The following is a 60,948-nucleotide window of genomic DNA, read 5'->3' as shown; positions in this document are numbered from 1 at the left end:
TTATTATCAGGGAAAAAAGATTAGAGCTCAGGTTCATATCTTTATGTGCAATCATCTTCCCGTAGACGGGGCTGAGTCATAGACAAACATCAACACACTCTGGCACATTCTGACAAACTACGCGTCCACGTGAACCTCACTCAGTGTGGTTCGAGAGTGTGTATATAAAGAGCAGGGAAACCTCCTCATCATCACTACATCACTCAGCTGACACTTGAATATCTTCGCCTCACATTTACCTGACAGGTAAGACACCTGCTGTGTTTCTCTTCACTCAGTGGAGCTCGTGGTTCTGCTCTCCTCTGTGTATTTATTGTCGTTTTTTTCTTCTCCACACAGAACATTCCGTTGTTCATCACCATGAAGACTCTCCTGGTCCTCTCCCTTCTCCTCTGTGCTTCATTTGCAGGTGACATCCAACACAAACACAGACTATTCAGACAGAACACACACACATCATCCGTGTGCTCATGAGTCAATCAGCAAGCCTCTGTCACAGAGATCTCTGTTGTAAAGCTGTGTGTAGGAGTGAACAGTGAGGGTCACTACTGTTACTGACAGTGTTGTGTTTTTGTCTGCAGCTCCGGCTGAAGACAAAGAGAATGCTCCAGGTCAGTATTGAAGGTCTTTGCTTTAATACTCAGAGAGTCAGACAGGAAGACCTTCGTCTATCTAACACCACCACTGATGTGATTCATCCACAGAAGCAGCAGTGGAGGCCCTGAAGGAACAGATAGTAGCTGTACCTGGTTAGTGTCCTCTTTAAATCTCATGTTTTATTCACCCTGCACTATGACAGCTACCAACCATGTGAGAACATTCGCTTAACAAATGATCAAAATAGCTCAACAGCACAGCCCTGACAACTCACGGCCTCCGGATTACAGCTGGTGTTACTCACTCGTGCTCGCTAAGATTTAAGACCAACAATCGTTACCTTTTCCTTTAGGTTCTGTTAAGTCGTATGGAGTGACCTTTGCACACTGAAAGGAAAAAGTAACCATCACAGTTTGAAATGAGATGACAAACTGTGGCATATGGGAAACTTGGAAGTGTAGCTGTGTCACTCTAGTCAGAACTTCTATATATTTTTTGATCACGCTTGTGGCATGAGTGGAGCGACCTGATGACATTCTATCAGCCTCAGCTGTACTTTGTGTTGGTGCTACTTAGCTAATGTTAGCATGATCCTGTAACAGGCTACACTGAACTGGTCAACAGGGTGTGGCAAGCACTTTGCAACCACATGTTATACAAAGTGCTATATAAATAAATCTTTACTTACTTACTAATGATTTACACCCGACATCCCTGACTTCTTATAGTTGCTTCCTGTAAAGTCAAATACTGTCAACTAAAATGAGGTCTGATGAAGCTGTTGGTGTTTCAGAGATGGAGGAGAAGATGATGGAAGATGGGGAAGTATCTGTGCCAGAAGATTCTGTCCCTGTTCTCAGAAACGGTAATGAGAAAGGACACATGTCATTCTCAACAATATACTGTACTCTGGAACATATTGACACATTTTAATCCTGCAGTATACGGTACATAAATACTGTATGTACAGTATACAGTATATATAGATATTACTAATCATTGTGTTGACTGTTCCTCTGTTTATGCAGCACCTGTGTCTGAGGAGGCAGTAGCACCTGAATGTAAGTGCCACATCATTGTTTTAATATTTCCTTTATGTTCATTCGTGAGTGAGGTTCTCATGGCAACAACAATGAGAGAGAAAATAGAATAAAAGTCAAACTCCTCTCTCCAAATATCACAAATGTCATGTAGAAAGTATAAACATGACCTGCTTTGATGACTGTCGCAGTATTTCTGCAGGTCCTAGGCTGTTAACTACAAGCGGTCGTCTAGTTTTGACTCCTCTGCTAACTATTCTCCAAAATACATCAGATACATACAGACAGATGTTGGTGTCATTAGAGCAGCTGTTTCTGCTGTAGGAGGCTGTATAAAGGGAGATTAGAAAGGACCTATTATCAGTGTTTCAGTAAAACTGTTCTGTTAAAGGCAACATTTTCTCTCTTCTGTCTGTCTGTAGCTCGTTTTGGCTTCTGTCCAAGCGGCTGGTTCAGCCACGGGTCTCGCTGCTTTACGTTGATCAATACTCCCATGAACTGGTACAACGCTGAGGTACTGCCACTGTTACACTTCTGTGTTGTTATTGTGAGCAGCTCAACAAGTTACCTGATAGACTTGTTCATTTAGTTCATCTTAATGTTCCACTGGATGGTGATCAGTCTGTCACCGTTCAAACAATTCCATTCAGAGGAAGAACATGAAGAAATGTATTTACTCAACTATTTACGTGCTTCCTCTGTCCAACAGGAGCACTGCAACGGCCTGGGTGCCAACCTGGCCTCGGCCACCAATCCCAGAGAGTACAACTTCCTCCAGGAGATGACAAAGATAACCGGTCAGAGCGTTGCATGGCTGGGAGGCTTCATCCTGCAGGTCTGGATTTATAAAGAAATACCTGGCAGTCAGTTCAGATCAAGTCTAGGACCTGGTCCAAAGGAGGTCTAGAATCACACAAGAACAAATGAAGAGACAAAGACAGCACTTCCTTACTGTCATGCTCGTTGTCTCCTAGGGCCGGTGGATGTGGATTGACCGTCAGGGTTTCTATTACACCAACTGGTACGCCCAGTCCTCCTCCAGCAGCCTCCCCTGCATCCACTTACGCACCTCCTGTAAGTCCACTTTGCTTTTAACGTTTCAATACTTTTACTTGGATTTCTGTCTTGATCTCAGAAATCTGTATATATATTGATTATGATCTTGATATGGGTCACTGACCTGTACTTCAGGGGCCTGGAGTACAAGGCAACCACACACAATTGTCACCCTTCTTTTACTCAATTTATGGATCAAAGCAAATCAGTGATCGTGAACATAATGATGTGTTATTTGTTATTTGTTATTTACAAACAACTTATTTTTTCTGTTTTTTAAATTAAATTTCAGATGGTTGGGGTAACGGCAATTGTGGCTCTGCTTACCGCTTCATCTGCTCCAAGAACCCTTTCAGCTGTTAACCTACGTCCTAAACATCTGAGGCCTTGGAACAGATCAGCCAGTGGTTTCTTTACTGTTTAAAGTCAGCTCATGAGTTCTGTTGAGCGTCTTACTGAATGATTGATTTCTATTGTGTGTTCTTCAAAGCCTTAAATGGTAAAGTGTTAAGTAGCTTTGGTGCAAAACTGTTTCTGTTTTAGATTGTGATAGTTGGTTATTTTTTCCATAATAAAGATATGTGAGAATGGGACAATGTGTGATCTTCCTTTAAACAATTCAAAGTAGAATAATGCATGTATCATTGCACATTGTACAACATAATTTGCTTTGCAGCGCCTGAAACAGCACATTAACAATCCACACATGCATGCAAGCTCTCTCTCACACACACACACACACACACACACACACACACACATACACACGACTTACAGATAAATACCAGTAATAAAAAGAAAGAAAATAAAAAAAGAACTAATAAAAATAAGTGTCCATATGAATAATACAGAAGTGTCATGCGTTTGCCAATAAGCAAAGCATATTTAAAATTATACTTGCCCCGAAATCTTAAAGCTTAGTTTAGTTTATTTGCACAATTATTTGGATACAAAAACCATTCAGTAGGAAGTGCAGTGATTTTAGTATGGGAGAGGAAGGAAGCCTGTAAGGCTTATCCAGAGACGTTCCCTATTTAATTAAACAAAAAATAAATGTACTCTTCTATAGATAGAAGTTCAGTCCTAGTGTTACTAGATCTCAGTGCTGCAGTCGACACGGTCGACCATGCCATACTCCTAGAAAGACTAAAAATCTGGGTGGGACTCTGGCACAGCACTTAACTGGTTTGAATCCTACTTGAAGGGCCGAGAATACTTTGTGTCTGTAGCTGACTACACATCAGAGCTGACTAAAATGACATGTGGTGTTCCCCAAGGTTCAATACTGGGGCCTCTTCTGTTCAACATCTACATGCTTCCACTAGCTCAGATTATGGAAAACAACAAAGTGTGTTATCATAATTATGCAGATGACACACAAATCTACATAACTATGTCACCAGGGGACTATAATCCCATACAAGGGCTGGGTAACTGCATTGAACAAATCAACAACTGGATGTGCCAGAATTTTCTTCAATTAAACAAAGATAAAACAGAAGTAATTGTTTTTGGTACCAAGGACGAACAATTGAAAATCACCGCTCAGCTTCAGTCACTGATGTTAAAACCCACAAACCAAGCCAGAAATCTAGGTGTAGTTATGGATTCAGACCTCAACCTGAACAGCCATATCAAGACAATTACAAAATCAGCCTACTATCACCTGAAGAATATATCAAGGATTAGAGGACTTATGTCTCAACAGGATTTGGAAAAACTTGTCCATGCATTTATCTTCAGCAGACTGGACTACTGTAACGGTGTGTTTACAGGTCTCTGTAAAAAATCCGTCAGAAAGCTGCAGCTGATTCAGAACGCTGCAGCTCGAGTCCTCACTAAGACCAGGAGGGTGGACCACATCACTCCAGTTCTGAGGTCTTTGCACTGGCTTCCTGTCCAACAAAGAATTGACTTTAAAATCCTGCTGTTGGTTTACAAAGCACTGAATGGTTTGGGACCAAAATACATCTCCGATCTGCTACTACCTTATGAACCATCCCGACCCCTTAGGTCGTCTGGGACCGGTCTACTATCTGTTCCCAGAGTCAGAACTAAACATGGAGAAGCAGCGTTCAGTTTTTCTGCTCCACATATCTGGAACAAAGTCCCAGAAAGCTGCAGGTCTGCTGAGACCCTCAGCTCATTTAAATCAAGATTGAAGACTTTTCTGTTTGCTGCTGCCTTTAATTGAACCACGTTCAATTCATATATTAATCAATTTCCTGCATTTCTGCATTTTATTACTGCATTTTATTTCTTACACTGTTTTTTAATTGTTTTTGAAATCTCCTTTTCTTTTGCCTTGTGTTTTGATGCTTTTAATGGTTTTATGTGAAGCACTTTGAATTACCTTGTTGTTGAAATGTGCTATACAAATAAACTTGCCTTGCCTTGCCTTGCCTTCTAAGACCAAAACAACACAACAAACGAACACTTTGAAAGAAGAGAACAATAATTACAATGCATGCACAGGCATCAGAAGATTTCTAGTGAGGACGAGGAGGATGAAGAACAGTCGTACTCGCTCTCTGTGAGCGTGTTACAGGTGTCTTTAACGAGTGTGAGGGTTGCCTTTTCTCAGAGAGCCGCGCTCAGCTTGAGTTTGGGCAAATGTCTCATACTTAAAATTGCAAGGTTTTTGAGGGAAGTTTGGTGCAGTAGTTTTTGGAGTCGGAGAAGAGGAATGTATTTCATCAAGTTACATTTTTAACAATTCAGTGGAGTTATCAGATAGATAGATAGATAGATAGATAGATAGATAGATGTATACTTCATTCATCCCCAGGGGGAAATTTGTAAATAGTGAGATAAAAGAAAAAGGTACAATATAATGTTTCCTGGTTCAGATTCAGATTTATGATAGTTAGTTAAAGGGTGTGGACTGTCAGGAAAAGCAGGGCAGACTGCTGAAGGAAGAGGAGATAACAGAACGTGGAGGCAAATAGAAGTTAAAGATTTACCTGTTATTAAGAACAGTGCATAGCTTCCAGTAAAACATTTGATCCTTTCATTTGGATGGGACAATGTGTGATCTTCCTTTAAGAGCTTGGTTGAAAAGTGGCTGTTGAAGTATAGCAGTAGTTCCTCTCAGAGTAACTTGAGTCAACAGTCCTGCTTCAATGCACTTCAAATAGTGTTATATATCTCAGAACTAATGCTTTGATCCATGGTTTTGGTGCTAAGAGGTACGATGAATCAAATAAATCATAAACTTTTCTTTGATATGCTACTAAGAGGAACTGGCTCTAGAAAATATATGATAAAGGTTAGAAGTGGAGGAAAGAGTTGGAAGTGTTTCAACCTGTTCTTCAACAGTGACGTAGATCCCTCTATTGGTCTGGAGTGGTGGCAACATCGGGTGGCAACCTGCGCTTCTGACAAGTGAAGCCAATGCAGAAGTGTCTTACAACTTGCATTCTCTCTAATGTCCATCAGGGGGCGACTCCTCTGGTTGTATAGAAGTCTATGAGAAAATGACTCTACTTCTCTCTTGATTTATTATCTCTGTAAACATTGTATACATGACTTTATGGTCTCAGTCTCTAGTTTCAAGTCTTCTTCAATACAGCATGATGTTCATTTAGTAAATGATGGTCCATTTAGAGTCAAATAGACTATAAAGCAGAGTATGCTTTAGGGCGGGGCTACCTTGTGATTGACAGGTCTCTCAACCACAGACGTATACAGCGTCTCTACGTCACTCCTCCGCATTCCAAATATGGGGACTTCCGTTCACTGGATGCAAAAAGCCAAGATGGCGATGGCCAAATCGCAGATCTCGAGACTTTAAAACGTCAGTCCACAACATGTGTATCCCCTCTTTTGTCTCAGATCCCTAGTTTGAATAAAAACTTTATGAGATGGTAATGATTGATCCAGGTATTAGCAAACCCAATGTGGGATTAATAAAGTACATTTCTCTCTCTCTCCCACACACACACACACATAATGCGGATTGGTCCGAGCTTACAGGACACGCATTACTTGAAGCCTGACGAGATGGATTTCCGTGTGTTATGTGATCCCACAATTCTTGTTTTATCTTGTAAAACTCTCGAGAATCCAGCATCAGTACAAGTTAACGTTTCCGCTCTCTGATGTGGAACATTTAATGTGTTGTTACTATGCTGACATATCACTACAGTAGTGTAAACTGTGCATTTTTCCCCCATGGGAATCTATATGCATTCAGTTGATAACGCAGAAAATCTGAGTAAGAACACTGTGCAGCAGGTTGTTCTTCCTCTCACTGAACTACTGAATATATTGGTAGTGTTCTCTGGACACTATAAAATCGCAGGGAGCACACAATAATAGTTTACTATATTGTTAATCAGTAGTATGCAGATTGCCTGCATATGACATGCGGTGTAATTCTTATAGGATTCCCTCGTGTATAAGAGCAGTAGATTGTACCCACATACCATCACTGAGGCTGATTTAGTTAATTTAAAGTCTGTTTACAGCATTAAAGTGGGTACTCTGGTGGAGCTTTTTGTCTGTTTGCTTCAGCTCACTTTAACACACAAAGAATGATACTACATACCACTTTGGATTAGGTTTTTATGCTTGGTTTGGATTTTCCACCAAGACAGTTTGACATGACACATATTCACTGACGTGAAAATATTGATTCTAGATATTAGTACATGAACACAACATTTGCGTGTGTGTGTGTGTGTGTGTGTGTGTGTGTGTGTGTGTGTGTGTGTGTGCATCCAACCAGGCCCAATGTGCCAGTCTGGGAGGCTCCTCGATTTGATGACAGTTTCCTCCAGGAGCTCACCAGGAAGTCAGGAGGCTCTGTCTCCAGGGTGGGAGGATTCTACTTCCTGGTTATCAGACCATCATGTAAATCCATGTCAACACAGCGGCCTTATAACAGACAATTCACCATCCTGGTTAGGCTACAGACCATAAAAATATTAAAGTTGTGGACGGAAATGTTCAATAAAAGTGTCGAGGGCTGGAGGTGGACCAGAGCTCCTTCAACTACAACTACTGGAGATCACAGAATACTGTCAGTCACTACCACTGCATCCACTCTAATGCCAGGGGGAAGATGGAACATCTGTCACTTCAACTCTTTAGTTACCAGCTAGCTAATTATACCTCTGGAACTGAGATGTCTGTTTATCTTGACCAAAGCATATTGGTCAAGATAAACAACTTGCTGTTGTAACATAAGCCAAGGAGGTTTCCTACATTTGGAAATGTTCATTGTTGTACATAAAACTAAAGAACCCTACAGAACCCTAGCATAGTTGGGTCTCACCTGAATGTGCATACTCTTTTTCTACTTCTCTTTCTTGTGCACATTAAAGCAGCCTTACCTGACATGAGCCAGTACTGGAGAGACTTTCCTAAACTCCGCCTCGTTGATGGTCTCTTATGCATACTTTTGCATTCAACACCACTGTTCACTCGTCCACCAAACACATGCCTTTGTCCCTGGCCCATGGTAGAGAAGCCCGTCTGCCTGCTGATCTCCTTCTTGGAGACTCCCCCGGAGTTTCAAATGCCACTCCAGGTACTCCAAGTGAATATGCCAATTCTGTATTAAAGAGACTGTGCGCTGCTTTTCACTCTGATGCACTAAACATTGAGGCAGCAGGTGCATTACTATGATCGTCGGTTGAAACACAGTTTATGAGTCTGGTGACTTGGTGTGGGTTGACCTGCCAGCCCTTGCTCGACAAAAGCTGTCACAAAAGTGGTCGGGCCCTTTCAGAGTGCTACGAATGTTAGGCTCAGGCAGTGGTGACATTGGAGTGGACTATCAACTGTTGGACCAGTGAGACCTGAGAGCTAAGACTACGGTCATTCACTACAACTGCCTGAAACCTTATCGCTCCGCCTGGTCAGCTGAAAAGAATCCACCCTCACCATCAGGAGGGGCTGCAGCAGCAAGCAGCTCAGGTCCCTCATTGCTTACTGAACGCTCCAGACCTTATCCCTGGACCTTATACTGGAGTCCAGCCACACAATGATGCTCTGTGCCTACAGATAGGGCTCGGACGAATGTTTGTCCTCCGACTCAAGGGGCTGCTACTACCTTAACAGATGTGGGAGACAATACTGCCACAGGATCTTCCAGTGAGCTGTCTCCGGCAGCACTGCCTTTTGATGGAGTAAGGACCAAGTCCGGCTGCTGTGTGCGTCCCCCAGTACGTTTTGGAACTGTTGTATGAACTTTTGCTTGTTCTTGCTGGTGGATTAACAATCATATAGACGGGGGAAGACTGTTATGGACATACACAAAAAAGAAAATGTATATATATGTATGCTGTTCTATTATTTGTTATGATCCTTGTGGTTGCTCCTGTTCATTACCTTCATCTGTTTGTATTGGTGTTTAGTGTAAGTTGGTGTTCAGTGTAAGTTGGTGTTTAGTGTCAGTTGGTGTTCAGTGTAAGTTGGTGTTTAGTGTAAGTTGGTGTTTAGTGTAAGTTGGTGTTTAGTGTAAGTTGGTGTTCAGTGTAAGTTGGTGTTTAGTGTAAGTTGGTGTTTAGTGTAAGTTGGTGTTCAGTGTAAGTTGGTGTTTAGTGTAAGTTGGTGTTTAGTGTCAGTTGGTGTTTAGTGTAAGTTAGTGTTTAGTGTAAGTTGGTGTTCAGTGTAAGTTGGTATTTAGTGTAAGTTGGTGTTTAGTGTCAGTTGGTGTTCAGTGTAAGTTGGTGTTTCATGTAAATTTGTGTTCAGTGTAATTGGTAAGTGTACCGTACTTTATAAATTCAGCTATTTTGTAAAGGGGGGAAGATGTGTAAGAGTGAAATTGTGTGACGTAAACATAATTACGTAAACACAGGTTCACATATTTAATATCTTTAGTTATGTTAAGTTGATGATCAGATATGACCACTAGTCGGCGCTGTTTAGGGAGTTTGATGTCATGGGATGAGGGGAGAAGAAGAGTAGCGGAAGAGTGTGGTTTGACTTTGTCTGGTTCAGTGTGGAATCTTCACTAAAGTTATGAGGAAAACCCAGAACGTGTTGGACTGATTCATTCCGTATCATACACCCACGACGCTTACAATATTGTAGTTTTGTTTTATTGTTTAGGAACAGATAGTTTTTGCACTCTTTAGGCACATCAAATATAGCAATGAATACAAACAACAATCACAACCTCCAAAACTGCATGTCATACATACATATGAAGTCTTATGAAGAACAAGCAGCAGCATTAGGCATCATGTGTTGAAGTCAGTCGCTGCCCACACTGTGAAGACTAGCAGTTTGGTTTCACCTGACAGACGAATGGGAAGGGCATGCTGCAGCCATGATTGGACCAGCCCTTGGACTCTACAAAACATCAACATCAGCATCATCAGCTTTGGCAACAAAATGACATGAATCAAGTTTGATGGTAGAAATAGGCCTGATGCTCCCGTCTCTGTGCCCTACTGTATGTTCAAAGGTCTTCTCTTCTTACCGTACGTGTTGAGCTGCAGGCACTGGTAAATGTTAGTGTCGCTCGCTGGATCCCAGTTGTTATAGTTAAACACTGAGCCATCTTCCCATCTCCAGTCGCTCTGGTGGAAACCAGGGTTACAGTCCCTGTCAGTTTGTGTTCAGTGTCTCTACATGTACACGTTTAGTTTGAAGTATGTTTGTGAAGGATTTGATCATTTCAGACAAATCAATTTCCACTTTTCAGCGAACAAAACGTAATGCCAGCTATCATTAAGTTCTACAAAATGGATCTTAATCTAAAACCCTCCTCTCGGATGGACCGAAAATGTGCTGAAAACTTAGATTTAGAACCATGTTAATCTACTTTTATTTCTATTTAAAGATGAAACAGTAAAAAAGCTTTAAATGCGTTGCAGTCTGGAAACCAATGAGAGGGAACAAAAGATTTTCTGAATAAATAAAAGCTATTTTATTGTGTGAACAAACCTCAAAGTAGTACCCTCCAATCCAGGCAAAAGTGTGACCCCCGGTCCTGACCACTCGCTGGAGGAAATTATACTCCCAGATGTTGTGGACTGAGGCCAGACTGCCATCGTAGCTCTCACAGAAGCTCTGCAGGACCAGATGACATTTGTTAAACTAGTTCTAAGAAAGAGCTCCAAACTTTGTATTCTCCTTCTTTAAGAATGCTATTACCTCTGCGTTTCTCCAGGTGTCAACGTGGTTGGCTAAGAAGTAGCAGTTACCACGGAAACTAAGCCAGCCGTCAAGGCAGAAATCAAAACGAGCTGGAACAAAGAGAGAGATGCATTTTTTTAAGCAAACACAAAAATGTGTCTTTTTTTTACTCATTATGTGAGTTTTTTAGGGAATGAATTCAGTGTCTCAGGACAGAAATGATTTTTTCCCATTCCGCTCCTGCAGCCTCATGTGTTACTGTGTCGTGTGATTTTCTTACCTTTAGGTACAGCAGCAGCGTCTGCATCCAACCCTGTAAAAGCCAACGACAAAGTCTGTAAGGTTAACGGATTCATGGATTCTTTGTGTGAGATTCACATTCATCATTTTGTCATGATTGTCTCATTTCCACATCAGTTTACTGTGCAGCTTGTAAGAATCCCTAAATATGGCAGCATAAGTTAATACATAATAAAGAGCAGCATATTGCTTCATTGCATATTTATTTTTCAAAGGCACCAATGAATTATGTTAGGATGTACAGCAGAACTGTTCCCTTTGCTGATTCGCCCAGTGTCACGTGTCCTGCAGCTCAAAGCAATAATATGGTCCAATATGGACAAGATGCTTCATACAGCAACAATACATACAAATATGTGGTGGTCCTACGTGGTGTTGTGACTGATCAACCTGGAAAGTTAAGCAAATGACCTGCTGTCGGTGCGGGATTGTTGTCCTGTTGTACTGCAGCAGCCTCAGCTGGAACAACTAAGGGAGGAGAACGGAAAGACACTGAATGTCTAGGTTTTCTTTATGTTATGTACAAAGCAAGTACCACTGAGTTAAGGGACAAAGACCGTGTCTCACAGATTATATATTCCTGTCCTAACTACAGTCTGCACCCACCCATTCATTTGTACCAAATGGTGTGAGTAACACAACTGTCATTAGACAATAACTGTGACTAAATCTCCATTCAGCATCTAAAGAAGAGCTTGAACATAATAAACCATGTAGTAGCCAGCTGTCGAGTATTCACCAGGGATGCAAAGATATTGCACAAATGGCAGTCTGCAAACTATTATGACTATTAGACAGAAGAACATGTTCATGGTTATCTTGGACCAAGATGAAACTAAAATCTATTTAGTCTACTAAAAATAGACTAAATCTTAAAAGATTGTTGCTGACTAAGTATGACTAAAACCCACATGGACTTTTGATCTAAGTGATAGTTTTAGTCATATTGACTAAAACATGAGTCATAGTAATAGATTATTCTAAATTAGCTGACTACATTAACACATGTGACAAACCCTCATTCCATCCTTCGTCCCACATGTTCAATACATCATCTACATTTCACAATTGTTTAAAATCTGTTATTGAAATGAAAAAGCATTTGATCAGTATTGAGTCTCACCTGTTGCGGCCCTGATGGACGGAGCAACGCAGAGGATAGCAGCGAGGATCAGTAGAATCTTCATGATGAAAGCTAAAGAACGTCTGGAGGGCCAGCAGTCTGCTAAATGTCAGGTGTTCTTCAGGTACCAGTGATGACAGGAGGCTCTGTGATATTTATATACACACTGGATTACTTTGAGGCGTTTCCTTCTTGTAACAGAGGGGACGATAAAACTTTGGACCTTGTCCTCTGCGTCAGTATCGAGTTATGTTGCAGGAAGACGGAACTGTTTTCCCATCACTTCCCACAAAGATGATATCACCTATGGGCCAACAAAGTGGTGACATCTCCCAGAGTATACATATCCACTGTTTTACCATGCTGCCCTTAGTAAAGAAAAGTCTCCAATCTTCTGAAATAAAATAATAAAAAATAATAAAAGAATTGACTATAACCATAAAAGGAGACACATATTAAGAACACAGCGGTGTCCATTCAGTAGTGTTACAGATGAACATGAAGAATCTGATTTCTTTTGATGACTTTTGTTTCTTACCAATAGGAAGAGAATTTTGAAAAGGTAATCTCCATTTTCGAACTAAAACACACATTTATGCCCAGTTGTAATGTGATTTGGAGTTAATGAGTGAAGAATGAAGTCCAGCCAGCTCGAAGAGTGTCATTTGGAGAGAGAGAAAAAACGACTTTTGCCAAGAATTAGAGAGTATAGTAAGCCAGTAACCAAAGTACAAATGGTGAGACGTTCTCTTCAAGCTATTACCCCTGATAGCGTGTTGCTACTTGCTAGTAATGCTGACACCCTGGACTAAATATAACTTAGCTAAATCAATACTGTGGATTTATAAATGTTTCATTGTAACCACTGATATTGTTAATAAACTACAACTAGATACTATTAACAACCCACGGACTCTAACCCACAAATCAGATTTACTTACATGAAGGAACTAAATCAAGCAGGAATAATAGAGAAATGATGAGGTCACCATAAAAAAAGTTAAGAAATGTACTACTTTGTATCAGTTTGAGATGGCCAAGTCTAACACTTATTATCAAATGAAACAACCTGTCTACATAACAATGACTGCAAATGTGACGACTTGTTGTGCGTGTACTGTTAAACAGTGGTGTATAGTAACGAAGTAGAAATACTTCGTTACTGTACTTAAGTAGTTTTTTGGGGTATATGTACTTTACTTTACTACTTATATTTCTGTTTACTTTTACTTCACTACATTTTGCAAAGAAAACTGATACTTTTACTCCGATACATTTCCCCTGAAACCTTCGTTACTCGCTACAAAATCAAATCTATCTTGAGAAAAAAATGAATCACGAGAGCAGCGTCGGGGACTGTGGTGGAACAGAGACTGCAAGCAAGCAGGTTTGGTGAATCAGTGGTCCGAGCTTGCGAGTTAAATCATTGGTCAATCACGTCAATGCACAATTGCAAACAAGTGCTCTCAAAGCCGCAGCATTTTGATTCCCAGTGATGCTACATGCTATAGCTAGCGGGCGACTACATGAGTAGAATTCCACTCTACAATGATGGAAGCAGAAATGGAAGCACCTGCTACTCCCGCAACAAACGACGGTGGTGACGAAGACCAACACCCGTGGATTGCTAGCGAGTTAGTGAGCTGAGGAAGTGTTGACAGTTGTGCAGCACTAGTTGGCTAACGTTAGCTATAGCTAGCCACCACACCATAGGATTGATGGGAGCCGAGAGAGCGCAGCGTTAGCATTAGTGTTAGCATTAGCGTTAGCATTAGGGAAATCCTTCGCAGCAGTGCGCAAGCTGTCTGTGACGCTGAACACACCTCTACCTGCCTCAGCGGCCTGTGAAAGGATATTTAGCATCGCAGGACTAGTCTTCAGCCCAAGAAGAGCGAGACTGAATTCTCGCAATTTTGAAAACCAACTTCTTTTGAAGATGAACAGGACATTTTTCAGTTTCAAGTAATGACTGGGTTGCTGCTTTAGTATTGATCATGTTTTGATATTTGAGTCATGTTGTGGATGATCAGATGGAGTTATGATGGTAGCAGTCGCCCAATTGCAGATTCAGCTTGAGCAAAACCTTTTCCTATTGTGTTCAAATCAGGCCGACAGGAGTTTACAAGGCAGGTGTCCTTTCTCACAACACTGACCTGATGCATCAAGTGGATATTTTTTGCTGAACACAATATTATGCATTGGCCCTCTACATCCTCTAGTCGGAATGAGCATACTTATAAACGCAACTCCTTCATAGTGTCATATTGCTTTTCGGAGAATTATCATGATAAGTTCATAGTAGATGCAAAAGTATACTTATGTACAATATATTATGTTGAACATTGTTGCTCCTGAATGGATCACAGCCAACCCAATTATGTTCAACACAGCTCCATGTCCTTGGTCATGGTGCCACAGCACTTAAAAGAATAAACTTCATAATTCTCAAAATTCTGACCCTTTGCTTTTTTATTAACAGCATTTACTTGTACTTTTACTTTCAATGAACAGGTTATGATGTTCATTTAATGTTCAGGTTATGATGTACATTTAATATCAGAAAATTACTTTTGATACTGAAGTACTTTTGTACTTAAGTACAATAAATATCAGATACTTTAAGACTTTTACTCAAGTAGTATTCTAATAGGTGACTTTTTACTTTTACTGGAGTAGTTTTCCAGTGAGGTATCTTTACTTTTACTCAAGTATGGCTTTTGAGTACTTTATACACCACTGCTGTTAAACGATGTCACATTGAACCTGAGCTTTATTTCTTTACGAACACTTTGCCTTTTCCTTCAATACAACAGTCAGTGTAATGCATTTGTTTCAAGCATCTCAAAGATAACCGATGAAAATACCTGAAATATACAATCTCATGATATGCACTCGCTCACTCTCACTCCAATGCAGCTAAATATCTATTTCACCTTAACTTATAGACATCTAAATGAAATATTGACTGACTCAAACAAGGGAACATTAAGGAAGGAAGATATCTTGTTCAAATAAGTCTGACGATTAAAAACAGTTACGTGATGGGTGTGATGAGGCTGACTCAGTCAAGGAAACAGACATGAGATGAACTAAAGAACTCAGACTTCCTTCTGACAAACAAGACACAATTCCCAGGTGCGTAAATATTGACCATGCAGGAAGTAAGTAAGGGTTTATGGAGGGAGAACAGCCATCAAGTATGTAATGGGCGGAGAATGGACACATCACAAAAAGTTTTAAATAACATGTTGTTAAGCATTAAATGTACAAGGGAAGGAGAGAAAAGAAGGAAGAATAAGGGGAAGAAAAGAAGAAATTAAGAACTAATATTGACTCTGCTGCCCGTCTGAAGTTAGAAGACACAGTTGCCATCCTTTCAGTTTCAGAAATATGTCCAAATATGACACTTTACTCGAGTATGGCATTGCGAGCTGTATAAGGTGGCCGGTCCGATACCTGACAGGAACATGTCTCTCTTAATAACTCATACAAATAGGATGGTGTCTTATTGCGAAGGTTGAATTTTAATAGTTTGTGTTCAGTGCTTACATAATGTTGAATGTGATTCTTACTAATGTAAGAAACATTTATACCAATCATCAGTCACATTAACACACATTTTAAATGTGTGCATTTTGGAAAAGGATGTATGTTAAACAATTATTGTTGAATATGTTTATATTTTATATATTTGTTTGAAAGAAATACCATATTCATTAATACAAGTAGCAATATTTAAAGCACTGCAACAATGTTATTGTCTTCTCTATATGACTGTGATGAATTTGCTAGATTAAATGCATTGTGGAACCATGATATTGTTCAGTTGATTCTGATTCTGATTGATGAACATGTTATCCTTGTTGCTTAAGTTGGCTTAAAGCTAAACTTTGATTGACCCCTGCTTTTACACATATTTTTGGTATAGAAATAAGTCAAAAGTACAGCAGTAGAAATATAGTTTCTACATTTCTTATACAATATGAGACACTCTCTTTCACTTTCTCTTTCTCTTGATACACATACACTAAGAACTTAATTAAAAATGATATCGAATATGGTAAAAATATATTACTAATATTATTTAATATATTAATATATTATTAATATTCCGAAACACCGGAAAACACAGTGAATGAAATTCCAGATCCACAGCGAAGTTCAGCGGTGGATTTACGGCGTCGGCGGAGGTAGCGGTTCGGCTCGGGGGAGAGGAGAATCCTCCTGATTGGAAGTCTGCGCGGATTGTTCGGTAAAAAAGGGAGAATTTGGGAGAAGGGCCACAGCGTTTGGCTATGAATTCTGGAGAAAGATGGAAATGCCAAACTGATTCGCTGTAGCAAAATCGGAGCAGATGTAGAGAGTTCAACTCAATTCAAAGAAAAGGAACCTCCTTCGAGCCGGATTTGAACCAGCGACCTAAGGATCTCTGTGTCGCCACCTACAGTCCTCCGCTCTACCAACTGAGCTATCGAAGGGCACGTTCATTAGTGATGGGACAACTCTATAAGAGAGCATGTACGTGTTGTTCTCATTTACGATTACTTCATACATCTTTTTCTACGGCGACTACTAATCAGAACAAACACAACAAGTACGTTTCATTCCTTCTTTATTTTGTTCTTGTATTAATCATCCGTACAGCAATTCTTTTGCACAATGTACACTTTGCTGTTGATGATGCTCTCTCCATCAAGGACACAATGACACAGAAGGCTCTCCCCCACAGACGTCAGGAGGAGCTGTTGCCTTCAGTAGGGACGATAACTGGTGATGGGGAAGTGAAATAGTGAGGTACTAGTCAACAGCTGTTTGCTACATTGCTCTCATGGCTTCAGACACTGCACACCAGATCAAAACATTGAAATCAATCAGTATGCTCTGCCAAAGACACTTGATGTTCAAGTTAATAATGTAACACTTTAACCCCGCAATAACCAAATCATTCTCAATTCAACTGAATACTATCTTGTGCATTACTTAGAAAGCTTTTTCTGATGAACTTGTAATAACAAATTAAAATCAGCAATCAAGTGACTTACTGATCACAAATCTGTGTTTTTCCAAGTCGTTGTGCAGTGTTTGGACCAACAGAGCAAGAAAGCCGCAACAATTTGTGATTTTATTACTGTACGATGTTTAGAATAATCATTTTCATCCTACCACCTGCACCTGAACCATTCTGCGGCTAAAAGAGGGACATGGAGTAAGACGGAGACCGACACGTCCATCGACACGTCTGCTACCAAACCTTCCAGGGCCACACATGTTGAGGGCTCCGCTGGGCTGATGAAGGCTGAGTGCAGAACAGCAGCAGGACACATGATATGTAGAGAATAAAAGTATTCTTCACCTCACAGACGAGCAAGTGGATACGGGTTTGACTTGCTTTTAAAACATTTCACACTCAAATAAAAGTCTACTGTCAAACTCCTTTTCAAAGAAAAGACGACACAAATCAGCTTAACTTTCTGTACACAAAGAAAAGACACTATTTAACAATTCTGTCTTCGTAAACCAATTTAAACAAATGAAAAGGGGCATAATTAATACAACATACAAAATTTAAAAAGGCAGTTTACCCTATGATAGTGTCAAGAGAAATGCTATTTCAAACAAAGATGTAACTACATGTCATATAAAAAAACAAATATAATAATAACAATAAAGAAGAAGGGAGTACCATCATCAGTCGTCATCAGAGCTAACGGATGACGTGATTCACCATGAAGTACCGAAATACCCTTAACTGGGAGCATGTTGGTAGTATACACAGTACACAGTCTCTCACTCACTCGCACACACACACACACACACACACACACACACACACACACACACACACACACACACACACACACACACAGGTCTTGTAACATTGTGATAAGGGGTCATTTACAGACCCAACTCAAAGACTGGGCAGTGCGTCATCAAGAGTGGTAGAGGTAAGAAGAGTTGAGTGGTTCTGTTGTTGAGATACTAATGTTGCTCATAGATTAAAGGTCTCGACACAGCAGCTCATCTGAATCCACAGGGTCCTCACTCTTCTCTGAAGGTCATTTTCCACAACTCAGTAATATGTGGAATATGGACGTGTGATTTAAAAGACGTGCAGTGTGTGGATATCACTTATCTATAATAAAAACTAGCCCAGCTAGCAGCCAGCAGTGACTAATAGCTTCATGTAACTAACATTATGACGTGTAATGTCATCCAACCTGCATGTGCTACCATGTGACAGGACTTGAGTTGTGTTCACAGCATTTCCACAATGTCGCCAAAACAGCGTCCATAAACCAGCATTGAAGGTTAATGTGATCCTGAATGTAACTCAGTCCTTTCAGGCGGGGATGTTTCTGTTTTGGGGAGCTCTGACAGACCAGGAGTTCATTGGAAAGAAGCACAATGTTGGAAGAATTTAAAAGGATGTTCCAAGACATTTGACTTTCTCTCTCATTTCCCATGTTTCCAGGAGAGTTGGTCAAGTGTTTTTTCAGAACGAGTGTGGGAATCCTTGTTTAAATGTGGTGGATCCACAACTACAGCCTCCTGGTTCAGGTGCTACAACCTGGCCTCATTGGACGGATTTCAGCCAATCAGGAACAAGTCCAGCTGTGATGATGTGTTTTGATCTAAAACTATTTTTGGGGACACTTCAAGTAAAACTGAGTAAAAAGTCCTCATCTGTGACAACACAAAGGAGGGGAATTTACAGGACTTACACGTGTGACTGTTAATAGATGCCTGTTTAATTGTGTTTTTCTATTGGGAGCTGGATGTCATTTTCTACTCATTACAAACAACATACTGAGGCTTTATCCAAGTGTCCTTGACAGGTTTACATGTATTTAAATATAATTGTGTTTATGACTATAGGAGCTCTGCTTCAGTACCAACTCTCATCTTCTCCATCCTCTCCAACCCTCTGCCCAATCTGAGGGGCGTTCTGGCACTGAGACCAGCCCCAGGTTCTTTTCTCTACACCTGGGCACTTCTAGGCAACCAGCAAAATGCTCGTGGTCATCAGGTTTCACTCCTGTCTTCATCTTTTCTCACAGCATTTACATCCACTGGACCATTTGAACCGTCAAAGGGGACAAAAATAAAGATATATAAGTAAATAGCGGTACCTGTGTATCTACGGTTAACTTGTACCACAGTGGCTCAATACTAAGACTCCATATAGGCCCAAATGACCAGGCCTCAGTTTGGTCTTTTGTCATTTCACACACAATCATAAACATACGGTCGTATAAAAACCCATAAAGTCAAGAGTAGGAGGTAAAGTATGGAATGACGTTAAATGAAGACTATAGTAACAATGATAAAAAGTAACACAGGTAGTACTCAAGGGAACGAGCTGAGGTGTAGTTCATCTGCACCACCACAGGGGGGAGCAACAGCACACAGCTTCCTCCTCAGACCAGCAGGTGGTTTGAACAAAGCAAGCACACAGTCCTTCTGTCTTTCCCACCATCACTCATGGTTCCATTGTGTTTTAATACACGCCTGTGAAGTACCATACAAGTTCATTTGACTCTACTCCTACCCTACGCTACATACGCCATCTTTATCTCTTCCTGCACTCCCTCCTCCTGTCCCCTCTCCCACCGCTCCAACTTGTCTCTCTTTGTCTTTTCTCTCCCAGTTTTCATTGAACTGCTCTAACATTTGACATCCTTCTCCTGGTTCCTCTCTCTCAGCAAAGTGAACTTGTTTTTGTCCTTAATATTAGTACCAATTCATCCTCACATTTCGTACCGCTCTGTCTACTCGCTAAACCATGAGTGCCATATATATATATATATATATAATATATATATTATATATATGTGTATATATATAATATATATATATATATATACATACATACTCCTCCTCTTTCTGTGCTGCTGCTTCCTCACTCCCACTTCTGCTGATGTGCTTGCTTTAAAAAGGTTTGGACAGACTTGCATTGATAGACGAACCCAGCAGAGACTTTACATCTTGAAAAGTGGTTCCCTCTGCAAAACAAAATCAATGTTTTCTCTAAGCTTGAGTGCTGGCAGAGAGAGTGTGTTTCAGTCCGGGACCTCCTCTTCTCCTCCTCCTGTTTCTGTTATTGTTATGGTCTCTTCCCCTACTCCTCCTTCTCCCTTCGGCTCTTCGCTGCTCCTCCTTGTCCTTTCACTTCTCCATCAGTCCGTCCTCCTCTGTGATGCCCTGAGCTCGGAGCTCTTCCAGGACGTTGTCCAGGTGTCCGGGGTCGGGGAACCCGTGGCCCGTCAGGTTGGAGCCAAACTCTGTCTTATGGTGGACCTTGAAGAGAGGGAAAAAAAGTTTTCTTTTGTCTCGGTGACAACAAACCTGCTGTGCATTGATCACAAACTACAGTCCATCAGGCTAACGTTATCGTGTATGTACCTCGTTCCAGATGACGGTGTCAGACTCTCCGGTAGTGCTGGAAGTCCCGACTGAGAAGATCAACCTGCGGTCCCACGCTACCAGGAGCAGTCTCAGTACCTGGCGACAGGGAGGGTAAGGTCATACCGTTAAACTGTATCTGTACTAACAATGGGGACCTACTCCGAATGATGGCTGATTGTGTTTACCTTGCGTCCTCTCTCGCTGTCTGGGAGGTAGCAGTGTCGGGGGAACCCTCTGGCAGTGAAGGGCTTCCCTGGGTTCGGATGCTCCGGTCCCTGCCAGGAGAAGGTTGATATTAGTAGTGATATTATGCTAATCAACCTCACTGACCATGGAATACCTCATAAGTAGGGGTGTAACGGTTCACAAAATTCACGGTTGGGTTCGGTACGATACAGTGGAGCCTCGGTTCGGTACGTTTCGGTACAGTAGAAAACTATAAATGCCAGAGAAATGTACTTGATTTTAAAATATATTTATTCATTACAACTAACATCATAAAGTTATTCTTTGGCTTTGAACAATGATGGAACTATACCTGAGTGACCCATCTGCTGGGGTGTCTTCTTAGCAACACATAAGCATAAAAAACTAAAACTGATCCTTAATGTTATGTAGTATTGTTACTTACATCTTGTATTGTTACTTACATCTTGCTTACATCTTACATCTTGTTACTTACATCTTGCAAAAGAGATTTTTAATCTCAATGGTCAAAACCTGGTTAAATAAAGGTTTAAAAAAAAAAAAAAAAGAAGATTTCTTTTTTTTTTTATATATTCAACGTATTCGGTTCGTCATGCGTACCGAACCGTGAGCCTCGTACCGAACGGTTCAATACGAATACGCGTATCGTTACACCCCTACTCATAAGCCAACATGACTACAATAACACACAACATATTTCAGAAATAGACAAAATTCCCTCTGAGCTGTTTTCATGGCTAATGAAGATGACGATCCCACTAAAGCTGTGTTTCCACTGCATGGCGTAGCTCTGCTCCACTCGCTTATTGGTGACAGCTCCTTCTGAATGTTCCTTTGTCACTGCCGATAGTGACTGCAGTGTTTGAACTCCGCCTTTTAGTATAAGCTCATCCGCTTGGAACCTCAACAGAGGTGGCATTAGTTAAAGTATCCACAATGCAAAAATGCAAAAATAACCGTTCTCATGTGCTAGAAACTGAAGGCGGCTTAAAGGGACAGGAATCAATTTCACATGGGGGTGAAGTGTCCCTTTAATATTCATGTTTACATGCAGCCGTGCATACTCCAATGAATGTAGACCGCCTCCATGACGTACGTCCTACGGCTACGCCCTTTAACTTCAAGTTGTCCTCCTTTTCCTGCTGAAGTCATGTTGCTCCTCATCACCGCTCCGCAAGTCTTGCAAAACTCAAGCTATTCATTTGACTATTACTACTATGCTCGGGAACATACTCCAACGACAAAAAGAGGCAAGAGGCTGTGTGTGTCACAAGCTGCAGTGAACACCCTGAGTGAGACGCACATTCTAAATGCTCTGCGTACTTGCCCAAAGAACGCTCCTAAAACCTGAATAATATCAACACATCCCTCATGTCTTACAAAGTGCTGCATTCAGAATGAGGCCTAACTGAGAACATCCAAACGGAGTGTGCTGTTTTACGTGATCCATATCACATTGAGAATATATTCTAATTAAACGAGTACCTGAAGGCCTGGCGGTATGTTGTAGATGATGCGTATGCTCTTGCAGTCAGGGTGCCCCGGTAGAGAGTGAGGGATGACATGGTACTCCATCTTCCCCGCCGGTTGGTTGCCTGTCTTCACGCCGTAGATAGTTTTGCAGGTGGGACACTGAAGACTGCGTAGGGGGGAGAAAATCGATGAGCTCATTTCTCAGCTGAGCGACAATGAAGAGTCATGGTCTCCGTCTCTGACCCACCTGCCGTCCTTGTTGCCATTGTTATACATGGCCACCAGACACTGGAAATGGTACTGGTGTCCACACTGTGCTAGTCGCCCAACTGACTCCGCCCGAGACACAGGCCCCACCCCTGGACCCTTGTATCCAGACGGACCCCCCAATGGCTCCATACAGATGGTACAGTCCTGGGAAAGAAGAGGTTGTTTCATGTGAAGCCAACATTATGCCTCATATGAGTTAGCCCTACGATAACAAATAGATATAAATACTGCTCACACCTCCTCTGGTGGACTTTTTACTTTCTGCAGGTACTTCTTTACCACGTCCTCTGGAGTTTTACCTGCAGACAGGAAGGAGAGGGAACAGAGGGAAAGTCCAGGTTGTTAACTCCACTGATTAATCTAATGTAATTAATTAGACATTTCAAAGGCAGAAACCATAAAACGAAAGCTTCTGTGGAGGTATACATATGTTGTTTTGGTCTCTCCATGAGTGCTTACCCTTGCGAGCCTGTTTCTTGGTGGTCTTCCTGCAGCAGTGGCCAAAGCCGGGCACGGGTTTGACGTCGCTCTTGCTGACAGGCGGAGGGTGCAGCACGAGTTTTGGAGGTCTCGTCAGACACACGGGCAGAGCGGCAGCACTCATCAGGATACCTGTGATCCCTGAAAAATATGTCTGGTTAGAAGAGAAAAAAAGATCTCGCTCTCCGCTTTCTTCTGAAATTCCCCAAAGAACCTGGTGAAAATGTAATGCAGCCCACGGTTAGTGAGTGAGAGTGGTTTACCGGCCAGTGCAGGGTGAACAGGACTGGATCCATTCAGGTTCTTCACGGGGACGGTGGGCACACTGCAAGAGAAGACACAGACTGTTCTGTACGGTGTATTTCCTACAGCGACGCATCAGGACATAAGTATCTGCACTTACTTTGAAAAACTGATGACTGTCATTTTTACACTCGGGTCACAATTGTGTAAAAAGAAAACAAGCCAATGAAATCAGCTAACAGGTGAGTCTGAATGAGTCCTCTCCTCTCTGTTTCTCAGTGTGTTGCTGAAAAGCACATGGATGACTGCTCCCGACCGTCGCTGTGTGTTTATGAGAGCTAATCCACCAAGACATGGACGTCATGCAGCTGCTTGCTAGGGATTACCTGCCTCGTCACAAAGCCCATCATCATCATCATCATCATCATCATCTCTCAGTGACAATCTCACGTATCACACACGGACATGTCCAGTGTTTATAGAATTGTACCGTGTATTTGATGATTGTGATCTGTAAATCTATTTAGAAATGTGAGCTTTACATTTTGGGGGTCCTACATGTTATATATACTGTATATTGTATATGCAGTGGGAGCTTATCACTGCAGGTCTGAGGATCGGTTGATAATAAACTACTCAGCTGACAGCTGCCAACACAGCCATTCAGCTGGGGTCAGAGGAGGGTGAGTCCATTATAGACTACACTTCTAGGCCTGGAGGCTCCTCAGGCTGGAAGCACGGTGAAAGGAAACGCTACTGTGCCTGCTCCATGGGCCCATGGAGAGAGAAGATTGCTGGAAGACTCCGGGTCATCTTATACTCAGCAGTCAAACCACTTCGGCTTCATGAGCCACTGAGCAACTTTCAGAAAGAAGAAATGCCTCCCATGCAGCCTAATATACTGGACCAGGGTCTGACATCACGTCATCATATCATTTATCAGCTCAATTAGGCTACACAGGAACAACAACAACAACAACAACAACAACAACACTAGCTGATCCGCACATCCCGCCCGATCAGTACTGCACACTAGTACTACACACCTAGAGCTAAAACGCTCTCAGGCACTTTGTTTTCCCTCATAATGCTACATTGTGAAAAACAAATCTGTACTGAAATCAGCTGGAGGAGACCTAGTAATGTTGTAGTAAAAGCAAATCTTTTATTCCCTAATTATGTGAATGTGTGTTTTCATGGCAGAGGGACAGAGTGTGGTGATGATCTCAGCCACAATCTGTTGTTTCCTGTTTAGCTTTAACAGGCTCTCTGTCAGTGCACTAAGCTGCTTTCACTTAACCCCACTCAGTGACACATGACGACAGGCCAGTGAATGACTCACTGTGTGTGTGTGTGTGGATGAGAGTATGAGAGAATCATTGCACAAGCTTCAGGGAGGAACGGAAAAAAAACACAAAGTACGAGTAGAACGATAGTACTTACACTTAATTGTATAGATATGAAGGGTGATAATACGGCAAAAAACTAAAATCTCACCCACCAAGCTATAGGCAGGGGCGGACTGGGGGAAAAAGTGGCCCGGGAGTTACTGTCAGACCGGCCCACTCAATACACGGCGCGTTGCCCACTCAATGCATCGCACGTATCGACCAGTCAGTGGCCTACTTGGAAAAATACCAAACACTTAACATTATTTTGGATGATTACAAAGAAATTATATCATATATGTTTTTTTTTACAACATTTGGATCCACCACTTTGCCTGGATGGACACATTGAATAAAATAATACTCGCTATTGTAACACTCCAAGGTAGGTATAGTTTGCTGGATGAATATGCTTAAGGCTGGGCAAGTATCAGATGGTTATACGCAGTGGAGCTGGTGGAACATGTTCTAGGTAGGGCTGTGCCACATCCAATCAATTTCAGCAAACATCCCAGAATGATTTAATGCAAAACAATTAAAGGTATCAAACATGTATTACTACTTTGGAGTTAAATATTAAACTTTTATTCCAACATGAAAAAAGCAGTAAATAACACTTTGACAAACACGTCAGGACATCTTATTTGTGTCACCCACACAGGGAATTCAGTATAATATAATATATAAATCATATAATAATATCATGATATATATATATCATATAATAATATATATATCATATATTAATATATATATCATATAATAATATATATATGGTAGGGGTGTAACGGTTCACAAAATTCACGGTTCGGTACGATACAGTGGAGCCACGGTTCGGTACGTTTCGGTACAGTAGAAAACTATAAATGCCAGAGAAATGTACTTGATTTTAAAATATATTTATTCATTACAACTAACATCATAAAGTTATTCTTTGGCTTTGAACAATGATGGAACTATACCTGATGACCCATCTTCTGGGGTGTCTTCTTAGCAACACATAAGCATAAAAAACAAAAACTGCTCCTTAATGTTATGTAGTATTGTTACTTACATCTTGTATTGTTACTTACATCTTGCAAAAGAGATTTTTAATCTCAATGGGACTACCTGGTTAAATAAAGCCTCGTACCGAACGGTCCAATACGAATATGCGTACCGTTACACCCCTAATATATATATATCATATAATAATATATATATCGTATAATATTCACTATAATATAAAACACACACACACACATATATATATATATGTAATTATTTATTTATAACTATATATCATTTCTCTGCAGGTGCTTCATGTCTCTCACTCCCTAACTGTCCGTGCTGGATCTGTCCCCGTTGTTTTAAAAAGCTAAATAAGTTATTAGCATGACGTCATCCAGCTAGCCAAACCTGTCTGGTGTTCAGCTAGTGGAGAAGCTTCGCATGTACTGCTTCCCTTTCCCGCTCGTCTGCTGTCTGATTGTGCAGTTTCTCCGCCAAAGTTCTCCTCTCAAACGGCTCTTGGAGGAGCAGCGCTCGCGCAAATAGGCAGAGGCAGCAAATAGATTCTGCCCCAAGCTGAATCTATTCGAGGACGCTGATTGGCTAAATTGTATGTCACTCATTTATATCTTTAATCAGCATTAAAGCCTCATTGGCTAAACTGCTTCATAGACCCGCCTCTTTGGGGCAGATTGCATGCTGGGTGTGTGCGTGTGTGTGTGTGTAGGGGTGCTGCCGGCTCACAGATGGAAACCATCAGTGTGAATACAGATCGCGAGGAGTTGTATAAATATCAGTCAGCGATTCTTGACTTTAAGTATTAGAGTAAATTTAACGTGTTCTGTGAAGCATAGAATATAGTCAGGTCGGCGATCTCAGAGCGAGGGCCGGTTAGTGATGGAGGTGGGCCGGTATTGGACCGGCCCAAAACCCCGTCGGCCTACCGGGGATTCCCTCCGGTATCCCCTATGGCCAGCCCGCCCCTGGCTATAGGTACACGAAACAGGCTCCATGTTTCAGACCCTTGCAGTGAGGACAGTCGTCCCTCCTCTCACACAAAGAAGGCCCAGCGAGCACTAAGTCCACGGCCCTGGCAAGCAGCAAGGCCTGGTGCACAAGCAACCTTCACCAGGGGCCCTTCAAGCCGACCCTGACCACCCAAGTATACATCAACATGTTGAGAAGTGCAGAATTGTGCAGGACACATGAGACATGTCTGCTCCTGACCTCTGTCCACTTGTGTGGTTTGATTTCCCCTCTGCCGTTAAAGAGACTGACAATGCAATGTGACTGTCAGACCATCTCACAGATGTGCAGAAGAACAGCACAACAAAGTGACCTTTATATTTGAACCCTAATCAGCAGTAGTAGCTGTAGTTTCACCAGACTGCTACCCCACCAGCACTCAGCCAGGAGCCAGCTATCCAACAACCAAGTAGTGAGAACGCATGGCTGGATGTGGCTACCGTCACGTGGTAATCACATCAGATTTCCATCTACGTTGACCAGATTAGTCTGAGCCTCGCTCTGAATACCAGCGATCTGCTGCCGTATGCAGTCAGAGCAGTTTAAGATATTAAATGTATTTATGACAACATACGACTTACAGACTCCTCTGTTGTAAACAGGCTGTCTGCTGATGACGGATGGGAAACACCTCTATTACATCGAGATACACACACACACACACACACACACACACACACAGTAACCACGTGTTGCCAGTCACCGGCTCTATTAATATTTAATAGGTTGCTGCGTTAGCAAGGAAGGCTTTATATTATGAGGAAGTCTGATACTGGATCAGCTGCATGTAGCTCGTAAACACACTTCCCAGCTGGCCCACTGATGATGACACACATATATACACACAGCTCCTAAACGTGTCACTTATCATGGTGACATTTGATTTGTCAAAGGAATAATAAGCTTGATACCTAGTTTCTAATGTTCAGGGGATCTATTGGCAGAAAATATGAAAGTTATAATTGTGTTTTGCGTTATTTTGTATTTGAATTTTAGAAACAGTATACACACATAAGCATAAGTGTGTTGTACAATAATACGTTTATACAATAATATTTTATATTATTTCACTATAATTACACCAGGTGTTTGTGTTCCATTGAGCCTGTAGGCTGCACTGTAATTACTAAAGAACACCAGTATATCTCTGTGATAATGACTTCATGTTTATGATTTTGAATTAGATCAGGTGTGATTGGTCATCTCCATCACCTCCTCTCTTTGGGACAAACCCACCACTGGCTCGAGAGAGGGCCTTTCTCTGACATGAAATGTGAAGGGAGGGGTATTCAGCTTCACCACTAGATGCCACTAAATCCCACACGGTGCTCCTTTTAAATTTAGTAGCATGCAATCGCAAATTTAAAAATTCAGTAGCATGGACCGCTAACAGCAAGAGGAAGCTGTAGAAACCTGATCATACATTCAGCAATATAAATCAGTTTACTGTAGGGTTCTCTGTTCATTTGAAAACTATAGCGGTGTGTCTGTTCACAAAAGGAAAAGTTGTAAATGTGAATTGGGGAAAATATTTTTGAAACCATCAACACCTACTTCACACGTATTAAAAATAGAAACAGTTAAATTATCTACAAATGCATGGCCCTCCATATGATATTACCCAAAGAAATCAGAGAAGAAGAAGAAGAAGAAGAAGTAGAAGAAAAACGCCTGGGGGGGAGGGGCCTGAATTGGACTCCAGTGTCTTGACCCCCTTCATCCTAAAGCCCCGCCCTCCTACCCTCCGCCTGCTTCCCACCAGATCACACACTCCCCAGCTTTGTCTCACACACTCCCTCCGTCCCTCTGCTACTCCTATTCTACCAGGTCCAGATGGACGCCAGACAATAACACGCTCCCACACATAGTGTCACACACACAAAGCTGCACCCACAGCCTCACACATTCTTATGGGCAGACACACACACACACACACACTTGCTGAGGATGTTGCTACTGAGGATGACACTTCCTGTGCTTAATTGAAGTGAAAAATAATTGGATGTGACAGAAAGTGGTCGACGTCGATGCCATTGTGGGGGGACTGTGTGACGTTTCCTAGAATCACACTACATTTGAAATGAGTTTATCTTGTCAACTAACATTTGTTGAATGAACCCGACAAATATAATGTTCAAAAATATTATACAACAGATCCAAAGTGGCAGTGGATGTCATTAGAACTGACCTGAGTGGAAGAAACAGGAAACGGTCAGCTTTGTGGTGATTCTGTCTGGACAGCAAAGACCTCTTTAAATGTGAATTAAGCACCATGCATGCATACATTCAACATATTTATTTTCATTGTTATTACATACACTTCAACCAACTCAAGTTGTTTTGGCCCTGAAAACCCTGCCGTTATCCAGCAGCCCTATGTCACTTCACACCTGCTGTCCAATAAAGACATAAACATACTCACAAAGCCACTAAATTACCAGCTAAAGACAAAGCCCACACGGAGGCCCGTGTGACAAAACAAGTTGTTACTTCATACTCCAACAACATCACGCGTCACCAACCTACTCTGTCAGACAGTGACTCTGGAAACTACTGCTTCATGTCTCATTATTTCATTCAAGGACACCCGTTGAGTCCGAGGTTTCATTCTGCATATCTTCCTCGAATATGTGAATGTCAGACTTTCAGCTCCCACTACGGGCCTCTCCAGATTCAGATCAGACCTGTTGGTGAACTAAACATGAGGCGACACATCGTCACTGCCCATCTCTGCTCCTCTGATCTCTACAGTCACACTTTATGGAGGGCTCTCTTTCTCACACCTCTTCCTGTTTATTTTGTGTTTCCTCAGTACGCCGTCTGGGCTGACCCCCCCCCCCTCTAAACACCACTCATTAATTTCCTTTGTCTCGTTCCTATAAACCCCCCACTGTGGAGGGAGAGAGGGGGAGAGAGGGGGAGAGAGAGAGAGAGAGAGATAGAGAGAGCACACATTCTTCACTGGATCTCCCGTTAGGATTGTCAATATTTACTGTGTGTGAGAGAGAAGGACAACGTGTATATGTGTGCATTTGTTAAATGCCTTCACAGCCAGGCATCGGTGCGTGTGTGTATGTGAGTGTGTCACCTCCCCCTCTCTCTCTGGTGTTGGCCTGATTCGTTGCACCACTACGTGATCAATCTTTGACAGTTTGCTGACTCCTTTCTTTGTTTTGTAACCCCCCCACCCCATTCCCATAAGCCTCTGTCTTGGGCGCTGTCTGAGTCTGGGACTGTCTACACACACACACACACACACACACACACACACACACACACTCACACACCCCTCCCCTCTGCTGAATTGTGATTGTCTGGGGATAGAAACAATGCTGACTGGTCGGGTATCATTGTCTGCCCCCCCCCACATCTACCTGACACACATTGTCATTAGGAATATGCTAACAGCCCCGGCCTCTTTACGATGGGGGATTCCACCACATACACCTACTCTAATAAATGCTATGAGGCTTGTAATGAGGCAACTTCATGATCTGGGAGAGTTCTATTTAAAACAGCCCCAAACTCTACAGGAAGCAGAAAGAGAAAACAGTGAGAACTCATACCAGCAAAGTCTTTGAAAGACAGAGAAGCAAATGAGAGGAAAGTGAAGAAATGGTTGGAAAAGAACATGGAAAGGTCTGAGCAGAGAGAGAGAGAGAGAGAGAAGTAGCAGAGGCCCAGCATTGTGCTGCTAATGTGGCCCAGGCCTGGCTAATACAACAAAGGTTACTGTGGAGACCAACAATGAGGCTGTGAGGCCACGGGAGAGGAGGAGAGGAGCCAGGGAAGGAGAGGAGGCCGGCAACAGCGACAGGGTTGAGGGAACGGGGGTGGTAGCACCAAAACAATCGACATCGCAAAACCATCTGACCTTACTTTCAGTTTGACACATGTTTTTCGCAAGAATCCCATGTTGAAAAGCATCACTTCCTGTGCAGCGGTAGGCTTTCTCACCAGAAAGGTGACGTGCACACTTGTTGTTTGAACACATTTATGTATTTATTTTCTTTCCAGCTGCAGTACTGAAGAATCAAGTTTGCAGAAGAGTTGAGTTGTGACTGGAAGCTGATTAAAGCCAGCCTCTGTGGTTAAAGGAGAAGCACACCCCCCCCCCCCCCCCCCCCCCCTCCATATGACCGGGGGGCATGGTCTCCAGTAGACCGTGTCCACCATCGTAGTTTAGCGTGTTAGCACACTGATCGGTATTAGCACATTTGCATTAGCTGGGGGACATGCCGTTAGTTTTGCAGATTCTTAAAGTATTTTGTAATAATAATAATGATGAACCATTTTGATCTGATGATCGTGCCAGAGGAAAAATGAAGGGGTCGGCAAAGTGATTATACTTGAGAGGAACATGGACGTTTGCACCAAATGTCATAGCAATACATTGCAGCAATACATGAAGCCTCAACAACTTCAGTAGTTGTTGAGACAGTTCACGCAAAACTACAAACGTCAAAATAGGTGCCTGCGAATACTGTTTGGGGCTTTTATTGTGAAAGGTGAGAACGGAATATGTGGATGTGCTGCCTGTAATGAAGTCTGCCGTCTTGGTTCGGACAGAGCCTTCATGTTTCATAAATACACCGTAGGCACAACTCAACCCGTTGTGCACAGCGTGATTGGTTGATGCCTTTATTCACACTGCAGAAGCTCAGAAAAAAACCTTGCTTCTAAAGACAGAAGCATGTTGCTTTATCGCTGCATTTGAGCGGTGTACAGATAAGAGTTATTCAAGACACATCCTTCACATTTGATTGGACTGCTATAAAGTGGGCGGGCTTAGCATGTGGCATGATAAGGAGCTACAGAGGACTGTGGCTCCACACACGAAAAGGTTGCAGATTGATTGGTGGATGTCATGTCACATTGGTTGAAATTAGTCGGTTGTAACTCATGTTAGCACACATCATATTTTGTTTTAAGAAGAAAAGATGATTGCTTTTTAATATAAAAATACAAGGAAATCCACTTTAAGTAATTTATGTAGCACATATTATTGCATTAAGTACACAATATGACCGTGGATGTGATCTAAAAGACATGTTGACTTTAAGGTGCTCGAGAACTATTGTTCAGGCTGAGAGGAGAGCCGAGTGGGAGGAGAACAGGTAAGGCTCACTTCACTGTCACCTGTGAAGTGAGCGGTTGCTGTCACCAACAGCAACCGCTCAAATGCTGGTTTAGTCGTCACCCTGTTCCTCACAGAGTCTGACGGCCTTAGTAAATGCACTGTGCTGCTGGAGCTGAAGATTGATATAAGTGACTTCTCCCTGTGACAGTTCCCCTTAGTGAGGACGTCATGCTTCACAGAACAGGGGTTGTACATGCACAGCTTGTGTTCGTCCACATCTTACGCTGTGTTTTCATTTGTGTGTTCCCATGATTCCTGAGGTCTCCACAGAGCTCTCTGCTCAGACCGCTGCACTGTGCTCCCCTCCTGTGTATGAAATAGCTGCTGACCCATGACCTTCACACTCACTCGCCTGTCTTTCACACAATCCCTCCCCCATACCTCCCCCTCTGCTCTACAGATGCCACTTTACAGATGCAAATCACACAGAAGGCTCGGCTGACTTTTGACACACACACACACGCACGCACACACACACGCACACACACACACAAGTAAATAGTTTAAAGGTCAAACTTCCATTTGTCCTCCTCACTCAGAGGCTGTCTGCAGAGAGGATTTATCTTATAACTCTTTGGAAAAATAAAACGTCCATCAGGTCTAACATGAGGAAAAAGAAGAATGCATTACCAATAACAAAAACACAGAAAGAACGTGAAAGAAAACATGTACCGTACTTTCCGGACTATAGGCCGCACCGGTATATAGGCCGCACCAGCTGATTTTTAAAAGAAAAAATAATTTGTACATAGATAAGCCGCCCTGGTCCCCGTTGAACAGCAAGATGCTTTTAACAGTACTAAAGTTGTCTTCTTCTATGAACATCATAACATGTCGTTAGCTTCTAAGCTAATTGTAACATTACGGCCAATGGGGAAATGCTAACCGCGATTAGCATTAGCGAATATAGTGAATATAATATATATTCGTACATCTTTTCATGCAGACATACTTACAGACTAAGGTCTCTCAAGGCTACCAAACTGAAGAAGTAAAACGAAGCAGCGTGTCTTCTCATTAGAATCTAAAAGCAATGAGGCAATAACTTGTTGCTCGTAGCTCATCTTGGTTTGCAATATAACTCTGCTGTCCGGAGTCTGCATTTGGGTCCTTGAACACACCACATCATGTACCGGTACCTTCATGGCTGAATGACAACGAATGGCTGAGATAAAGCAGACGATCATCATACCAGCCATTGTAAACACAATTATACATGAACTAAGATCATATCTGGAAGATTTGCCACAATTGTGAAAAAGCTGATCTTCTCATGCAGCGTGTCGACGTTGCTCATAGCTCTAAATAGCATTTACGGCTAACTGGCTTGGCCAGTTGCTGCTAGCACAACAGCTATTCAGAGCTATGAGCAACAACAGTTACCGGTATTGCCTCATTGCTTTTCGTTTGGTAGCCATGAGAGACCTTAGTCTGTAATGCAAGTATGTCTGCATGAAAAGATGTACAAAGATATATTATATATTCGCTAATGCTAACCGCGGTTAGCATTTCCCCATTGGCCGTAATGTTAACCTTTTTTGTTAGCAGTCCTAGTGAGAGGTAGGTCAAAGGTACTTCATCCATATTGTAGCAACCCTGTCAGTAACAGCTGGTAGCAACTATTCTGTGTCGGGAGCTCGTAAATGTTGTGTTAGACCGGAACCGGAAGTTGCGGTTGTTGTTGTGGGGGAGAAAAGCTACTGAAAAATCCGTATATAAAGCGAACCTGACTATAAGCCGACGCCTCAAAGCGTGGGGTAAAAAGTAGCGGCGTATAGTCCGAAAAGTACGGTATATGTATCTTTCAGGACCTTCCATCATTACCAGAATGACAATACGTCAGGCACAGCTGAGTTCAGACGGCTCAGTGGTGTGGATGGGTTTGAGCAAACCAAATTATTTTAATCTCAGAAATTCTGAGTGTTTTCTCTTTTACCCCTCCCCCGTGGTTTATTATCTTTATACCTATAATGGCCTCCAAACACCTTAATAGGTTGTATAACAGGGATTTGATTGTTTCAAATGTGAGGGTCACCTGACACAAGACACATGAATCTCATTTGGCTCAGTATTTTAAATTGTTCTTCCCTGTCTTCTGCCTGTTAATCCGTCCCCTTCATGAGGAATTCATTATCACGTTCACTTCTGTTTAGTGCCTTCTGCTCAACACGCCAAGTATTTGATTTAAAGGAAGTTGGGATTTTACCGCTAAACAGGTGTGAAACCCCAAAGTAGCATAAACACAACAGACATTCCCAACAGGAATGGATGAGAATGTGACGTGAGTCACTCTCTGAAATCTCTCCACTCAGTCAGTGCAGTGTAACGAAAACGTGACTCATAAGAACACCAACAAGCACAACACCTTCAGGTGGGAGTATGTATGTGTTTACATATCTAGCGGGGTTTTGCGTGCTTGAACTTGCATTTCTAACTGCATGTATGTGGAGACCTCATAACTGTTTGGAGGACTGCAGGATATGGGACAACATCCTGGATGAGATTCATTTTGGATGTTGCTATGATAATATGAGGTGCAAATTAATGTTCAATTTCGGTCGCCAATTTTGTATGCTGCAACTGAAGTCCTTGAACATGTTAATGAAATCATTTGAAAGTGGATCACCTAATAATAATACTAACGTTCAGTCAATCCAGTATGCTATTATTTGCGTCGTGTTGTGATCTGCCCTCTGCGACGGGGAACTGAAGCCAATACATCGCTCTCTTCAAAGACACCAGGGTCCATTGACAAAAGCAGTCATTTTACGTCACAGAACACATGCCTTAATGATCTTTGTTTGTTTGTGTTCTTGTGTGAAACTAACGTGGCGTCCACATCAGGCCACCGCTTAGCCTCCGAGCTGTTTCTCCTGTCTGCATGACGACTGCCATCTAAGTTACTGTAGGTAATACACTGACGTGGGAAAAAAGCATTTTGACTCTAAAGCATACGGGCTTCGATCAAAACGTGAATGTTCTGATTTGAATACTTTAGGAACACCACCGGGAAGCTACAGAGTGATATAAAAACCTCTGTATGTAACGGACCCGTCCTTTAATGAAGCTGCTGGTGTTGTGTGTGTACTTCCACAGTCAGCGGTCCTGTGGTGGGTCTGTTTGATTTACTCACCCTGATGCTATGAGCGCTCTGGACTGAGCCATCGCAATCCTCTGTAACGCTGGTCTGCTCAGCCCGGCTAAGCTTGATCTCTGTGGCAACGGGGCATGGCACACTGTTGCTGCAGATGACAGCGTGTGCTGCGGCTTCATCACCATTGGCGATGGAGATGGCACAGGAGAGGGGGGCGTGGTCACGTTGTTTGCAGGGGAGACCAATGTGGCGGTTGGCACTGATTCGTTGGCTGAAGATGAGGAGTGCTTGGCGGGAATGGACGGAGGGATCAGGTTCGGTTTGGATGGCGGAGGCTGAGGAGGCGGGAGGGAGGGCGGAGGCGGCCTATTGGAAGACAAGGAGATACCCAGAGAGGAGGTGCCCGCGGTGAGGGCGGCCAGCGACTGAGCGAAGAGCTGGGCGTTCCTTCTCGGAGAGGCGGTGTTTCTGGAGATGGCGAGCCCGTGCGGCAGCGTCTGATAGTAGTTGGAGTTTGAGTTTGAGTTCTGCTGCTGTCCTCGCCCCAGAGTGGCGGATTTAGACGGACTCAGAGGTTTAGAGGAGACAAGCGCTGAGTTCTTGGGCCGCTGCATGGTTAGTGAGCGTCTACCTAGAGTCTGTATCCCTGCTCCTCCTGTATTGTTCTTCACACTGAAGACCAGCATGCACTGCTGGCAGGAACAAGGCTGGCCCAGTCCAGTAGTTGGTAAGCCCCCATTGGGGGAGACAGAGCTTCCAATCCCCATGCTGGCCCCTGACACCCCAACACCAAGCAGGGCTCCTGTTAGGCCTCCTCCTTTGGGTATTGGGAGGGGGCCGGACACTAGAGGGTAGGACATGTCAGCACGTCTCTGGAGCCTCCGACACCTCTGGCTCTGTCTGTTCACCTGCAGGACACAACGATTACTCGTTAAAGGGTACTTTTTTGTTTTTGTGTCTAGCTATTTGTGTCTAACTATTACAATTCCAGGCAATTTCTGAATGGGTCCAGTACTGATCCAGAGGGTGCAATGTAATCCTGATTCTGAAGTGTCTGACAACATTATGAAAAGAGTCTCGCTCAAGGAGACGTCTCGTTCTTGCGATGTGATGTGTTGGTGGAAGACAACACCGGAAATGTGAGTGTGGGCCGGGCAGAGTTTGTTAGAGAGAGAGAGAGACACATAGAGAGAGAGAGAGAGAGCGAGAGTAAGAGAGAGAGAGAGAGGGAGAGACAGACAGAGAGACTGGTGGTGTTCCTGAGGCTGCTGTGACCCTCCGAACACAGAGAGCTGATGCTGCCCCATCTTCACAGACGGGATCAAGCGAGAGGTAAAGAGAAGAAGAGGTTGTATTTCTCTGTCGGGTCCTCTCCAGAATCTTGTCAGACTTCTATAATAAATATCTGATTAGCAGGCTGGCACATGCACAGGATGCACTTTCAGTAGACCTAACGTCACATTGGCACTGTGCAATGCCCTCGCAGCTCGTTTAGCAGCTGTCAGCTGCAGCAAATTCGCTAAATACTGGAGCAATTCTAAAAAAGTTGTTCCAGTCACGAGAAAACAGGGTCCAGGTTGATTACTAGCAAAGTCACCCTTTAGCCCTTATTATGAGCTCATCCCAGTACGGGGGCGCTGCCACTTGAAACTAAATATCGCTCATTTATTTAAAGAAGAAAAGGTATGGAAGGAGTGTCAAGTTGATTTTGTTATTGATGTCCATGTAAAGAATTCAAACCCACCTGTGTCATGTTGTGAAAATCAATGAGGTAGCAGAAGCCGAGGGGTGTCAGGTCGAGGCAGGGCTGCTGCCGACTGTGGGCGTTCTCAATGGCAATGGCCACCTCCATGTCGTAGGCCGTCCACGTACCCCCATCGTTTTCCCACTCCCACTGCCAGCCCTGACCCGGGGCCGAGACTGGGTCATAGAAACTCCTCCGCACCGGACGGATGGTTCCTGAAATAAGCAAAATGTGTGATAGTTATTACTTTGTCCCAATGAGCTTCTTCAATAGTCCACCAAGAGCCTCTCCACCAGATATCAGGCACGAGGTTTTAAAAGCAGAGCAAGGTAGGTGGGAGTGGAATACAAACAGATTGGTAAGATCTTCACAAATGAAACATGACAAACACAACAATTACAATTTCATAATATCAAACAAAAAAAAAAGAAATCTATAATTTAGGAATGCCAGCAAGACCGAGAGACAGAGAGCGAGGACAAAAGGATACACTTATTAATAATAGTATCATGTAAACGAGGCTTAGGACAGCGGTTAGGAGCTCCATCCTGAGTACACCAGGAGCTCTGCACACACAGATAAATAACCTGCACACACAGCAGCTAAAATCACAAAGCCCATGATCTTCTTCAACGACTCACAGTGTCCCCCTTTCAGAGAGCCAGCACTCATCGGCCCACTGTTGAAGACAACATGCAGAGCACATGTCTGCCCCACACAGTTCAATCTGTGTTCTCTGATTGTTATCACTTGGACTACATGGAACAGACTAAGATGTCACAGTACGTCTACAGACTGAACATCTGGGGTTTGCTCATTGCTTAAATGGTGGAGGGTGCTGCTGTACATATAAACCAGTCCATTTCCATTCATCTGTTCAGTGAATGTTAATGACAATACCGTTTGCAGATATGACAGTAAATACTGTGCAGTGGTAGAACTGTGTCCACCAGTAGAGATTTGGAAACAGTAACTATGATCATGTGATCTCTGGATTATCTCTGGATCTCTGATCAGATGGGTCGATGACGTTATGATGAACGAGACGCTCTGTGGCTCCTATAGCTCGGGGGACGAATTACAGGAAACAAAGCTGTCTCTGGAGTCTTCATTTGAAAAGTGTTGGAGGTAATGTCAGGTTCTAATGTAAAAACAAAAGTAACGGACAGAAGAAAACCTTCTGTCTGTGTTCTCTCCGTCTTGTGGGTTATGTGGAATTCTAAGTGGTAAATGTTCGGAAAAGTAACTGATACATATTTAAAGAAACGTTGAAGGGTGTGCTGTTGTGTTGCCTTATACAGCTATGTTTCTAAATAGGAGATTAGTTTGGTTGGACTGTTCAGTAACTTGAAAAATAGTCTTAGAAACCAACCAAGAGAGAAGTGGGAGGAGGGTCCCTAAACCAACCAATCAGAAACTACCTCAGTCTCCAGGGGTAACAGGCTATTCAGTCCATGCCAGGACAAGGAGACGAAGACATATATCTGTGCGTGTGTGTGTGTGAGAGACTAATACAAAGAGGTTATATTGGCAGAGAGGCATCAGCACAAAGACATCAAAAGGACGGGGCTGAATGGAGGGAGGCTGCATTTGTTCGGTGAGGACAGAGACAGAGGGACAGAGAGACAGAGAGACAGAGGGACAGAGAGACAGAGGGACAGAGAGACAGAGGGACAGGAAGATCGCTGGCCAGAGTGTTTGAGTCACCACTGGCAGCGCATTTCAGTGACGAGGAATGGGTCGCAAAACTCGCTTACTTGTGCGACATATTCAACCTGCTCAACAAACTCAATCTGTCACTTCAGGGGAAAACGACAACCGTCTTCAAATTGGCAGATAAAGTAGCTGCATTCAAAGCCAAACTGGAATTGTGGGGTCGGCGAGTGGACAGAGGGATATTTGACATGTTTCAAACATTAGCAGGGATTTTGGAAGAGACTGAGCCTGGACCTTCATTCTCCCAGCTGGTGCAAGATCACCTGTCTTTGCTTTTAAATTTTTGAAATTTTTCAACTTCAGCGACATAATCGCGTGACGCTGTGGCGCGATAGCCTATCAGCGTTGAGTTGCTCCCCCTGTCATCACTGGCTTCCTGCCGTTGTTGAATCAGGAAATAAATCCTGTAGCCGTCTGTGTTCACCCAGAGCTCTACGATACCTCATATCAACAGAGACCGGACCAAACTATGTGTATGCATGTGTGTGTGTAAACCATACAGTACAAACAATGAATAGACGCTGCCGTATTTACGTCTACGTGACGTTATTGAGTGCTGGTGGAGCTGCTACGATGTTAGCATAGCCTAGCACCGATCCATCAGAGCTCCATTGAGAAGACCAGTAACCTACAAATCGGCATCATTACGTAGTTATTTCGGAGTCCCTTTTTGTCGGAGAAGACAAGTACAAATCGGCATCATTACGTAGTTATTTCGGAGTCCCTTTTTGTCGGTTTATTGCCGTTGAATCACAGCCAAATCAGTTTATTTTGTGTTCCTACAGCTGTAGTAAACAGCGACCGGTGGCTTGCTAGACAGTGAATACAGCTCGATACAATCCACGGAGCTCCTCTGAACAATATTATGAACCAGACATGACGGCGTTTGGCATTCCGACGTTTGAGGGACTTCCACAACACGTACAAAACAGCAATTGTCCTTATTCCTTTCATGGTTGACAGCGGAAAGAAATGGCGGCCAGGTGAACGGCTTCCAGGACGATAAACCACGCCCCCTCTCCGGCGCTACGAGATTTTGCGGCGTTTGGTGTGAACACGACCGGCAGCGCGTTGGACGCGATTTTGCAGTGCGTCAAAAAATCAACGCGACCAGTGTGAACGCAGCATCAGCCTCGGCACACTCGCGTTTCCTGCACCCCACCCTCCCTCCCTCTTGTTAATGGTTATCTCCCCCCATAGTCATCATGCTCCTATCCCTTGGAGATCGGGGGTTCTGCAAGGCCCGGGAGCCGCAGTGGATCCTCAGCTAAGCCTCACCCAAACCGCATCAGGCCAAATCTCCATCAACCATTCCTCACACTCCAAACAACCGACAAAGGCTCGCTCCGGCCGAGGTGGGGGCCTAAGCTAGTGAAATCCCCTTTAAGCTAGTGTGTGTGTGTGTGCGTGTGTGTGTGTGTGTGCGTGTGGATGTCACAATATGACATTTTCACAATTATTGTCGGGGGAAATATCACGGTTTTCCCGATTATTAACCAGAATATTTATATTAGACCAAAAGGTAATGACCTAAATATGTATTATCATCATCAACTATACTCTGTACTTTGTTATTAGTCATCTATAGTGGTGATTTACATAGAAACAAACAATTCAAATGATTAGAAAATAAGAGTTTTTTTGTCAATAAATGTAGTCATTGTTAGTTTTATAAGCTGCTCAGAGCTAGTGTCAGGAAGTTAAACAGCTCATAACTCTCTCTAATATCTATTCTATGTTTCTGTGAAAACATCTTCTAACAACTGGATTTATTCATGTTTCTTACTAAAACTACGTTGTACAATATTACATTTGAACACATCATAATAACGTTATCATTTGCTTTTGTCGAATACTCACTGAATGGAGCGTGAACGCATCATAATGGAACTAAATGTACTTTATAACAGCAGCTGATAGCTGCCAGCCTGAGACTAGCACTAGAAAGCTTTAAGGCCGATCTCCAGATCTTTACTGGATATCAGCTGATTTTTTTTCACACTATGATGGTTAAACTGTGTAATTATTCACATGAATTCCTGGTCATTTTCTATATCCTAAATCCTCACACGTTGCCGATATAAGGCACCTTTTCTGTTGGATAAAAGAGGTTATGAAAGCATGACTCATGTAACCGCGGTTACTGCAGAACCGGTTGGTCCGACATCCCGAGGTGTGCCCCATGTCTACAAAGTAAATAAGAATCTGCAGATAGTAAAAGCATGTGTTAGTGGCTCTGACAGCTACAGCTGAGGGGCTGCACAAATACTGTGCACGGGTTTGTCCGTGTGTTGTACACAGCAGTACAGCACCACACCCCTTCTCAATGTTTCGTCTGTCAGAGCTGCATCTACTCAAGGCCTGCTGCTGCTTCCACATGTCACGTCTGGGTGTGGCCACTGGATTCATGCCCTGCTCGGGCTGTGTGATGGCATGCGAGCGCCGCAGGGTTTTATCCACTGAACCCAAGGTTCACCTACCTCACCTACTGAACAGAACATAGAAAGTAGCCGGAGGTCATTTCACAAAATCCAAGAACATGAACGATGGAGCTGAATGAACTGTGGAAGGTGAACTAATCTGTTGTTGTGTGTGGCGAAGAGCTAAAAGCAAAAGTAAACATGGGATTTATGTGTGAATAATTAAAGAGCACCAGTGAGACACATTGAAGTGAGTGAAATGTATGAGAGGGGGAGAGAGGACAAAGAGGCCTGAGGCAGGTGGAGAAAGAGACCGGCCATCTGGTCCTCATTGTTCTCTCTACCAAGACCCCTCCCTGCACACACACACACACCACTGCAAACTGACCAGCAAGCAAGCACATGTTAGGGTCGGGTCATGCTTTATGCACAAGGGTGTTTGTGCTCCTCTCCCTCATGAAACCGTCAACAGCAGTGACTCTGTGAGAAAATCCAGCTCCCATGGTGAGCCAGCACTTCCTCTTTCTCTCTGTCTGTCCAATTCCAGACATGGCTGCCATTCACACAGGTGTTTTGGACACAACTATGTCATTGTTAAAGTGCTCCATGTGTCATAAAAGCACACACATGTCATGTAGACCTCAGCTCACTGTTTACCTGCATCTCCTCACAGCAGCCTGCCGCTTCACAGTCTTGCATGTGTCGATGAAACATGCAACATCGTTATACAGCCTAAATCTAAGTAAAAACAAGTGAGCAGCAGAACGATGAAGGGCTGACGGACGGTTAAGGAAATGACTAAACTCACGTAATGTATGTGAGGCACTGTCAAGGTTACAAATATAACAATACAATGAAAAGGACAGAAAACAGAAAGGTGAGACGTGATAGTGACACCGAAGGCTGGAACAGGAAGTCAGAGGAGTCGTAGGACAGTTGTGTCAAATGTAATGAGAGGACGGGGTGAGGAGGGAGAGAGAGATGTGAGACAAGAGAAGAGCAAGTGGACCTGGAGTCACCGAGATCTCCCAGCATGCATTTCTTTTTAATTAACTTCTTTCAGACTTCACTTCCTTTTGTTTAGTTTCTGTCATCACTTCCTCCCTCTGTCCTTCCTTGTTTCACACTTTTGATTCATCTCTTCTTTTCTCCTTCTGTGTTCCATCTGATTGATTCCCCGCTCATACCTCATACACATATACGTATGATGCTCTGTTGGTTGGACAGACAGATCGGAGCTACATCCGTTCTAAATAGTGACAGTAACATAGAGATACGCTTGGATAGAACAGCTGTTCAGGAATTTGTAAATCTACTTCAATGAATTTATCATTGCACTTTAATAAAGTTGAGGGATTTACATTTTATATTAAATAATGATCCAAAATCAAATCAGCAGAGGCTATCTGTCTGTCTGTTGCCGTCCGTCCATCTATCTATATCTATATCTACCTATCACTCTCTAAGCCACACAGATTCACTGGCACTACTTCTGTCTTTCTTTTGTTCCATCCCATCTCTTCACCTCCCTGTGAGCCCCTCTAAACCCCATCACAAGAGAGCCATCAGCCACAGGCAATCCTGTGTGTGTGTGTGTGTGTGTGTGTGTGTGTGAGAGTGTGTGCCTGGTCAGTGTTTCCCACGTATAAAGTGTTTAAAGGGCTTCTGAGGCGATGTGTTGTTGTCCATAACCACAGTGGGATGGATGATACAGTAACACAGCAGTGCCATGAACATGTGATGGTTACTCCACTCACTGTGTGTTGCAGAGCAGCCAGTGAGTGATGTCCCCCCCGAGTCCACCGTCAGAGTAACCCGACACGCAGAGTTTCCTCCACCTCTTCTTCTTCCCTGCTCTGGTTTCCTTCCCTCTTCCTTCCTGTGATTTATGTGTCTGCAGAGTCCAGTCCGCTAGCTTGAAGCTAAGCTAGTTCTTCCTATCACGAAATAGTGTGAGTTCCATTAATGATGTGAAATATAATAATAATTCCTATTTTAGTTGTCATGTATCTGCCTTGACAGCTGTATGGAAACATAGGTCCGTGGTTCTTAGAACGATCCTTTCACTTTCTCTGTCAGGTCACTTTAATCTTCCTCCTGACCGCAGCTCCTCACTTCATCTTTTCTTTTTCCATCCCCCTCCCTGCTGTTTTCCTTTCTCTAACACTTTTTCTCACCCCTCTCTCCTCTGATTCTGTCGGGCCGCCTCCTCCCTTCAGCTCTCTCTGCGTCTTTGTCTCGACTTTGTCTCACCTTGAAAGAGTCCAATCCCCTGAGTTATGGGTTCAGAGTCAATTTTCAGCTCCATCGAGTGGGAGAGAGACGAGCAGAGAGGAGGGTGGCGGAGGCAAAAGAGGTTGTGAGAGATTTTGCCTAAATTCAAGAGTGCAAAACTGGCAAAATTCTGATTGAATGCTGCATTCATGAATATGATCTGCAATGTGAAAGGTGCAGCTGGCAACGTCAGCATCGGTCCCACGGCTGCTGTAAGCTACCTGCAGACAGACACAGTGGAGCGTTGAGCACCTTGTACAGTGTCATAGAAGCTCAGGTGGTGTGGTTGGTCTAATCCTGTCATGAGCTGACTCCTCCCACTCACCTGGGTTGTTGTGTGCATGTAAATATTGTCAGTGTTCATGTTTGGTTCCACTCTCCTTCCCCCTCTCTTGTCACCACAATACCTCACCCTGAGTGTGCTCCGCTCAGGTAATGAATGACTTACGGGGAAAGTGGCTGCTTGCTCTCTCTGATGGTGAGCCTGTATAGCGTCACGATGCCGCAGCGGTATTGGATGCGGTTCGGAGTAGTGTTACAAGTACCAGTGGTGCGTGGCTCATGTGGATTTCAAAAAAGTAACTGATGAATATTTAAAGAAACTTTAAAGTGTTTCAAGAATCTCAATGAGATTGTAGATTCTGCCTGAAAAAAATGGTGATGTTATTTTTGCCATATTGCCCCCCCCCCCCCCCCCCCCCCCCACTCCACATGAAAAATATATGGAATGAGAGACACAACAAGCTTTGACGTTGGCAGTACTACTGTGGGAAAATGTCCGGTTCAGTGCAATCCACATGTTAGTGGCTGGCCTGCCTCTTTGGTTTGCTTGTATAGTGAATAGACTGTACTTGTATTTCTATTTTCTGGTCTTCTGACCACTCAAAGCTCTTTAACACTACATGTCATCATTCATTCATACACTGATGAGAGGAGCTACCATGCAAGGTGCCCATCAGGACTCTAACTAACATTCATACAACATTCACACACCGGTTAAGTGTCTTGCCCAAAAATGCATCATACGACACATGTTGACTGTACTGTTGTGTTGGTCATACTATAGAATGACTTAGTGCTGGTTGACATTGGATAATGCAGAAGATAAGGATCTTAAAGGTCTGACCTTTAAGCCCTGTGAGCAGCCTGAAGAGATGAGCTTAGACATGAAATGACAAGTATGTGAAGCAGTGAACAGCAGCAGGTGTGACTGAACAACTTACCTGACACTACAAAACACCCTGACCAACAAATGAAAACATTTTGATCATGTGCATAAACGTTATATAGGGACATTTCAGAACTGAAACTGATGTGATCACTGCTTGTTTGGTCTTGAATGTTGTGTGGACTGTGCCTCTCAAGTCAGAAAGAGCTCTACAAAATAAAGATTTGATATGGGAATGTCCCAGTTTAGCAAACCTCAGTATTTGGCCAACCTACAACTGGAGTCGCATGGTTATCAGAGACCACCGTTGACTGCTCTCTTTTCTCTTCTCCGTCTGTCTTCCTTCCCTCCATCTCCCTCTTCACTGAACTTGTAACAACGAGTGAACCCCCCCCCCCTCAGTCTTTCACCTCATGTGTGTCTCACAGCCGCGATGGATAACTCACATCTGTTCCACGAAATCCAACAATGGTGGAGGAGCGAAAGACGGAGAGAGGGGGAGACAGAGAGAGAGAATACAGACTCCCCCAATTATCTCACTCCTTCTGCAACCACCACTCCCCCTCTGTGTCCATCCCCCACTGCACACACTCGCACTCCTATCTGTCTATCTCTCCCATGTCGAAGCCAACACCCAAAGGCCCTTGGGACTTTTGCCTATTGACGAAACTAAACACTTGCACAAGAGAGAAGGAGAGGAAGGGGGAGAGGGTGACAGACCCCAGGGAGACGGGTGAGGGGGAGAGAGGAGGAGGGGGGGGGGGGTACAGAGGGAGAACAACTCAAGTGAACTCTCTGCTCATTGGACCTTGAAATATTCCATTCTTTCCACGGAATCAAGGTCTCTCTCTGTTTCTTCGTGTCAGGAGTGTGCAGCTGCTGCATGTGTGTGTGTGTGTGTGTGTGTGTGTGTGTGTGTGGTGCTAGTGGATAATAGCTAAAGAATGCAGCTAACTCAGTGGTGCGATGGTCATTTGCAGCTGCTCCACACCATCATATTGTTGAATTTTAACCCAACACAGCCACGAAACGCACACACACACACACTTTCTCTTTGTTTCTGCCTGACAGAAGTCCCACTCTTAACTTTGAAAAGGAGCTGAATCAATACAAGAGTTTATAGAGAAAATCAATAGAAGGGTTTAGGACACTAAACAACTGCATGTATGAGCATTTCAACTGCATCAGAGATTTATTCGAATCCAAACAATTCTGTTATAATATTGTTGGATGTAGGTAAAACAATTGCTTTTTTGCTTCTAAGATATGCTCTGTGTCCAGTGTTGATACAAAGGTTTGCACATCAGCAAGGATGTAGCACAACATGGAAGTGAAAGCAGCGCTCTGCAATCCAAACATGTTGGCCCTGAAACTAAAGAACACCTGTGATACATAATGATGGTGTTAATGTTCTTCAAAAGGATTGTGGTTATCATTGTGGCTGATATTGTGCTACTGTTTTCTCATACTACCATATAAGCATGGCCCTGCATGCAATAGGCTCGTAATCACAGACACATAACGCATAAGGTACGAATTACAGAACACGTTAAGTTACAATCCCATTGACCTGGACGCAGAGTATCAAACAGGCATTGTTTTCGTGCCCAGAGAAAACTATCCAACCACCATGCAGAGGAGAAACACCCACAATTCCTCTTCTCCATAACACATCTGCATGAGTCTATTGCATGAGTCTACTTTTTACTCAAATGTTACTTAAAGGCTCGAATATGTGTTCCAAGAGTGAGCATAAAAGGAGCCCCCCACATCTCTAACAATCAAACAGCACAGCAATGATTTCTGGTTATAACATAGCATTGTTTCTATAAGTGCTGACTGTTGGCACAGCAGGAAAGCATGCCAATAAGTGCAATTATGACAAATTGTAAAGCAGACAGATGCTGTTTTTTTCTCCTCCTATAACTTAACACGTATATGTGTAAAGCATCTCACCACCGTCTCATGTCATTGGATCCAGAACGGTTTCGTTCTCATCGCCCCCAGATTTAGCTCTGTATACTGTCTATGAGCTGGAAACAATAACTTCTATGTAGCTACACTGAAAATACTCACATGTGCTACTTTGCAGGCTGTCCTAATATCTTAGACCTACACTCAGAAATGCAGAGTGCTATTCTTTGGAAACAAAGTTGGCGTCTTTAGCAATGAGAATTAACCACAGCAGGATGGCATTGACTGCATCTCAGACTATTCTGCATTTCTTAAATGAGGGGTCCACACAGAACTGATTACGCCTTTATGATGTAAGGAGCCACACAGTATTTACGCAGTGGTGTGTTTTGGGGTCAACGATGACCTGAGGCATGCAGGTTGTTCAATTCAAAAGCCATGGCGATGATGGGTAGCAACCAGCACACAGATGCCAAAGAAGCACAGTGTACATGAAGGTGCCACAATAGCATGTAAAGCCTATCACCCTGTTGATAGTGGTATGGCCCTGAACACTCAATACAAAGCCCAAACGTGCACACTTGCACCATGTGCATCATCCCCCCACCCACATCGCTCCCAGCATCCTCCCAGTCTTACCTGTGTCCTGTCTGAACTGGTGCATGGACTGAAGATCGATGATGTACTGCGAGAGCCGGCTGTCCACCTGGCCGAGGACCACGCTCCCTCCGCGGGGGTCGCTGCTTCGGATGGCCGCCTCTATCTGGTGGGAGACAGCGGGGCTGTAGGGCCGCCAGCGTCCGTGTTCGTTCAGCCATTCCCACACCACCACGGCGGAGGCCAGGAGCATGTTGTTACTGTTGGCCCTGGAGAGGAAATGAAGGAGGAAATAGCAGGAAAAAGGTTTAATTTGTTCGCTCGAAGTGTTGCTGAGCACCTCGGAGATGTGTTTGCCAAAACGAAGCCTGCCCGCTCGAAGCAGAGGCCAACCACACAGCACACAAGGCGGCATATGCACACAACACATTTCTTTATGGCGATATCAGTTTTAACCAAGCTCTTGCTGGTAGTCCTTATCCCTCGTTATACATGAACACAGACCGGCTGCTCCCGTAAGCTAAAACAAAGGCATTTTTGTTTGTTTCTTACATGGAGCCGCAGCTGAGCTAACGCCAGGAGAAGGCGAAACATTCTTCTGGGTAGACCCGAGCTCCTCTTGTGGCAAAGCGGAGACGAAATCACGGTCCTCGCGCCGCTGTTGTTGTTATAACACTGTAATAGGAGGCTATGCCAGCAGCACAGTACACCGACTGTGAAGCGGCCTGTGTGTTGTCGTTTAAATGTGCTAGTCCTCGCTCCAGACGCAACGATAGCTTCTCCGACGAGTCGGTTATTTCCAGCGGGGGCCTGGTTGTGTGGGAGAAACCTCCTCGGTGTGGAGGAAAAACGTTTCAAAACTATCGCTCGTCATTTAGTGTGGAGCGGGAACTAGATAGGTCCACACTTACAGCCCGACAGAAGTAGCCTCGGCAGGGTGTCGATAGCACCAGCTCGCGTGTGTTTTTCTCCAGTAGTTCGGGGCGTAGCATACTGAATGTTGAGAAAGTAGTGGCAACCAACAGCGCAACCTCAGTAGGAACCCGGGTGATATCAGAACAGGTTCAACCGGGTCACTGTACACTGGACGCTTCTACTACAAGGCCATGTTTATACGTGTTATTATTAGGAATCAAGTTTTAGCAGTTGCAGGTATTCTGGAGGCTGCTGCAGCTTATATACATATCTATATATATATATGTAAATATGTACACGCACGCGCGCGTTCATACATCTGTTCAATCATGCACAGCCTCTTCCACCACTGTGCAGAAATGGTATAGGACCTGAATCAAACACTCACCTGTTGATATGAACTTCTGGGTCAACTCTCCTAGTCCAGGACACTTGGAACAAAAACCCCGGATCGTTACAGACTTCTTCATGAATTAAATCGACCCTTTAGTCCTCTCGGCTCCAGCATGGCTCTTTCCTTCTCGTCCTCCACAAAGCCAATATACTACACTATATATATTTTATAATGTTTATAAAGTCCAATCAGCGAGGAACTGGATTCCCTCTAATGGGTTGGTGGAAGGGAGACGGTGCGTCCATGATGCGTCGAAATAATGAACGGTGCCATGTTTATCCTTTGGCTTCCATCTTCGCCTCACTGTGGGAAAACTTGGTGTGAAGCTACAAAGGCTAGTGGGGGGACAGCAGCCGGTTCCTGCCCCTCACCACGCCTTGTAACCCTCATGGTGATTGGTGGCCGACAACCAATAGAAAGACGATCGCAAAAAACGTTCATGCACAACACCGACGTCTAATTAAAATGCTTTGGTTTGACCTATTTGACAGATTTTTGTTCGTCGTTTGTCTATGTGTCTCTGCATTGTAATCGATAACTACCGTCACTGTACAATTGTGAATATGACTAAAGTCATGCTCTGATCATGGTACTTTTGTTTTACTTTTTCTTTCGCCACTTTGGAATTCCCTGACAGGGAATTATGCAGAGTATCGTCAGGTCTGAGGAGTTGTCTGTAGGCTCTTGTCTTTGTAGTGACATGCTGCCACCTGGTGGATAAATGGGATATTCCAAATATGTTTCTGAAGCGGGTCACAGTCAAAAAACATGAAACTTAAATATAAGGAGAATATAATGTCGTCACATTACAGGTGTGCATGTAACTTTATTACCGTAACTAATACTCACCGAGACAAATATTTAAATGAGTATGACGTCATACGTGTTTGACGCGGGCTCCATAGCTCAGGGGTTAGAGCACTGGTCTTGTAAACCAGGGGTCGCGAGTTCAAATCTCGCTGGGGCCTAATCACCTTTTTATTTTCTTTGACTACTGCGTACTACGTTGTGGTAGAAGGTTTCTGTTTTAAAACACTAATTTGAACAACTTCCAAACATCAAATCTTTAAAGAACATTGTGCAGAGCATCAGTTAGCCAAAACGAGTACTTGAAAATAAAGCAACATAAATAACATGAAAATGATTCATTCATAGGCGTGAAGTATAATTTATGATTTTGCTCACGTTGTACATTGAAAAATGTCAGTTTTCACCCCATGCACAGCCTGTTCACCCTGTTGCCGTCTGGAAAGATATACAGAAGTATCAGCTGCTCTACTTCTTTCCTCTGGCTGTGAGACTCCATAACTCCTCCTCCACCCTCCATATATAATATCGTTTTAGTATTTTTCTTATTTAGCAAAATGGGACTACAATCTGCATTTCGTTGAGCAATCCTGACAAATAAAAAACCATGTAAACTTGTAACCTTGGTATTTCATAACTCCACTGCCCTACAGCCGATGCTGCCTAAACGCGGTTAACGCTTTGCCTGTTGTTGTCACAACGAATGAACAGGTGCCAAAACGTCAGCTTGTTCAATTATCTATTATTATTAATAACAAATTGAGTGAAGTCTATACCGGAAACAGAGAGCGCTCGCCTTCAAAGGTTGCAGGTTTTCAGACGTGTTGGCTCCAGAGATCAACGTAAGGAGAACTAAATTAAACAATTAAACAAAAATATTGAACTTAATTCATAACGGTTACAAAGTCATATTTCAGCCACTTTCCCACAGCTGATAGTAAATACATTGCGCTAAGACTGGACCTGTTTGTATGTAATGATTCATTATTTTATCAATTTATATATATTCCTCTACTAAAGTTCAAGTGTCTCAAAATTGTACTTAAGTACAGTACTTGAGTAAATGGATTACGTTACATTGGACAACAATAAACGGGCCATTGCAGTGTAGCAAACGTCCACTTAACTGAAACTGAAAAAACTGAAATGTGATAACAACAGCAATCTGAACTAATAAACTTCGTCCAGAGACTGCTGTCAGGAACCTATAGGTCACTTAATGGTTGAACTCTCAATTTACTGCCTGGACCAACTCAAGATAGGACTTGGGGTCAATCTTGACACTCAACAATTGATGAACTATAAGACCTATGTTAGGGCTGACCCCAAGGTTTAATGACCCGAGTCTTAGTTCGTCTTTGTATTTCTTACATATATTTTTTAAATGTCTCAGAGTAACAAATTCACTATATTTGTAAACCCTTCACAAATTGTCTCTTTTAACTGTGTTTGCATTTGTTCTAATCTTGTTCCGTAGTCATACAAAACTCATCTCACCTTACTATACCTAATGTGTGTCCCCATACATTGATCAAGCTTAAAGTTGACCAAATCTCCAAATTTGAAACATCTGAGTCAACATTAACAATATGTATACATTTAAAAAAAGCAGATCAAGTCTCATCCTTAATAACAAATTAGACAAAAAGCAGAATTTTGTGATTGCTGACATCATTTAGTTTTTACATTTTCTCAATCTTCTGCAAGCTCATCCAGGTGTCCTTTCATAATAAATTCCTGCTCGAATATGTTCAAATGTCACTGCTGAAAAAAGTCTACTATGTTAGCTGCTGTTGGTGTTGTTGTCCTTTTGGGTGCTGTTAGCAGTGGGGGTCTTGTTGTTGGTGTTGTTGTTCTACTTTGCTTTGCAGTGGGTGATGCAAACAGCCAGCACCATAATCAGCACCCCAAAACCCACAACCACACAGTACCAGTGGGGAAAGAGAAACCAAGAGGAACCTGGAGATGAAACTGAGGAAATACAGAGAGAGAAAATTAAGCTGAGGCTAAAATCACAATTACGAGATGTTTTTGAGAGCCGATTGTCAAAACTGTACGAAATGAAATCACAGCGTCGTGTGTTCTCACATAATCACACTTTCGCTGAAAGCAGCGGCTCTGTATTTCCTCTGCTTGTATTATGCTGCATGTTATGATAAGTATTTGAGTCTTATATAATAAGTGGACGTCCCTTGGCCCCCTTGTGTTGAGTTGAGCCAATCCCATCCCCAAAACGGCCAATTTGTTGTTTTAGACTGTGCAGCAATTCGGGAACTTGACCAATAAATTTCAACCTGAAGTTCCCACATAGAATGTGCAGGCAAAAACCTGAGTCTGGTTACTATCACTCCCAGCCTAAGACATTGGATTAGTAATAAAGAGTGCAGAAACATGGAGGGAAATCTACAGCATGGGAAGGCTATTGTAATTCCTACAAGCAATTGTGCATCTAGGCCTGTCTCGTTAGCTACCGCAATGCAAAATACATTCTCTTACCTTGAAGCATGGTTCCTCTCCCAACTGTCAAACGTGAGTTCACATTGGCCACACAGTAGTACAGCCCCAGGTCTGTTTCCTCAACACTAGTGATGCTCAATGCCAGAGATCGGTTCATCAACCCCACCGAGAAACGAGGGCCGAGCTGACACCCTGAGAAAAAAGTTGTAGTCTGTTGAAAGCCTTTTAAATAATACTCCATTTTCTATTATTAGAACTTGCAAAGTTGTCCCTCCTTCCAAACGCAACCATCCACAATACAGTATGCCTGTGTGTCTGCTGAGGACAGCAGGAGGTATACTCAACCTCTGCATCTCATGAGGAGTCAGGTGATAAACTACTATTTATCCAAGGATATCACTCAAATACTCAGTTTTCTGTTCTGTTTCATACCATATTTGCCACTTAAACAGTGTTATGTACTGTGCCTATAACTTCTGAGTTCCATGCGTTCTACAGCCTCAATTCAGTTGTGTTTAGAGCTCAGTTTTTCATGGTTCTATATTTGTTCTAATCAGCATTTCGATCATGTACTACCTTTTACTGCTCGGCCCTCGCTGAGACTGGCGCAGAGGACCACAGTGGGGGTAAGATCAGGGTGGTGCTTAAGCCACGTTGTGTCGTAAATGTAGGAGAGGTTACAGCCAAGAGTGACCGTTGAACCGTACTGGACATGTTGGACCTCAGCAGCTGGCACAAACGGCATCCAAACACCAGCCATGGTGATCGACCCTAGAGTGGAGCAAATGGACTTTACCAACTTTACCAATGAATGTTTAGTGAAAGTTTAGTCTTAAACAAACTTTTGATGAAAACATTGTCAACTGACATGAAAACAGTTTCAAAGCGAACACATTTTTGGCAACATTGAAAAGTAGGGCTGCCGGGTCATCTCTCCTGTTTCCACGGCCATGCTTAGCCAGATATTTTGACAGATTTTTATTTTTGGCAGTTGATGGAACTTCCTTCTTCATAGCCCCCTCTCTTCTGGTGTTCCTCTGGGATCAATCCTAGTTCCCCTTCTTTTCTCTATCGATCATTTATTCTTTTTTGGGTCCCTTAATGTACAACATGCAATTCCACTGTTATTCAGTCATTGTCACAAATCAACTCCTGTTACCTATTGTTTGTCATGTCTCTCAGTTTAAGTGGAAGATGTTACAGACCTATTTATCATGTGTTCACACAACCAGTGACACGGCAACAGACTACAAGCCATTTTCAATAGAAGCCGGTGACATGAAGGTTCAAACTAACACCCCCAAGTCGAAGTTGAGGTGGTCTCAACTGGTTTCAGTGCTCCAGTGAAGCTGTAAAGCGTCAAACAATCACATGTTTTGTTTCACCCGTAATATAATATTAGTGGTGCAATGGATCATAAAACTCATGGATCGTATAGCGGATCGGATCTGCACAAAAGAAAAAAAGGGAGCAAATATACTTTTAGAGATCATTGATCACGTTTTTTTTTGCCACCAATACTAATTGCAGATCATTGATGATCCATTTTGACAGATACAGATCCCTTTGTTGTTTGATCTACAAGGATCCAGACACCACCGTCCAAACATTTCAACCATTCTGAAATCTGTAAACTATCAAAAGTCCTAAATGTTATACTTTACTTTTAATGGGATGTAACATCATTTGAGTCTCTTGAAAGCTATGGGAAGATCAAGTTCTCTCACTCCATTGTCAGCATTTTTTGGGTGTGTTCGTAAATTGGGGAAATTGGAAAACTCAGTCCTGTTACTTACATAAACCATCTTCCATTAAAAAAAAAAACATGGACAAAATAAATGAAATGGCCTGAGATTAACCATGATATGTATTTATCAGTGTTATTATAATATCTACAGTATTGTATCAAGATTTTTATTTAAATGAAGTTTAATTTTCAAGTTTAGCTACAACTTGTAAATGACACCGATTCGGCGGACTGGCCCAACGAGCATAACAAGATCACGAATGTAAAAAGTAACAGATTCCAACCGAGTCCACAACCCATAAAGCAGTTCAGAGATACGTATGCAGGTGATGCCTTCACTAATGTAAACAGATAACGTTACTCGCCGCCTATAGCTTTTTATTTTACAATTACTATTATTAATGCATCCTCACTTTGCTGCCATTTAAAATTTGAAATGATCCAAGAAGCAAATGAAACAGCCCCATCCTTCTGCTACATCCACAGTACAAACACAGCAAGGTGTGACAGTCATTGTAATCATCAGTTGCTGAGTCTGACTCGACCTTCATCCAGTGAAAAGTGAATTCTCCTTCTTTATGAATAAAGGTAACTTTCTGTACATTTACTCACCAACAAGAATGGTTGTTATCCAGTGGGACTTCATCTCTTTGTATCTTTATACATCGCTATTTTCTCCTGTACTTGATGTCAGTGACATTATGGTCTAACAGACCACAGACTTCCGTTTTCTCTGCAAAACCACTGTTTCCACTGAAGGCCCACTCTCTTTATATATATCCTCTTTCGGTTTGGTTGTGAGAGCATTTTTTCAAGCTTCAAGCATTTGGACCAGGAGGAGCTGAAGATCTTTAAACTAACTGTTCGGTTAAATGCTATATTTTGGCCAATCTCTTGCTTAAGATGTTTTATAGTTTTATTTTTTAAATAATCTTTAGTGTTGTCTGTGTAATTGCTTGTATGTTGTTTCACTTTTATTTATTTTCAGTTTCAATATATAATATAAAATATAATCAGAATATAAATTATGATATTATTATATCAGAAAGGATGTACTGCTCCCCAGGGAAAAGTTCACAAGCTGGGGAGCAGTTTTTAAAGTAATATGTAAAATATATTTAAATAAACTAACATAATAATCCAACTAGAAAGCTGCACTCAGTAGAGTGTAGATCTTTGTCTGAGTGACCACTGCTGTAATTTTTGATTGAATGAATACAACCCACAATTGGCTAACCTCCCATGTAGACTGCAAGTATAAGACTTGTTTTTTCACCTTGCACGTCTCACACAACAGGTACACTCTTTTAATCAAGACAGATGGCTGCACCCACTCTGTGCAGGCACGCATCTCAGCTCCATCTCATAGAGTTGAAGCGTTTAGTTAGGCTTGCAGTCAGCTGTGTGTAGCTCCGTTAGCTGTGCAGCGCCTCATCACACATCCACATTCCTTCATGACATTTCACCTGATATTACTTATGCTTTTATATTAAATAGGTTACAATTCAACTGCTATAATCCCGACATGATGCTTACAAGTGCAAACAGCTGCTGACATCAAATTATTATATCAATAATAACATTGAATATGTATAGATATATAGCCTGTGTGTTGAATAAAAAATGTGACGTTATGCCACATTGTGAATTGAATTTTTCGTAAAAATCAAAGAGGCCATAAAATCCACACCTGTTGCCTTGAGTCATGTCTCTTCCTCTCCTCCTCCGAGGAAAGGACTTGAAAGACATGTTAGCATATTGAAAAGTAGAGTAACTGCAACCATGAGAGGTCCTTGAACACGCAGCCATAACTGGCCATCCAAAATATTATGCATGTTTGCTGCTGCAGAATGTGAGATTAGCTGTGGACAGACCCGGAGGTGCACATTCACTCCCTCACTGAGTCACTGACTCATTCACTCACTCACTTTCAGACACACACACGTGAATGATCGCACGATTCTCCTGGCGGAGATAATAATATAATATATATTATTCTGAAATTGGCCATTCTGCATGATGACAACATTTACTTTTGGTCCTTTAACTTTATTTAGATTCTAATACTTTTGTACTTTTACTTAAGTGCCAGGTTATCCTGTGGTAAATCTTGCCTGTTTTTGAATAATTTAGTGATTAAAATAATTGAAATGCCATAAAACTGATATGTTTATCAAAACAAGATGTTGGTTTCTTGTTTTATTCTCCTCTCAAAAGGCTCCAAAAGCCTTCCCTTGCGTATTAAAACACAAACATAACCCCTGTACCCAACTTGAGTCTTATATCACTTCACCTTTTTTCATAGAGTTTGCAGGTCTAGGGTGTTGGTTTCCATTTTTAAAAAGGGGAACTGGAGAATGTGGTCCAATTATCAGGGTATCAAACTGCTCAGCCTCCCAGGGCAAACCTATTGCCAGCTGGAAAGGAGGCTCTGATCAATTGCAGAACCTTAGATCCAGAAATAAAAAAAACTATACATATATTATATAATTATCACTATAATCGTGTTATATAAACTACATACTCTAAAGAAATAAAATAAATATTCTAAATAGAAATCCCATTCCCCCAGGATGTGGAGGGTACTTGGTACAGTCCAATTGACCACTTCCTGTATGAAACAGCTCTGCTTTAGGCTCTGGCCTGACAAGATGGTCTTTCCCCAACGATCAATTATAAGTCAACAGAACAAGAAATTAGAACAAATTAAGACCAATGTCTTACAGTAATTGGCAACTCAGGACAAACTCACGTGTATAAATATGTACATTACAAATATAAACTAATGCACTGTCCACAATACTGAATAAACTATATGATGTATGAAACCAAAGCTATGTGTCATAATGTATCTGTTTCCTTATGCATGTGCAATGTGATGTGCTGTGCACAAAGTCAAAGTAAACTAACTGACGACAAAGTGAACTTCAAATTGTAAACATATAGCGAAAGCTAAGGTGTCTGTGAATGCAGTTATAGACATTTAAATCTATAGCCGCAGCCATCCGAGTGACTGAAGCCAAACAAACTAAAAAACACGTAACCGTTGTGTTACAGTATTCAGACAGTTTGATTGTGTCTCAGATGTCTGCCTCTACCCCAATACGTGTAGGTAGAGTTGAAAGAGAAAGTCTGTGTATTTTTGTAATTTGGTTAAACAAATCCTAAAAATTGTATAAGCTGGTGCCAAAAAGTATTTTATGTTAGGTTCTTGATCACTACTTCAGTTAGAATTTCATATATGGAAAATATATATTATATTACTTGTACTACTAAATAATACATTTTGACAACAAATATGTTTATTCTTAATATTATATTTTGCTGTTTCATTATTTGTATTATTAATGTGATTGTTATGATTATCATTATTGTAGTTTGATTGTATTTTAATTATGAATGGAATATTATATGTAGCAGACGAAGTATCGCCATCATTATTGTGATTATCACCAGCTGTTCCAGTCTGTTCTTTCAGGACCGCTGATGACGCGGCAGGGTGAAGGTTCAGTCAGCAACAACATCCCGTTCACGCTGCACTGAGGAGAATGAAGGGAACCCGAACAACTCTGTGTGTTGTTGCTGGTTAGTTGTTGAAAGGATAACAGGAACAATGGCGGTCACAGCTGTTTGTGTATAGAAAGGAATTGGCGTTTAAACTATCGAACTGCGGACTGAGATAAGGAACCACCGGATGAAGAAGGAGAGTTCTCAGGTGGCTAGCTTAGTGTTAGCATGTTCGCAAGCGTGCTAGCTGTCAAATCAGCTGTCAACGTGATGTTAGCTTATCTTTACTGTTGTCAGCCACTTTTAACCAGTGGCTGATTTTGCATAAAAAAAGTCTTAATTGTTGTTGCTCAGTCTAATTGTGTGTAAGTTTAGTCTAATGAAACGTTTGCTGTGATGGAAGTTTCACTCACATGTTGTTTTGTTTGCCATCTGATTAGCATGCTAACGTGAGAGGTTAAGCTGCCACGTAAAGCATTCTGAAGCGTCTCTTAACTTATTTCAGCTTCTAATAATACCACTCACTTAAAGTGGTGGTGGCTAGGCTAACGTTAGGTTTTAGGTGGGCCACTTATAAGACATGATACTAAGCGACACGCTTGCTGACTGTAGTGTAAAAGCTAGCTTTGTCGTAACTGTACGTGTACAACGAGTCACGGGTCTGTTATTTAGCCCAGGAGACGTCACGTGCGCGTTTCATGGACAGAGATGCTGCTTTCCTCATTGGGATGAAAGTGCTGACGAGCCCATATGGCAAGCAATCTGTAAATACATTTTAGATCATTTAAATATGTTTTTGTATTCGTCAACTGAAATTCAAGATGCCTTTAACTCCTTAAAAAGTACAAGTGGCTGTTTTATCATTAAAAAGCTAGACTGAATATGTATTGTATATCAAAATGAACATTTCAGATATCCACAATATCATTTTTTGAAATCTATATCATAAATATCATTTTTACTCGGAACACATCTATGTTCCACATTTTTACTATTCATAACTGAAGTGAGCTATTTGGCATATCATCATCTTTTCGGGTATCCAGAACAGAGATCATTGTATATTTAGGGATATCTGCAATTGTATTGTTTGTAGTCATTATTCTAATGGTAGATATCTGAAATTGCTGTTTTGCATGGCAATTGTCGATTTATGTAACATTTTAACCCGGAAATAAATTTTGGATATTCAAACTTTAAATGGATCTTGGTTATGTTCTTTTGGGGGATATCTGAAGTTTAAATGATGACTAGGAACAACTGGATCGTAGATATCTGAAATGGAGTTTTTCATAGTTCGAATTGTTTAGCAGATATTGATTGAACCATCTCTGTTTCAGGATGGCAGGAATGTTCGACATAGACTTGGAGACTGAGGACATCAGTGACACAGAGGTCTGTATCCCCCATCATTGATGAGACTACTGATCAGTTCCCTGAAGTAACCAGGATTGAGAAAAGCACAAGTTTAACCTCACTGACTTGCTGGTCCCCATCTGTAGGATGATGTCTGTGACTTCACTGTGATAGAACCAGAGAAGTAAGTTTAGTTTACCGTTAAATTCAGCGACAATGCTCTGGTATGCAGGTATTCATACCAATACTGCTGTTTCCCTGTGTCCCGTTTCTCCCAGTGTGCAGACAGAGGAGGTGGAGTTGACCAGTGAAAGTGTCAACAGAGACAGTGAGAGGGTGGGACCAGACTGCTTTGAGCTTCTTACTGTGCTGGGAAAAGGAGCCTATGGCAAGGTGTGTGTGTGTGTGTGTGGTTTTACAGCACATCTGTGTTTCATCTGTGAAATGGGTAAAAAAACGTTTTTGATTTTTGTCAGGATCATTTTTCTTGATCCTTGTTTGTTGTAAAATTGATTTTGGCTGAAGTGTAGGGCCCTATGACTTTCCCGATGTCGAAAACACGGACGCAATCCCGAAATCGAATGGGCTGCAAAAGGCAGAATATCGTAGAATTTGCCAAAATGTGTACGCAATTGATGAAAATTCGTGTTTTCTCTTCCATTATAAGTGTAACACCTAAGACTGATCCGAAAACAACTATGCTGCTACGTTTTGAGACACAAGCATCTGTTTGTATCAGGAAAACACAGTTGAATGTTAAAATATCAGCAACAGCTTTTATATATTTAATTAAATAATAATTAATTAAATCATTTAAAAACGGTCACAAAGTGAGAAACATCTAATAAAAATAAAACATGTTTTCTAAGGTATTTTAAGAACTTTAATGGTATTGGCAAGTACTCGGTCTGAAAAGAGAGTGGTATTGGTGCATCCTTTGAGGGGAAACTTGGTGGAGGGCTCGGCTGTTAGACATCCAAAAGCCAGCAATTTGACACTAATAGCTATTTGAAGCACGTTATTTTACAAAAGGATAGACTGTTTTGTTCTTATAACTGTATTAAATTACTTTCGTTGATGAAAAAAATAGTGCAATCTTTATTCATTACATTTTTTAAACTATTATTTGTTGATCAGACACTTTTTCTGATGAGAAGATATGCTTGAATTGTAAAAGAGAATTCAGTTCATGAAAACTGAAGAGGCTGAATTTTGTGGAGAAAAAAAAACTGAATCTGGGAAGAGAAGAAATGGATTTCATACGGCCCTTCTGAGGAGCATCACTACCCCATGTTCTAAATAAGACTATACACTTGCTAACACATACTACATATATATGTATGTGTGTGTGTATATATATATATATGTATGTATGTATGTGTATGTATGTGTATATATATATATATGTGTATATGTGTATATATACACATATATTTGTGTGTGTGTATATATATGTCGAAATTAATACTCCATAGTCTTAGTCCTATTTCGAACATTGGGTGAGATCCTGGCAGAACGTCTTTCTTCAGCTGTTCTTAAGTCATAAACAGACTAGGAGAATGGATCACCAGAATTCTCTCCACATACTACGTGAGACAATACAATTGATTGCTATTCACATTAAGACAAAATATCTTGTTTTTCAGGTTTTCCAGGTGAGGAAGGTTCAAGGTGCTCAGATGGGAAACATATTTGCCATGAAAGTTCTGAAAAAGGTATTTTGTTTCAGCCCACAGTTCCTTCTTAAGACAACCGTTGGTTCTGGAAATTGTTGCTCTCTTCCCTTGTTTGTCCTCCTTTCTGTCCTCTCTGTCCATCTCTTTCTATTTCTCCTCCTTGCCTCTTTTGACACTGTACGATGTTCACTTGTCTTTTTCGTTTGTCTTTAGGCGAAGATAGTATGTAATGCTAAAGACACAGCTCATACACGAGCAGAGCGGGAGATCCTGGAGACGGTGAGACACCCATTCATCGTGGATCTGCTCTACGCCTTCCAGACTGGGGGAAAACTCTACCTCATACTGGAGTGTCTGAGTGGTAAGACAGGCTGACCTGATGGATGTGGGGGGTAAAAACATGGGTGAGGAGAGACTGATGCCATGGACCAAAGTTAGTGAATATACCTCAGGAGATCACTTCATTTTATGGCCATGCGGTGGTTTGAAGTGTTAGACATGGGAGAGGTGGAGGAAGAACAAGCGGGATGAATGAAGGGTTGGATGGGAGGAATGTTCTCTAAAGACACTGATCCATCTGTACTGTTGTTTATCACCAGGAGGGGAGCTGTTCATGCAGCTAGAGAAGGAAGGCATCTTCATGGAGGACACTGCTTGGTAAGGATACATACTCCTGACTGAACCAGCACAATCTGCAAAATACAGCATACAATTAGAGATGCACCAATTGTATTTTCTTGGCCGATTTCCGTTTTTTTCTGACCTGCTGATTCCGATTTGTTTTTTTAAACTGTAATTAACTGCATACACAACCATAATTGTACACATCATCTTTCGAACAAAATAGTTTCATGCTGGCTCCACGAGTGTTGTTTTTACGCCATGTATGGTCAGTGCACAAAGTTCTCTCCTTCAAAACGGTGGCGCTTTGAGGCTGCAGCCTGTCCTGTCTGTGGCGGGTCCACCTAGCTCTATCAGCCCAAGCCCCTCGTGTGCTCTGACTCAAGCAACGGAGACAAGGTTTTGCCTGTGACGTTACCGGCTCTGACGTTACCGTCTGTGCTGCTGTCTGCGCGACTTAAAACCATCATCATCAAATTTGACTCCCAAAAAATACAGGCAAATATGATTGGCCAGTTTATGGTCATTGGGCGATCAGCTCAACTGGCTGGTTTTGACGGGTGGCCGATCGATGGGTGCATTTCGACATAAAACTTCAGCATGATAACGACACATTTATTCATTCCTACTGAGTTAGTTCATTATTCATAGTCCCACTTTTGCAATTGAGAAGATCATCCTCCCTCTGTTACCACATGGACTCAAATC

At 42.4% G+C, this 60,948-nt stretch overlaps 4 protein-coding genes and 1 gene segment (V, D, J or C); 2 read left to right on the top strand and 3 right to left on the bottom strand.

The window, feature by feature from the left end:
* The first annotated feature begins 344 nt into the window (after positions 1–344).
* Positions 345–3,123, top strand: LOC306784619 (ladderlectin-like). The gene is made up of 9 exons (XM_079278647.1): positions 345–409; positions 582–611; positions 705–749; positions 1,391–1,462; positions 1,626–1,658; positions 2,060–2,151; positions 2,347–2,472; positions 2,612–2,711; positions 2,986–3,123. Exons 1-9 carry the CDS (start codon positions 361–363, stop codon positions 3,054–3,056), a joined length of 618 nt encoding a protein of 205 aa, XP_079134773.1. The 5' UTR covers positions 345–360; the 3' UTR covers positions 3,057–3,123.
* A 6,801-nt stretch (positions 3,124–9,924) lies between these two features.
* LOC306784595 (snaclec A8-like) lies at positions 9,925–12,274 on the bottom strand (the record flags this gene model as incomplete). The annotated part of the gene is made up of 6 exons (XM_079278625.1): positions 9,925–9,998; positions 10,129–10,228; positions 10,596–10,721; positions 10,806–10,897; positions 11,068–11,100; positions 12,211–12,274. 6 exons carry the CDS (start codon positions 12,272–12,274, stop codon positions 9,925–9,927), a joined length of 489 nt encoding a protein of 162 aa, XP_079134751.1.
* Positions 12,275–16,805: 4,531 nt separating this feature from the next.
* LOC306784296 (E3 ubiquitin-protein ligase DTX4-like) lies at positions 16,806–48,354 on the bottom strand. 2 transcript variants are annotated; one of them, XM_079278203.1, is made up of 12 exons: positions 48,064–48,354; positions 46,803–47,029; positions 36,672–36,886; positions 34,967–35,835; positions 23,310–23,371; positions 23,026–23,187; positions 22,804–22,865; positions 22,544–22,710; positions 22,309–22,462; positions 20,802–20,891; positions 20,614–20,712; positions 16,806–20,508 (listed from the first exon to the last, which is right to left on the bottom strand). In XM_079278203.1, exons 2-12 carry the CDS (start codon positions 47,011–47,013, stop codon positions 20,377–20,379), a joined length of 2,223 nt encoding a protein of 740 aa, XP_079134329.1. In that variant the 5' UTR covers positions 47,014–47,029; positions 48,064–48,354; the 3' UTR covers positions 16,806–20,376. The 2 variants fall into 2 exon arrangements, with proteins under 2 accessions (XP_079134329.1, XP_079134328.1); XM_079278202.1 differs by lacking the exon at positions 48,064–48,354 and adding an exon at positions 47,313–47,678.
* Positions 48,355–50,731: 2,377 nt separating this feature from the next.
* Positions 50,732–53,759, bottom strand: LOC306784594 (Ig kappa chain V-V region T1-like). The segment is given in 4 exons: positions 53,693–53,759; positions 51,910–52,104; positions 51,373–51,525; positions 50,732–50,847 (listed from the first exon to the last, which is right to left on the bottom strand).
* Positions 53,760–56,604: 2,845 nt separating this feature from the next.
* The window catches only part of LOC306784873 (ribosomal protein S6 kinase beta-2-like), an 11,471-nt gene continuing 7,127 nt past the window's right edge, over positions 56,605–60,948 (top strand). Inside the window, exons 1-7 of one of the 2 annotated variants that reach the window (XM_079279043.1) lie at positions 56,605–56,795; positions 57,928–57,982; positions 58,090–58,127; positions 58,222–58,336; positions 59,590–59,658; positions 59,833–59,980; positions 60,219–60,276. In XM_079279043.1, the coding sequence (XP_079135169.1) occupies positions 57,929–57,982; positions 58,090–58,127; positions 58,222–58,336; positions 59,590–59,658; positions 59,833–59,980; positions 60,219–60,276 (482 nt within the window). In that variant the 5' untranslated portion in view covers positions 56,605–56,795; position 57,928. The remainder of the gene's footprint in view (positions 56,796–57,927; positions 57,983–58,089; positions 58,128–58,221; positions 58,337–59,589; positions 59,659–59,832; positions 59,981–60,218; positions 60,277–60,948) is intronic. The other variant, XM_079279044.1, reaches the window with a different exon arrangement.

This window comes from Melanostigma gelatinosum (genome assembly GCF_949748355.1).
Source record: "Melanostigma gelatinosum genome assembly, chromosome: 11".
Lineage (NCBI taxonomy): Eukaryota > Metazoa > Chordata > Actinopteri > Perciformes > Zoarcidae > Melanostigma > Melanostigma gelatinosum.
This window is presented reverse-complemented; position numbering and strand designations above follow the sequence as displayed.

What these genes read in the sequence shown, in the direction of transcription:
- LOC306784619 (XM_079278647.1), top strand. Translation starts at nt 361, where the DNA reads ATGAAGACTCTCCTGGTCCTCTCCCTTCTCCTCTGTGCTTCATTTGCA. An exon ending in TGTCCCTGTTCTCAGAAACG is followed by an intron (nt 1,463 to 1,625) that starts GTAATGAGAAAG and finishes CTGTTTATGCAG; the next exon opens with CACCTGTGTCTGAGGAGGCA. An exon ending in CATCCACTTACGCACCTCCT is followed by an intron (nt 2,712 to 2,985) that starts GTAAGTCCACTT and finishes ATTAAATTTCAG; the next exon opens with ATGGTTGGGGTAACGGCAAT.
- LOC306784296 (XM_079278202.1), bottom strand. An exon ending in TAAAAAGTCCACCAGAGGAG is followed by an intron (nt 22,711 to 22,803) that starts GTGTGAGCAGTA and finishes CTTCTTTCCCAG; the next exon opens with GACTGTACCATCTGTATGGA. An exon ending in ACACCGTCATCTGGAACGAG is followed by an intron (nt 20,509 to 20,613) that starts GTACATACACGA and finishes CCTCTCTTCAAG; the next exon opens with GTCCACCATAAGACAGAGTT.